At 36.7% G+C, this 72,089-nt stretch overlaps 4 protein-coding genes and 2 long non-coding RNA genes across 7 annotated transcripts in view; 1 reads left to right on the top strand and 5 right to left on the bottom strand.

Annotated features, from left to right (window-relative positions):
• LOC131542180 (interferon-induced GTP-binding protein MxB) overlaps positions 1-652 on the bottom strand; it is a 7,333-nt gene extending 6,681 nt beyond the window's left edge. The window contains exon 1 of the mRNA XM_058778585.1: positions 1-652. This exon is cut by the window's left edge and continues 60 nt beyond it. Within this exon, the coding sequence (XP_058634568.1) occupies positions 1-139 (139 nt within the window). The 5' untranslated portion in view covers positions 140-652.
• Positions 653-8,767: 8,115 nt separating this feature from the next.
• Positions 8,768-10,875, top strand: LOC131542185 (uncharacterized). The gene is made up of 5 exons (XR_009271677.1): positions 8,768-8,861; positions 9,565-9,660; positions 9,817-9,951; positions 10,068-10,132; positions 10,217-10,875. It is a non-coding gene; the product is annotated as an uncharacterized LOC131542185 (long non-coding RNA).
• A 2,531-nt stretch (positions 10,876-13,406) lies between these two features.
• Positions 13,407-16,257, bottom strand: LOC131548228 (uncharacterized). 2 transcript variants are annotated; one of them, XR_009273108.1, is made up of 4 exons: positions 16,156-16,257; positions 14,667-14,789; positions 14,403-14,566; positions 13,407-13,990 (listed from the first exon to the last, which is right to left on the bottom strand). It is a non-coding gene; the product is annotated as an uncharacterized LOC131548228 (long non-coding RNA). The 2 variants fall into 2 exon arrangements; XR_009273110.1 differs by lacking the exon at positions 16,156-16,257 and adding an exon at positions 14,887-15,013.
• Positions 16,258-25,617: 9,360 nt separating this feature from the next.
• Positions 25,618-31,428, bottom strand: LOC131546893 (interferon-induced GTP-binding protein MxB-like). The gene is made up of 12 exons (XM_058786996.1): positions 30,873-31,428; positions 30,533-30,670; positions 30,302-30,456; positions 30,064-30,202; positions 29,479-29,677; positions 29,108-29,186; positions 28,879-29,001; positions 28,639-28,780; positions 28,275-28,433; positions 27,770-27,846; positions 26,283-26,555; positions 25,618-26,193 (listed from the first exon to the last, which is right to left on the bottom strand). Exons 1-12 carry the CDS (start codon positions 31,069-31,071, stop codon positions 25,969-25,971), a joined length of 1,908 nt encoding a protein of 635 aa, XP_058642979.1. The 5' UTR covers positions 31,072-31,428; the 3' UTR covers positions 25,618-25,968.
• An 18,557-nt stretch (positions 31,429-49,985) lies between these two features.
• efnb2b (ephrin-B2b) lies at positions 49,986-61,987 on the bottom strand. Its single transcript, XM_058792298.1, has 5 exons — positions 61,342-61,987; positions 57,997-58,286; positions 53,942-54,034; positions 53,456-53,569; positions 49,986-52,421 (listed from the first exon to the last, which is right to left on the bottom strand). Exons 1-5 carry the CDS (start codon positions 61,452-61,454, stop codon positions 52,024-52,026), a joined length of 1,008 nt encoding a protein of 335 aa, XP_058648281.1. The 5' UTR covers positions 61,455-61,987; the 3' UTR covers positions 49,986-52,023.
• Positions 61,988-63,549: 1,562 nt separating this feature from the next.
• Positions 63,550-70,734, bottom strand: arglu1b (arginine and glutamate rich 1b). Its single transcript, XM_058786933.1, has 4 exons — positions 70,123-70,734; positions 68,435-68,660; positions 67,419-67,502; positions 63,550-64,494 (listed from the first exon to the last, which is right to left on the bottom strand). Exons 1-4 carry the CDS (start codon positions 70,455-70,457, stop codon positions 64,330-64,332), a joined length of 810 nt encoding a protein of 269 aa, XP_058642916.1. The 5' UTR covers positions 70,458-70,734; the 3' UTR covers positions 63,550-64,329.
• Between the last annotated feature and the right edge of the window lie 1,355 nt (positions 70,735-72,089).

Genomic DNA, 72,089 nt, shown 5'->3' with positions numbered 1-72,089 from the left:
TTTGGTCTCCAATGACAGCGATGGCAGGCAGCGCCAGGTCCTTCTCGACTCCCAGAGACCGTAAATTGTCGATAGTGTCGATGCACGGACGGATTTTTTCCTCATATTGCTGACTGAACGTGTAACTTACCTTCTCCATCCTTAAAAAATGTCGAAATGTCAAAATAACAGAGAAATCCTTCTTTGCACAACACGTCCAGGCATCAGACGCTGTGCTCTCCTCGATGCGATTCTGAATTAACCGGTAAAGTGAAAACTAGAACGGTTATGTACGTTGGTAGGTTTCATTTCCTGAATATCACATTAGTTTCGTTTCACCCCGTGGAGTAAGGTTTCGTACCGTGAGTCACAAGGAAACAATCATAAGGTTTAAGTCACTCAAGCGTATTGACCAAGTGGCGAAATAACTCATTTACTCCCCAGAGACCCCTAGGCTACAGCCAGTGGTGTAGTGGCACTTCTTTATCAGTCTAAATCCCCTCTCTGATGCGCATCATTCAGTAGTGTCCTGCTCTAGCCAAATCATGACAGTCCAGCATATGAGTAACTAATCCAATCGCATGTGAGCATGCAAATATTCCCTAAAAACCAACAAGTCCTCCAACTCATACGACCGTAAAGGTCGTTTGTCACTATCCTCAAATACGACCCATACGAGCGTTCCCTAGATTAGCGCCCCTACCGGCAACAGGAGATGCTACAGATACTTTCGCCTTAAATGCATTGTGGGTTTCTTTAAAATGCTTGCTATTTGCGTTTTAAACTCTCCCGGCTATTCGAAGTGTTTTATTGCTAAAAAGATATGGATTTTAGATAACTTCAAGACACGTACAGGTAGAGTTTCCACCCGACTCGTAAAGTAACGTTAGTCGATCGTCCCGTAATTTATGAATGAAATTATGTCGTGTTTCAAATCGATACTGTACACTATTTGTCCCATTATTTCAACACGTTTGAAGTTCAGATCATTCAAGTGGACCCTGCCAGCATAAAGTTAGTTTTCATTGTGACATTTGTTTGAAATTAGCCTGTGCACTGTAAAAAATATCTACTTGGTTCTACTTAAAATCATAAGTTAAGCAGCTGCCTCAAAATTTCAAGTAAAAACAAAATGGATTAATGAATTGTTTTAACTCATTATTTTGAGTCTTGTTAAGCTGTGAATTGCCTTCTGCGAATCAACATGACTATACAATTATTGTTGTTTCAACTTTGCTATGCAAGTTCAAAATAAAGTGAACTCATTAATGAGCATTCTGTTCACTTATCCCCATTAGTGGGTTCAACTTAGTAATTTAAATTAAGTAATGTCTTTGAATTAGGGTATCAAGTTAAGATGATCTAAAAGAATGTCTTGTTTTAACTTAACAATTAATTATAAAAACACAAATTTGAGTACAAAACTTTTTTTTTTATTAAAACCAATGTTAAGCCAATACAAGCTATACATAAACACTTCAATCATGAAATCATCTCAAACTTGTAATCCATACCAAACTTCAGTTGGGTGTGGGTCACATAATGAGGCTAAGATAAATAGAAGGGTTGTGTGTGAGCTTACACTATGAGGGGGTATCCCAAGCAGACTCCACAAGTATTTCTCAGTGTGTGTATAGAAGGTGGATGATGGGAAGTGTTTCCTGCAGTTGTCTACAGTGCCTGTTGTCAACCAAGAAGTTGGTCATGCTGAATGTAGGCTAGATAGACCAATAGACACATACAGCAGTATAGATATCTATATTCACCACCTCCAAAAAAAAAAAAAAAAAAATTCACAGCCTGTCATCTAAGTTGTTTATCATTGTTATTGGTGTGTGACCTAATGAGGTTAAGTTGACTGATGATTACTGCAGGAAACATCTCACCTTCTATATGCACGTGCACACCCCTCTGCTTGTCATATGCCCATTAGGTTACCCAAAGCTGTACTGAACACTATTCATATTCACCCAATAGAAAATACATTCCTTTTAAAAGCATTAGCTTTTTTCCTTACAACACTGAAATATTGAACAGGTTTTAAATGTAAACATTTAAAAACCTTTTAACATTAATCTCACAGATCCAGCTAACTTATACCAAAAGCTGTGCTGAACCCCAAACACAAACAAATCTAAAACTTCAGACTGCAGCTGGTTGTTTTCAAATATTTGAAACTTGAATACAGTATACTTTGACCCCATTATTTGAACAATATTCAGCATAAAATGTTTTCAGTCAAACAAAAGTAAATGTACCAAGTCCAACAAAAAAATCAGGGCTCCTCTCCTGTTTGCTTAAGTGCTTTTGCCTTCAACTTTGGTATGCATGTCAACAGAAACAAATGAAAAAAATGAATTCCAATCCTATTCTCGGGTGGGGCATGGTTTACAAATTATATCTCAGGAGCTTGTTTCGGATGCCGTGGACTCTGGCAGAGGCTTGATCTTCATCACTACCCTCTGAAGGAACTCAAAGGAATACTTCATGGCTCGTGGATACTCAAGGTTAACGCAGTAGATGATCCCCAAAAGCATGGCAAATCTGGATGGCACATCCTTGAAGTTGTGAAGCACAACAGTCTCCTCAACCACAACTGCCACATTGAAGACCTCACGTGGAAAGGCATCCTGGTTGTCACCTTCATAGCCTATCAACAGGCCAAGTTGCATCCCCTCCATGGCTGCAGCCAGAGTCTCACCATGGGCCTTGAAAAGCAGAAAAAAAAAAATAGTGTGAATGTTTGGGTCAAGAAGTACATGCTCTGCAAAGCTATTTAAGTCTCAGTGATCAACCTTGTTTTCAGGCTAATAAAATAGTCTTCTTGGGCTTTCAGTTGTGAGTGTGCATGTTTGTAGGTGCAATATTGGAAGGTTACTGCAAGGGTGAAAACTTCAGTGTCCTCTCAGATCTGGGAAAGTGTATGTTGCACTGGGATGTTTCCAAGATTTGGAAAACACTTCAAGGGGGTTAATTCTTTTGGATCAGGGTAGAAAAACACAAACTTACAACAGCCTTAATTCAGCAAGAATGTTCTAGGAGTGGTTAACAGGCGACCCTGGACAAGATATGACACAAGTGGTATGTAGTCATTGAGATCATTTAATACATTTTAAAATATATTAAAATAGAAAACAGGAATAATATTTCACAATATTACTGTTTTTGTTTGTATTTTTAATCAAATAAATGCAGCCTTGGTGAGCAGGAGATACTTCTTTTAAAAACATAAAAAATCTGACTGACCCCAAACTTTTAAACGTTAGTGTATTTGGCCTTGACATTCGGTCTATCAGAAATGGTGTTTTCTACAACAGTTTACAATGAAAACTGGTATCGTCTCAGATAAAGCTTTATCAACCGTCTTTGACTGAACTAAAAGACTGAACTGCTAGTGTTCTAGCTAACGTTAACGGTCGCTGAAACGCGCCTCGTTTAAATGACATCACAGTTGTTGCACATATCAAGGCAACGATACGTTAATCACGTTATTGGTTTCATCAACGCACATTCTTAATATCTACAAAACAGGAACACTTACCAATAGCGAACTTGTTCATGCCAACAAGACTCGTCTTATCTGACGGAAAAATGAGGCACCCGGCCGATTGAAGTTTGTTTGCTTGTTGGCGCGTAAACTTGTTCTTCGTCGGTACGTTAGTCCCCCGCACATGCGCAAAGAGCTGTCCTCCACTCAATCTGATCATTTTAACTCATTCTTGATGAATAAAAGTATTGATTTATTTTATTTCTTTCCCCAAAAATAAAATAAAAATCCTTACTGACCCAAACTTTTGAACGGTATAGTGTTTAATGTTACAAAAGCTTTAGATTTCAGATAAGATTTCAGATAAATGCTGGTAGATTTCAGATAACGCTTTATCAACTATTATGTCTCTGACTGAACTAAAAGACTGAACTGCTAGTTTTCTAGCTAACGTTAACGGTCGCTGAAACGTGCCTCGCTTAAATGACATCACAGTTGTTGCACATCACATTATTGGTTTCATCAACGCACATTCTTAATATCTACAAAACACAAACACTTACCAATAGCGAACTTGTTCATGCCAACACGACTCGTCTTATCTGACGGAAAAATGAGGCATCCGGCCGATTAAAGTTCGTTTGCTTGCTGGCGCGTAAACTTGTTCTTCGTCGGTACGTTAGTCCCCGCACATGCGCAAAGAGCTGTCCTCCACTCAATCTGATCATTTTAACTCATTCTTGATGAATAAAAGTATTGATTTATTTTATTTCTTTCCCCAAAATAAAATAAAAATCCTTACTGACCCCAAACTTTTGAACGGTATAGTGTTTAATGTTACAAAAGCTTTAGATTTCAGATAAGATTTCAGATAAATGCTGGTAGATTTCAGATAACGCTTTATCAACTATTATGTCTCTGACTGAACTAAAAGACTGAACTGCTAGTTTTCTAGCTAACGTTAACGGTCGCTGAAACGCGCCTCGCTTAAATGACATCACAGTTGTTGCACATCACATTATTGGTTTCATCAACGCACATTCTTAATATCTACAAAACACAAACACTTACCAATAGCGAACTTGTTCATGCCAACACGACTCGTCTTATCTGACGGAAAAATGAGGCATCCGGCCGATTAAAGTTCGTTTGCTTGCTGGCGCGTAAACTTGTTCGTCTGTAGTCCCCCGCACATGAGCAAAGAGCTGTCCTCCACTCAATCTCAACACGCCAAAGACTTGTACCCCACTCAATTTAAAATGGCAAGTTCATTCAAGCACCTGGAATTTGTGATTCATTGAAGTAACTTATGAACCTAAATTGGAAGATTGAAAACTCAAACAATTGAGTTGAAATGTCATAACACATTATTTTATGTCTGAGTTAATGACATATATAAGTTATCATAACTTTTTGATCAGATCATTTTTTACAGTGTGGTTGGAAAGTGATCATGTAAAAGTCCACACATTTACCATGTTTACGTAGTTTTAATGTAGTATTTGTAGTTAAAACACGGTATCCACAACACTTACCTTGTTTCACCACAGTAACTGTGTTTTTACTGTACTATTTGTAGTTAAAGCACAAAAACACAACATTTACCATGTTTTTACCACAGTAACGTAGTTTTAATGTGGTATTTGTAGTTAATCACATAACTTGCCATGCCTTTAATACTTTTATGTAAAAAAAATTTAATTCAATATTTTTTTGTCTTGCAGTTTCTTCAGATCACATACATCTCCATTTTCTACAACAGAGGTTCTCAACCTTTTGCAAGCTGGGCTCCCCCAAAGCTGGTTCATTGCAGTTAGCCCCAGTGCCCCCACACACACACACACACACACACACCACCCACACCACCTTGCATAGATAGATAGATAGATAGCCCCAGGCTATTATTTTTAGGCCCACATTATTATTATTATTATTATCATCAGTAGCGGTAGGTAGGCCTATTATCATTACTAGGCTATTGTTATAATTGGCAGTAGCACCAGACTTCTAATGTGAGCTTGCAGACATTATTATTATTATTATTATGAGTAGTAGTAGGCCTATCATCATTACTAGGCTATTGCTATATAATTATATGAGGTTACATGCTTTATTGTTGTTGTTGTTGTTGTTATTATTATTATCATCAGTATATTATCATTACTAGGCTATTGCTATAATTGGGAATTGGCACCAGACTTCTGATATTAATTTATGCTTTATTATTGTTATTATTACTAGGCCTAATAGTAGGCATCATCTGCTTTTTTTACAGAAGCTTGCAGGTAGGTGATGTTAATGTGAGACCTGAGCCTGCTTTGCCTTGCAAAGATCTTCAATTCTTGGCTGAATGTTTGATAAACATAGCCTCAAATCATCCTCGATTTGTGCACGATTGCGGTATTTCGTTTTGAGTGCAGTCATTTTTGAGAATCCTGCCTCACACAAATATGTCGACGCGAAAGGAAGGAGAATCTTCAAGATGTCACAGAGTTCAGGATATTCCTGCATCAATGCTGCCCAGAATGACGAAAGAGGGCAGGAGCTAAAGCAGAGGTGGGCAAACTACACATCCGGCCCGCCGGGAGATTTCATCCGGCCCGTGAGGCAGTTGGTCCAAAATAGTTAATTTGATGCGATGTCAGGGGGAAACGTGATTTCTACCGAGGGGAACGCTAGAGCCCTGCATTCCCTGGGCTTCGATCGGGCCAATTTTCACGGCATAGTTCAGATGCGGGCCGGGCCTGTTTTAGGCTTCTCTTTATTTTTATATTTTAGACATCCATCAATTAGTGATGAAAAAAATTGCCGCGCTGGTGGAAACAACACGAGACCGTGCCGTGACTGTGAAGAGCGGCTCGACGGTGTTTAGAGTCCCGCAGCAGCAGCGCGCGCGCCGTCAGCGCAGATGAAGAGTTCTGCTTCAAATACATGCAATACGCTGAAGCTTGCGGCAAAGCCCCAGCAAAAGTAATTACCATGAATGTGTCAGGGGGAAATAGTAAGGAGATATTTGAATTATTTACTAATAAACTAGTGTTTTCTGTGTCAGTGTCGCAAAGATGAAGATGATGATCCTGACTCTCTCCTCATTAGACGCGCCTTTAGAGAGAAGTGCATCTTCAATGATTACAATGAAAGAGTTTTTGTTATCGATTTGATTTATTTCGTTAAGTGGTAATTTAAAGATTTCTATAGATATATTTATCATGCATGTGAGGCATGTATTCGCTGACTTTCGGTTCATTTTTGTGAAGCCCTGTTCAAGACGAGACGGCGCATCATTGTTTTATTTATTTTATAAAGTTTTTTTAATATTGTGAGTGCACACAAATAAAAGTAGACCCTTTACAATTCCGAATGATGTATTACTCTTACCTTTATGAGCAAAAATTACGGCGTAAGTTGTTTTCATTTAAAAAAATGCAATTGATTGCACTGGCGCCTCCACGTCCTGCGCTTTAACTTCCACTCTCCGCACAAACTACTGGATGCAGCGCACATTTATCTAGGTTTAATGTTTAAACATTGTTATATGCTTGAACTGTTTTAGTATATCTATAGATTGTATTTTAGGCAAGTCATGATGAATGGAGAAGGCTAAACTGATCAAACATGGCTATGATCAGCTTGCCGGTCTGCCGCTGCTGCTTGGTCGTTACTTTAAGAAAGAATAAACTTATCTAACGAACAAAAAAATGCTCCAAACGTTTTTCTAAATCAACTTAATAAAAAAACGAAACGAAATTTCGAAAATTTCGCCATTACATACAAAACTGAACTATTTTAATAGCTGAAACAGTATAACGCGATTGCGATTTCGACCGAGGGGGATTCTACCGGAACGTGATCTGTACGGAGGGGGACAACAACCCACTTTCCAGGAGAAGAAATGCCAGTGTTGCCTCCTGCTCAGGGCACTGTAACTACCACGCTGCTAGTTTCAGTTTTGCTTGAAATATTTAGTCTGGGCGTTTAGTGAATGCCACTGTAATTTTTGTTTGTTTTTTACTTATTTTCATTCCGTTTTCTGTTATTAACTGCTAAATTTACAAGATTTATCGCATCCGTAGCAAATATTTTGAGGGGTGTTTTTGACAATTGAGAGCCACCAAATGCCGAATATGAAAAAACGAATATGACAGTTTCGGACCTTAAACTTTTGAGGCTTGCGCAGTTTCTCGAGGAGAAATCAAACAAATGAGCGCCGTTTTCTAAAGTCTGTGAGCGCAGCACACACAAATAAACTAAATTGACATACTGCAGTTAAATTTCAAAATGTGGTGTTTTTATATTTATAACATTTGAATACAGTTCAGCAACATACATCACACGACCTGACGACCAAGAGAGCTGACAATTGATCACTTAATTCACCATCACCTCACGATTGAAAATGTGACACTGATTTCATATGACAGTTCAACAAACAAGTTAATAATATTAAGTCACTTACATTTTAGACGAAATAATGACTGTTTTTGGTCTATTTTAGCAGCGAAAATAGATCCGATGAATCTAAAAGATCACGGCATAGCGCATCTCACAGCAACACTCAATCGTGTTTTGAATGATTCAGTGTTTTGAACGAATCGGTTGAGTCAAAGATTCAATGACCCATGCACAAACATCTGTCTCATTCTTGATGAATCGGCCGTTTGAACGAATCGTTTGAATGAACGACTCAATGACTCGCTTAATAAAACCGCTTATCGCCTGCATTTACGCTCACTATCGACAAACCAATCAAATTTGTTCAAAACTCTTTTTTTAAATCAGTCCAAACACATTTTAATTTTTATTCAGGAGTTATGTATATACAAAACTATAACTTTTTATGACAGTAGTTTAGTGATAAAAAAAATTAGCAAATTTTTTTTTTTTTCTTTTTTTTTTCCTTCCCATCCCGTAGCCTACTCGCGCCCCACCGGTTGAGAACCACTGTTCTACAACAACCTTTAGTGTCCAGCAACTGTTTAACAGCTTTCTCTCTCTCTCTCTCTCTCTCTCTCTCTCTCAGCTTTTCCTTGCCTATTTTTCTGAACTGTTATTCATAATTAATTTACACATTTTTGCTCTCTTTCTTCCTTTCTCATTTTCATCATGACATATTTTCAAAGCTCAGAATAGAATTTTGATCGATTATGTCAAAAAGCTGCTAATATTAACAGGTAACTTGTACTCGAAGCTCAGTGCTGAACTTGAAGAAGCTGCCAGGGAGGCTAAAGTCCTTCAAAGGTTCAACATTTTCTGTTTTCTTTGTTTCAGCTAAAAAGGAAGACCAAAGGAAGGCCTGTCGAACTCTTGTCTTGTTTGTGGAGAGGGATGAATTTGGCCATCTTGTGTGTTTATGGAGAAGACCAAAAGCTGCAAAGGCAAACATTTCCAATGGTACGTCTGTGTTGGTCTTAACCCTTTGACTGAACTTTACGGCAGTTACATTTTGCACAGCATTTGATGTTTCTTAAACTTTGGTTTACATATCCCACAGCCCCATCAGGAAGAGCCCTCAACAAAGTCTTACGCTGTCCGTGTTGATTTTTATTGAACACATCTATCTAAGCAAGAGTCTGGAAATGCTAGTTTAAATTGTCACGTGACAAATCAGATCTTCAATTAATTTGGCCAAATCAGATCACTATATATACTATAATGAGGACTACTGTATTTTAGCATCCACACCAACAAATGATAAAGTTCAGTTTATTATACACGCTGCAGTTAAGTTGTTGTCTGCCACTTTAAATGCTCAAGCTATTTAAAGTCAGGTGAATTCTGATTGGCTGTTTTTATTGTTCATCAGCTGGATAATTAATTCCAATTATATTGTTCCTCTGTCTTTTTAAATGTTAAAAAAATGAAAATAGATTCTGATGATATTGTTACTCTGTCATTAAATGTTAAATAGCTGCGGTATAGACTCATGTTTAAAATAATTCATATTAATATAGCTTTATACAGCTTTTTCTAAAAAAAACCTTTTCCTCATTTCGTTAAACTTAAATGCACAATTCTGCCTTTCTTTGCCTATTTCTCTTCATCTTAGTCCTTTACTCCCTCACTCACTCACACATTCTTTTTGCTCTGTTGTAAGGTAGAAACAGAGAGTTCGCATGATGGCCTTTTTCAGTTTTGTCAACTGAACGGCTGCTAGTGAGGGTCAGCGAGTTCTTGTCATGATGAGCCCTCGCCAGGTAAGGTTTGTAGAAAATTGTAATCAATATTTATTCATCAAATCCTCTGACCTGAATCTTTTGGTGAATGAACTTAAATATATCTGTCTTAATTTATATGTTTAACCAACAGCATTAATTAAACATGGGGTCAATAGATATTTTCTTGTTTTACAGCCAAAATGGAAGACCAAAAACACAAAGAAAATCAATCACAGCAAGCCAGTCAAACCAGTCCTGTTGGGAATGAACATAGTCTTCTTGTGCCCAAACAGAGAAGACAGAGAACTGAAAATTTGCACATTTCCATTGGTATGTATGTATTCAAGAAATACAGTTAAATGTAGTACAGCATTTGATGTCGATCTCTCAAAGGACTCTTCCAGTCAGCAGTTATCATTTTTCACATACACGTCTTTTTTTCATAGCTCCTAGAATGAGCAAATCAGCTGTGCATCATCTCTGGAATTTGGGAAGGAAATGAACGAATATGGTGAGTACTGACACCTGCACCTATTCACCAACACTATTTCTCTGGAGTTATCATTGACTTATTGTTTTGTCTGTTTGTTTGAAGGAGGATGAAGCCAGTTGATGAAGATATCAATTCAGTGGCCACCAAGTGCTGCACTGCTGCCTGAACCCATCAGATATCTGCTGTGAAGACTGCATTCACGAACAGCTCTACTGCGACAGCTCAGATGTTACGGCCCATAAAAGAAACTTACCAACTGAACAACTGCAAGATAGTGGTAGCCCATAGTGATAGCCCATACCTCCAACAACATTCAACAGGAATCAATGGAAAGTCCAGTGCAACAATTATAAATAATATTATATATTGTTTATTGATTTACAGCACCCTAAATGATTTTGTTCCTCCAGGACATCTGCACCAGGTGGTTTGTGAAGAAAGCACGGAGGACCATCAGACTCCAGCCACCCCAACCATGGACTGCTTTCACCGTTACCATCAACAGCACCCGCACCAGCAGACTGCGAGACAAGTTCTTTCCACAAGCAATCAGACTGAACTGAACTCGTACCATTAACAGCACACACACCCCACCAACCTCTTATGCACTGCACTCCATCACTTACACTGACTGGACTCTGACTCACTATTATTCCGCACCCTGACAATCTGTTTGCACTAATTCATACTGTACTGCACTGCAAAGGTATATGTGTACTGTGATTATTGTGTTTTATTATTGTTTTAATTTCGTGCTCTCTGTATAGTATAATATTTACCATATGTTCTCTACATGTATTGTGTGTGTGTGTGTGTGTGTATATATATATATATATATATATATATATATACATATATAGCTTTAACTACATATGTTGAATATATATTCAATATGTGTCATCCATAATGTCATGCTGCAGTTTGCACAGAAGACTTTCAAAACCTGTACGTGTTCATGGTATTGTGACAATAAAGTGATTTGATTTGAATTGGTCACATTTCTTTTGTTCGTCAGTACTGTAATGTGATGGATAACAACTGCAGATTGTTCATGAAATTGAAGAAGAAGTTTATGATAGGGACATGGACAAGCAAGCAAGAGGAAGAAAACCAGGAGAGATCTGATGAGAAGGAAACTGAATGTGATTCTATGATGCTCAAGACATTTCACCATGCATGCATTTGGGTGGCTTCATCTGATTATCTGATTTATATAATATGGTTTTAAATAACTATTTTTTATTTCTCTTGAATATGATTTGTCTTTATATGCTACTTTAGCTGTTTTTATGCTGTATCCTCCAGTAAAGTATTGCACATGGTGTTGGATAATAAAGTATGGTGAATATTCTGTATTAAAGATGTTGTTTGGTACATACACCATTTAATTTTGTAAACAATACATATAATTACCATGATTGTTTTAATTAAGCCATTATCATTAGGTCATATTAATGACTCTGTTACATTAGGGGAAGGCTGAAAGATGCATTAGAAGAGACTGCATGGACTAAATTGCTACAAGCACTTCATGCATACCTGAGGATGATTTACCAGGGAAAGATCAACATGAATATTATAATGAAGATGAGCATGTACATTACTGATGTCCAACACTTGAGTAGGACAAAGATGCAATTTTTTTGACAAGAGTTTTTCAAATTCAGGGTCTTTTATGCTATGATTCTTGGCAATGCGCGAATTGTATGACTTTGCACATAAACTACACACTGTCTGTACCTTGTCTTACTGAATGACACATTGGCGTAATACTGTAATAGTACAATGAAGTGTCACAATATGTATTGGTTGTTTAATTTGGTGTCTTTGTTTACTGTCAGCACTGTATTCTTGTTCTTGATCTAATTAAGTAAATGGAGCCCGTTCCAAATGGCGATTTTTGGGGTCCATTCTTATTCTAACTTGCCACAACTTACATAATGGCAAGTTGTTGAAAAGACAATCTAAAATAAATTTTCAGACATAAATGCAACTCAGCACAGTTTGTTGTCCATGATGAGAATAGATCTGTGTATGTTTTGCAGCCCTTCAATCCCCAGGGGCCCAGCAGACCCCTGGAAGAGCAGAAAAATGTAACATTTCAAATGGCTATAAATCAAAGTCTGATTATAGTATCAAACAGAAAATTGGCAAGACAACTACTTGTGCTATGTTTACTAAATAATGTTGGACACAGTTTTCAAACATATACGGAAAGGTGGTATAAAGGTGTTTAAAAAAGTGTTCTTAGTAAAATACCAAATTTCAGCCTGTCTCTTAAATATGTCATAGATGTTTGCACAATGAACATGTTTAGATATACATTTGTTCAAAAAAGATTGAAAATTTCCCCAATTCATTATTAAACATTTTAAACTACATTACCCATAAGCCTCTGCCATTCTATCCATTGAACACAAAAAAACCTATTTGTAGTTCAATGAAGTTATGCTTAGGGTTAGGGTTACGATCTCGGTAAAGAGGTGATTTCTCACGAAATAGCAACACTTAATTGTTAACTGAAGGTATTACTGACGCATTAATAACAGCAAAACGTACTTTGCAACATTAAGCGTTTTTTAATTTGGGTTAAAAGATAGTCCAATCACAGTGAGTTCTGCGAGCGCCAAGAGAAGTTCAAAGCCAATGGCAACCCAGTTGAGCAGAGGCGTCACACTTACTTGTCCATATATGGTCATCTTCCGGGTTCTTGTGGTGAATGGACCAATAACAAGATAAAGATTTATTTGTCTCTACTCAATATAAAACTGCAACAACAGATTGCATCGTGTGGTTAACCTAATTCAGCAATAGATTTGTTGATTACATTGATTTTTTATTAATTATTATTATTTTTTAAACAAGGGTGTAATGGTTTCCATTGTATACATTGTTTACACTAACATTAATTAATATACAATATTTAAACTCAAAGGTTTGCATATACATTCATTTGCTTACAAAAAAACTACAACTCTCATAATTATTCAAACAACATCAATTTTGCTTCTGTAACATTTACAATGTATTTATAGTGTATTAAAGGTATACAATTAATCACTTCTGTATTTCCTGGAAATGGACCCTGCAATCTTGTCAATCTTAGATGTGCCAGTTGAACAATAGGAATAATAATAATAATAATAAAAATATGAATCACACACTTTGTAGTCATTTCTCAGTGTTTATTGATATGTCAAACGTTTCCAAGACAAACATAGAACAGCATTCTCTCTCTAGTTTGTGTCACTATGAAAAAAAACAGAAAAAAAAAAAAAAAAGGTCGTGGCTTATGAAAATGTATCTGCAAAAACGTAATCAATTATAGTGAAATATAACAACTTAAATCAATGACTGATTGATAAAGTAATTAATGGGTACAACAAACATGTAACTAAAAAGTATGCAATAGAAGACCCCTTTAAAAAACAACTGTCTAACATTCAAAAAGAAAAAGAGAGTTTGTTTACAGAAAAACGTTATAAGATGCCAAATAATATTTTACAAACTGGAAGTTTTGAGCCTCCAATTGAAAAGACATAATTTTTTTCCCCTTTAATGAACAAATAGGCTAAAAATGTATCTCCTGTAATCATTGTTTCTTCTATTGTGACTATATGCAAGACAAATTAAAATGGTTGATAACAATTATAATTTTATAATTATAAAAGTCATAGTGATAGCGACAGAAGTGCTCACAGTAGAGATGGGAGTGTTGACTGTAGAGGAGAAATTAATACACGTAGACATGCTAAGACTGGACGTTGGCAGTAAAGGACTGAGAGCAGATGTGAGAGCAGAGAGAGAGACAGAGATGTGGAAGCTTTTGAAAAGGCTGATATTGTGGAGAGCTGATGGTGTAGTATGTGAGAAATCCTGCAACACAGAAAGAAAGAGAATTTATCACATGAACAATTAAAATATTGACAACAACAAATGGCAGACAACAACACAACTATAGAGCGTGCTTATAATAAATAGAATATTATTGTCTGTTAGTGTGGATGCTAAATGGTTTTCATTATAGTTATTGTTCTTGGTGTGAACAGCTTTAAGTGATCTGATTTGGCCAAATTAATTGAAGATCTGATTTTTCACGCGACAAGTTAAACTAGCATTTCCAGACTCTTGCTTGGACAGATGTGTTCAATAAAAAGGCAGACTGTGAGATGTGGACAGATATCATGTACTGCTGGAACGGGAAGAGACTGCGCCAATTTGTAAAGATTAATAAAGAATACAATTGACTTAATACAATCTTTATGATACAAACACTCTGACTACTTACAATTGGCACAATCTGCATGAGAGTTGAGGCAAAGGCCAATGACAGCAGGAGTAAAAGTCCTAGAACTTTGTAGGAACACACAGTGTATCATATGAATTTGCTGAAATTCTATGGATTATTACTACTTCAGCGTAAGACTTTGTTGAGGGCTCTTCCTGATGGGGCTGTGGGATATGTAAACCAAAGTTTAAGAAACATCAAATGCTGTGCAAAATGTAACTGCCGTAAAGTTCAGTCAAAGGGTTAAGACCAACACAGACGTACCATTGGAAATGTTTGCCTTTGCAGCTTTTGGTCTTCTCCATAAACACACAAGATGGCCAAATTCATCCCTCTCCACAAACAAGACAAGAGTTCGACAGGCCTTCCTTTGGTCTTCCTTTTTAGCTGAAACAAAGAAAACAGAAAATGTTGAACCTTTGAAGGACTTTAGCCTCCCTGGCAGCTTCTTCAAGTTCAGCACTGAGCTTCGAGTACAAGTTACCTGTTAATATTAGCAGCTTTTTGACATAACCGATCAAAATTCTATTCTGAGCTTTGAAAATATGTCATGATGAAAAAGAGAAAGGAAGAAAGAGAGCAAAAATGTGTAAATTAATTATGAATAACAGTTCAGAAAAATAGGCAAGGAAAAGCTGAAAGAGAGAGAGAGAGAGAGCTGTTAAACAGCTGCTGGACACTAAAGGTTGTTGTAGAAGATGGAGATGTATGTGATCTGAAAAAACTGCAAGACAAAAAAATATTGAATTACATTTTTCTTTACAGGCATGGCAAGTTGGAAGTCGTGGCCTAATGGTTAGAGAATTGGACTCGTAATGCAAAGGTTGCGAGTTCGAGTCTCAGGCTGGCAGGGATTGTAGGTGGGGGAGTGAATGTCCAGCGCTCTCTCCACCTCAATACCACGACTGAGGTGCCCTTGAGCAAGGCACCGAACCCCCAACTGCTCCCCATAAATGGCTGCCCACTGCTCCGGGTGTGTGTTCACGGTGTGTGTTCACTGCTGTGTGTGTGCACGTTGGATGGGTTAAATGCAGAGCACAAATTCCGAGTATGGGTCACCATACTTGGCCCGTATGTCACTAAAAAGTTATGTGATTAACTACAAATACCACATTAAAACTACGTTACGGTAAAAACATGGTAAATGTTGTGTGTTTGTGCTTTAACTACAAATAGTACAGTAAAAACACAGTTACTGTGGTGAAACAAGGTAAGTGTTGTGGATACCGTGTTTTAACTACAAATACCACATTAAAACTACATTACTGTGGTAAAAACATGGTAAATGTTGTGTTACTGTGCTTTAACTACAAATAGTAACATTACACAGTAAAAACACAGTTTTCAAAGTATGTTAGGTGTTGTGTACTGTGCTTTAACTACAAAGAGTACACAATAAACACAGTAATTATAGTAAAATCATGGTTAGTGTTGTGCTTTTCAAATAGTGTGCAGTAAAAACATTGTTAAATTTACATAGCAGACTATTTTATCCAAAGCTACTGTGGAAAAAACCATGGTAAGTATTGTGTTTACTGTGTTTTAACTACAAATACCACAGTAAAACGACAGTTACTATGGTAAAAAGTATTGTGGCCACTGGGCATTTAACAGCACTGTGATTACATTAGTTCAGAGGCATTCACAACTGATTTGTAAAGAAAACGTCAAACTGCACTTGCTTACACATTAATTGCAGACAATCAGAACGGTACCTTAAAAAACAAACCATAAAATAAAATAATAAACATACCTGGACAACGACGTACGGCGAATTGTTGGGTCACTCCTCCTTTTTTAATTAGTAACGATGGTAACGACAGTCAAAGGTCATTTGATGACCAGACAAACGAGACTGTCGTAATTTCTAAGGCTGCTAGAGGGCGCTAGATTTAAAAACGTAATAATAGGTCGTAATACGCTGCTTGCACAAACGACCTATGGGGTCGTTTTTCGGAGGAGGACAGTCTCCTAAAAACATGCAGTAAAGGCAGTGATGCGGTCAGGAACGAGGCGTAAACACTCTGATGCAGTGTTTGTTTCAGATAGAGATCACAATTCTGAACAGATAACTAAACAAAATAGCATGTAATTTACTTGAGGTTCTGACCAAATGTAAGTTGATGCAGTCTATTTATATATTTATTTATTTATTTTAATGATCTATTGCAAAATCTGCACCTCTTCTGTGGATAATATTATTTTCATAATGATCCTTACTCAAGCAGCAGAAGTTGGTGACAGTGTCCAAATATTACTGGCCTAAATATGCATGACTAGTTTTACATGTCACTGTTTATGACACAGGTCGTTCATCCTTTGCCGGGCCGTTAAAAAGAAGGGGGCATAACAGGCACCACTCCACTGGCTATGGTAGGCCCACCCCAGATTAAAAAAAAAAAAAAAGTATCTAAAAAAAATACAGTATATACAGTGAGGAAAATAAGTATTTGAACACCCTGCTATTTTGCAAGTTCTCCCACTTAGAAATCATGGAGGGGTCTGAAATTGTCATCGTAGGTGCATGTCCACTGTGAGAGACATAATCTAAAAAAAAATCCAGAAATCACAATGTATGATTTTTAACTATTTATTTGTATGATACAGCTGCAAAAAAGTATTTGAACACCTGTCTATCAGCTAGAATTCTGACCCTCAAAGACCTGTTAGTCTGCCTTTAAAATGTCCACCTCCACTCCATTTATTATCCTAAATTAGATGCACCTGTTTGAGGTCGTTAGCTGCATAAAGACACCTGTCCACCCCATACAATCAGTAAGAATCCAACTACTAACATGGCCAAGACCAAAGAGCTGTCCAAAGACACTAGAGACAAAATTGTACACCTCCACAAGGCTGGAAAGGGCTACGGGAAATTGCCAAGCAGCTTGGTGAAAAAGGTCCACTGTTGGAGCAATCATTAGAAAATGGAAGAAGCTAAACATGACTGTCAATCTCCCTCGGACTGGGGCTCCATGCAAGATCTCACCTCGTGGGGTCTCAATGATCCTAAGAAAGGTGAGAAATCAGCCCAGAACTACACGGGAGGAGCTGGTCAATGACCTGAAAAGAGCTGGGACCACCGCTTCCAAGGTTACTGTTGGTAATACACTAAGACGTCATGGTTTGAAATCATGCATGGCACGGAAGGTTCCCCTGCTTAAACCAGCACATGTCCAGGCCCGACTTAAGTTTGCCAATGACCATTTGGATGATCCAGAGGAGTCATGGGAGAAAGTCATGTGGTCAGATGAGACCAAAATAGAACTTTTGGTCATAATTCCACTAAACGTGTTTGGAGGAAGAAGAATGATGAGTACCATCCCAAGAACACCATCCCTACTGTGAAGCATGGGGTGGTAGCATCATGCTTTGGGGTGTTTTTCTGCACATGGGACAGGGCGACTGCACTGTATTAAGGAGAGGATGACCGGGGCCATGTATTGCGAGATTTTGGGGCACAACCTCCTTCCCTCAGTTAGAGCATTGAAGATGGGTCGAGGCTGGGTCTTCCAACATGACAATGACCAAGCACACAGCCAGGATAACCAAGGAGTGGCTCTGTAAGAAGCATATCAAGGTTCTGGCGTGGCCTAGCCAGTCTCCAGACCTAAACCCAATAGAGAATCTTTGGAGGGAGCTCAAACTCCGTGTTTCTCAGCGACAGGCCAGAAACCTGACTGATCTAGAGAAGATCTGTGTGGAGGAGTGGGCCAAAATCCCTCCTGCAGTGTGTGCAAACCTGGTGAAAAACTACAGGAAACGTTTGACCTCTGTAATTGCAAACAAAGGCTACTGTACCAAATATTAACATTGATTTTCTCAGGTGTTCAAATACTTATTTGCAGCTGTATCATACAAATAAATAGTTAAAAAATCATACATCGTGATTTCTGGATTTTTTCTTTTAGATTATGTCTCTCACAGTGGACATGCACCTACGATGACAATTTCAGACCCCTCCATGATTTCTAAGTGGGAGAACTTGCAAAATAGCAGGGTGTTCAAATACTTATTTTCCTCACTGTATATATACATACACACACACACACACACACAACAACAAACATACTACATGTTAGACTCATGTGGTCCCATACCTGATCTAGATTGATCTAATGTCCAATGACAAATTCAAACTACAAAGATGGCACAGAAGCACTTCTGAAAGTGACATATGTGTCCTTACTGTTTCATGCTGCTCAGAAGGGCATACATGCACTTACAGAGCAATTACAAGTGCATAGCTCTACTCAGAGTCGAAAACAGGTCAGAGCTGGAAACATTTAGTCTGCCTTTTATGCTGCATTGCATCTATACACAGAATTTTGAGCAGGCACAACAAAGCAGCCTTTCCTCAGCTATGTATAGACACCTTCACAGTACTCTTGTTCGTGTGATATTGCTCAAAGGGAAAGTTCATCCAAAAATGAAACTTTTGCCATCATTTATTCACCCTCAAGTTGTTCCAAACCTGTATGAGTTTCTGTTTTCTGTTGAACACAACAGAAGGTATTGAAGAATGTATTTTTATTCATACTATGAAAGTAAAATATCTTGTTTGTGTTCAGCAGAAAAAAAGAAAAAAAAAACTCATACAGGTGTGAAATAACATGAGAATGAATAAATGATAACAAAAGTTTTATTTTTATGTGAACTAACCCTTTAAGTGTGTACGTGTGCATGCAGTACATAATGTTAAATATATATATATATATATATATATTACAATTTGGCATGAAAATACAGAGCATGAATTTTCTCACCAAAAGAAAGATATAGAAGATCCAAGGCTCCCTTCTCTATCTTGCAATATGTGACCCTGGACCACAAAACCAGTCATAAGTAGCATGGGTATATTTGTAGCAATAGCTGACAATTGTATGGGTCAAAATTATAAATTTCTCTTTTATGCCAAAAATCATTAGGATATTAATTAAAATTATGTTCCATGAAGATATTTTGCAAATGTCCTACCTTAAATATATAAAAACTTAATTTTTGATTAGTAATATGCATTGATAAGGACTTAATTTGGACAACTTTAAAGGCACTTTTCTCAGTATTTTGATTTATTTTGCACCCTCAGATTCCAGATTTTTTAAATAGTTGTATCATGGGCCAAATATTGTCTTATGCTAACAAACTATACATCAATGGAAAGCTTTTTTACTCAGCTTATTTATTTCATCTCAATTTCAAAATCTATTCTTGATATGTGGGTATAATATACCTTAGTCCAGAGCAACATAAAATTAACGCAGAAAAGGAACAGTTAAAATCAGACATTAACTTAAGACGACAACATTTCCTCTCCAGTGTTCAAAATATCATTAAAATCTCACTTTCTATTACCTATCAATTTAAAAACAAGGACATGCGTTTTTATGTTTTTGTGGGTTCCGTATATTATTTTAATTAACTAATACAGTTAACCAAAAATCACACTATGAAAAATATGAAACACAAACCAAACAGATCAAAACATTATACATTATAACTACATTATAACAAGAATATGACTTTACATAGTCTAAACACATTACAAAAATAAACATGAGAACATATGATAAATAAAACAAATACAGTATTAACTACTTAACACACTTTTCAAACAAGCTCTAGTGTATTTAAAATTTTTATTTTCAAAAACTGTTACATGATATAAACTTCTTGAACTTTTCAAATGTAGTTTGTGCTTTTGGAAATAGATCTTTAATTAATTAGCCTTATTATTCTGCATTTAAGCCTCTTTTTGAGCACAAATATTTTTGAAAACCTAATTGCACATTTATTTAGTTGCATTATCCATATCACCCATGTGGCCAGTATAGTTGTATGGGGTTTTGACAGTTGAACTTTTAGGAATGTTTAAAATTGTGTAAAATCTATCTGTCTAGATCTTATTAGTACATACAAACAGTTTTACTTTAATTTAACATGAACAGTTATTATTTGGCGCTCCCTGCGTTCCATTCGGAAGGGTTCATCTCTATGCCCTAATTCCTTTGAAAGGATTGGGACATAGGGATGAACCCTTCCAAATGGTACACAGGGTGTGACGCCAAACAACTTCCCTGTGCAAAGGATCATGGGGGCCCGAAGTCTCCATTAGTTGTACCCTTCAAAATCCTTCATTCCGAAGGATTTTGAGCACTTCAGTTTGGAATGACCCTTCAGTATGGTGGACATTATTGTTTTCACTCCGAAGTTCCCTTTGGAGGGCGATATATCCCATTTGGAACTTTTTTTTTTTTTGAGTGTAAAAGTAAGTAGCTATCGAATTTAATAGTTTGGGTGAAATGTGCAAGTAATAGGTCTCCCTAGTTTATAACATTAGCAGAAAATGTTATCCTTATGAAATTTGTAATTATAATTTTATTTAGTAAACCCCTGTCTAATAAAAAAGCAATTTTATAGCCTTCCCTGTCTTCTGTACCAAAAACGTATTAAAAGACCGTGACGTCAAAACCGAGGTACATACTGAACCTTTCATTTTTGTGTACCGTTAAACCCCTAATGTTTTCATTAATATTATGAACACTGAGTATCTAAAATAGCCCATTTGTCACACTTCATGGGAGCGAGGGAACCAGGAATGAGGAGACAAAGAATTTCAGGTGGGAACAAAGGCGGAGGCTCAGGAGGAGGATGGACACCTGGGAGGGGGCCGGCTGACAGAGACCAGGGAGGTGACGAAGGAGCCTGGCAGGACCCAGGCCACAGCCATGATGGCCCACGGTGGAGCCGATGGAGGGAGGAGCCATGGAGGAGGCATGGCCGCCGACTCCAGGGGACCTAACAATGGCGGCAGAGCAGGTGGTGGAGGAGCCCAAGGCGGAGACGGAGAGCCGACGAGCCAGGGGGATGCCGAGGATCCGGGGAGCCAAGGTGGAGCCGAGTGCTCTGGCGTCCGAGGCGAAGGCAGAGCTCCGGAGATCCGCAGCGACGAGGTGCAGCCGGAGGAGCAGAGTCCTGAGGCGATGGCGGGTCGACGCCCGACCAAGGCGGAGCCGGAGGGACGAGGGAGCCCGGTGGAGCTGGAGGATCAACGGGTGACGGTGGAGGCGAGGGAACAACGAAACAGAGGTGGAGTCGCTGGGTCAACAGGCTGAGGTGGAGTCCGGGCCGAGGAGGCTGGAGGCAGAGGTGAGGTATACTCCAGCCCCGGCGACACTGGAGGATGGCAGTCCCGTGGGGCTTGTACCGCATTGATGGTGGGCTGAAGGCGAGCAGAGGGGCTACCAGACGACAGCGGTAGAGGAGGCAGGAGCGGGTGGGAGGGTGGGCATTTTCAAGGAGCGGGCACTGGAGGATCTGAAGCCCCCTGGGCTGAACAAGGGAACCAAGGGTGAGGGGTGATCCGTTTCTCGCCAGAGTCCACTCCACGAAGACGGCGAAATCCTCTCGAGGACCATCCTCGGACGACAGTGCTCTCCACGCAGTGTTCAAGCTTGCGTTGTAGAAGGAGCAGAGCGCATCTTCCGGGTAGCTGGTGGCATTTGCTAGCAACAGGAACAGTCTAGTATGTAAAAAAAATTTAAAAAACTGTAACTTGAATGCAATGTAAGTCGCTTTGGATAAAAGCGTCTGCTAAATGCATAAATGTAAATGTAAATGTAGTATGGTCCTCAAGAGATCGTTCACCCTGCTCCAGCAGGAGGAGGAGGAATTCAGGCCGGACGAGGGGATCCATGGGGACTAAAAAAAAAAAAAAACAGATAAAAACGAGGAAACAAAACAGAGGGAAAACACGGAGGTTACTGTTATAGGTCGGTCTTTCTGTCACACTTAACGGGGAGTGAGGGAACCAGGAACGAGGAGACGAACAATTTCACAATACTAGAGTTTACTATACAAATGGGAACACAGATCACAGGCAGGGTAGACACTCAAAGACCGACCAACATGAACTGAATGGACTGGGGCTTATAAGGACAGGAAAATCAGGGGAAAACAAGACACAGCTGGAGCAAATTAACAATCAGACTGGAGAGAAACTGGGTCACAGGGAACACATGGGGAGCAAAAACACAACAAAACAGTCCAGGGGCGTGACACCATTAGAGTACACTGTAAAAAAAAAAAAATGTTGCGCGAACTTAACATTTTTGTTTTACCAGCTTCAGCAGATTTTTGAGTTTGCTTAACTTATTTTTGTGGGAGATTTTCAAATTTTCTCAAAAGTTGAGAAAACTCAAAAATCTGCTGAAGCTGCGGTTGCCTTAAAATTTTAAGTTGGCTCAACTTTTTTTTTTTACAGTGTAGCTAATGTTTTCTTCATTTGAAAATGGCTACACAGGGTATCCAGGTACCCCCCATGATAAGTAAAAATTTGACTTAGGGGTGTCCCCTGATTTTTTTTTTTTTTTTTTTAGCAAAAATGATGATGACAAATCTGATTAAATTAATGCAGTTAGGATATAGTATGTTTCGTTAATTAATTATTTACATGTGACATTCATGTAACTGAAGTCTGTTTTTAGTCTATCCACCTTAGTTTTGTCGTAAGAGTGGACACGGCCATTTGTAAATTTGATGGGTCTGGCTTCTGTTCTCTTCTGTGTCCAGCTATTTTTGGCTATACAAAAAAGCTTGTTTTGATGCTTAATATTGCAAATTGGTGCATCTTAGAATATTATTTTAATGTATCTTAATTATGAACACTTGCATATTGTTATTATTCTCCTTATTTCCCTACTGCGGCTAATGAACCGAAAGTCTCGCCCATAGGCTTGCTTCCATGTTGAAGAATAAGGTGGATAGCGGTCATGTGTTTTTAAACTGTAAACACAACTACATCTAAAGACAGTTAAACACATGATTGTTTATCGCTTGTTTTGCACCGCTCTGATGAACTTAAGCAAAAAATAGAGACTAAACCTCCAGTTAGTTGGCACAATTACCTTGTAGTGGGACTCGAGGTGTGTAAAACTCGGTCGTATTTGAAAGATTCTGTTCTATGCTTTAAATATTTCACATACTTTTGAAAATCCAGCGTTTAGTTGATCCTGATAAGCGCTTGTCGTCAGTTGTAAACACGACGGCTTTCTTCTTTCGTGAGGGGGTTTGGTGTCACGGCATCTTTGTTTCCAGGCGGAACATTAAAGAACGCGACACACATGTCCCCGGAAATCCTATATAATTCAACCAATCCGATGACAACTTTGAAACTCCTTAAGTGTTTCCACTTTTGTGTGCCATATGCATCTGACATTTAGCCAACGGTCCGTGGGCGTGACGTCTGAGGCTGAGACTAGCTTGAAACTACAGGGAAAATGTGCACTTCTCCAATCGGGTGACCATTTAGTATCCCACAATGTTTTGACAAACTTTTCAATCTAAGGATATTCTAACTTTTATGATTAAACATGACACACATTATCTGTCAATATGATATTAAAGCCCCTTCTGTCTGTTACATCAAAATCAACAGGAAATTAAACTGTTGCCCACATCTTGAATGGATGTTGTTGTTACAAAGGACTGTATGTGGCCAGACACGATCATCTGGTTGATTTGATTGTAAAGGACCTAAAAACAATACATAAAGACAGCAAGATTTACCAGCATACTACTGTTGAATTGAACTGGTTCTATCATAGCACATTTGACAGTGACTATTTCAGAAACATTCCGAACACTCCCAACATTGTGATTGAGGCTTTGAACTATGTATTTATCATTGAGGTTGGCTGTTGTTTTGATCTGTATTTGGATACCTGCTATCTTTCCAAACTGCTGAAATATCAGCCATTGGTTGAAGCTATCATTGTAAGTTAATTACTTTAGTATTTGGAAGTTTAGGTCATGTGCACAAGAATGTGATTAAAGGATTGCAGTTGGGTGGATTGCAAAAAAGACTCGCAAAATTCTGTTCAGTTTCAGCCATTATAGGGAGTATGCAAATATGGAAACAAAGATGTTTTGTTTGTCCTTGAGTTTTAAGTGTATAAATAACTTGTGAATCTATGTTAGCCATGTGTACCTGTCATCTTGCAAACTGACTTCCCGAGGTATATTGTTACATCCCTAGGATGTATGTGTTGTATATTAAATGCATTGTTGGTGTGTTTTCCCGCCCTTTGGGCATGGTTATGTTTCGCCTGTGTGTGTGCTCTCTCTCTCCCTCTCTCTCTCTCACTCTCTGCTTGCTTGGCAGTTGCAAATTGCCCATAGGTGGTGCTCATCAGAGAGTGTGCTGCAGACGGTGTTGCTACAAAAGAGCAGAATGAACACTGCTTGGAGAGGCTCACTTCTCCCCTGCTCCAGACTTGTGTTGGGGGGTTTCTTCTTTAAGAGATCTGTTGATTGTGGGTGAATTTGAATAATTAACTGTTGAGTGAAAACTTCTGAGAGTGGGTTGTATTCCTGTTGAACAGCAGTGCGTGCTGTAACTACAAGTAGTGCATGTAAATTCTTTAACTTACTTCCTTTTTAAGGTATCCAAAGGTATCGTAGCTTCTTTTGTTTATTTGATTTAAGCTGTAGGGGGAGGGTGCCATTTAATTTTGTGCTCCTGTTTATGGTCAGTGAGGGAATTGAGGAAAGCTTTTGTTGATTTCTTTTCTTTTACATGAATAGGTTTAGTACTCCTCCTGTTAGTTAGCTGCTGTTTTAGCCAGGCCCTCTCCTGAAGACGTTTATTGCTTCCATGATTCTTGCTTTCCTGAACTGTTTAAATTTGCCAAACTAAGTGGTTGTTGCATTTCTGGGGCAGAGGTTTGAATTTTGAATTTTTTGAATTTTTTATTGGTCTCTCATCAACCATCATCCACCTGGATGATGCGACGGCAGCCACAGGACAACGGCGCCAGTGCGCTCACCACACACCAGTTACAGGTGGAGAGGAGAGAGAAGTAGAGACAATTCAGTAAATTGGGATTATTAGGAGGCTGTGATTGACAAGGGCAAGTGGACAGGGTTACACCCCTACTCTTTACAAGAAGTGCCGTGGGATTTTTAATGACCACAGAGAGTCAGGACCTCGCTTTAACGTCTCATCTTAAAGACAGTGCTTTTTGACTGTATAGTGTCCCGTCACTATACTTGGGCATTAGGACCCACACAGACCACAGGGTGAGCGAGGTGATAGCCGGTAAAACATCTATGTGTTGAATCTCAGAAAATTGTTCATATTTAGAGAAATACTAGTTTAACAAAAAAATCTGTGGCAGTATTGCAATTATATTCAACTTCACATATGACATTATTATGGAACTTTGATGTGTCATGTGTTTATTTATTTTTTTTAAAGATACTACAATGTCCTGCACTATAGACCCAAAAGAAGTACACTTTATTGACGTTGAACAAGGGCATTATTATTACATAAGGAGGGTCTTAAGGTTAAAAAAGTAATTTCAGGAATAGATACAGTATATTATTAAAGGACTTGAAAAAAATACAGCCTATTCATAAGTACTCAATTGCTATCTCAAATAAAACCATTCACCAGCATGAATGTTTACATTCTTTGCTGCCAATGTTGTTCACTACCAGCGTATGATTTTATTGCATAACTTGCATTGATCATAATATTTGGATTCGATTAAACAAAGTGATTCTAAAAGGTAAGCAAGAGGCTGCGTGCTTTCATGAGACGTTTCTGGCGACTCAGTAAGCTCTCCCGCTTTAGGCCAATGTCAAAGTCTTCTTTAAGCAGGTTGTCTGCATCATCTTTATTTTGCAGCAACTGCAACATGTTCCTTTGGAGCTCCAAAGCTGCTTCCTGGAGCAGCAGATAGCGGATCACCATTGGGATCTGGTCAGCTAGACGCTTGCTTGCAATCTGGTGAGGTAGATAAGACAATGTCTCAGATATACATTTAAATTTGAGCTACCTCTGACAGCACTGAAAGCTTTAGTTGGCACATTTACCATGTAGTAGGACTCAAGGTGCAACCTCAGCTCACGCAAGGTGGCATGGCCACCTGTGCAAATGTCTACACCCACAAATTGAAACCTTTGGGACCATTCATCTTCCTCATATTCATCATCATCATCTTCCTTCTTCAGCTTATCCTTTGCATGTTGCAGACTCTGGCTGTATGTGCCATCTTGACTGTAAACAATGAGCTCCATCTTGAATTGGGTCTTCAGCATGGATTCTGCCAAGGATTCTTTATCCTGCTTGATGGCTTCAATCTTAGTCTAAAAAAGGATATAAAAGATTTGTTATTGTATTTTGCAGAATACGAATTTCTTAAAATTGTGTTATAATTCAATGGCATTATTGAACATTGAAAAGTAATGCAAATTTTGGAGTGAAATTTGATAGCATTATCATCAATCATTAAAAAAGGCAATAAAAATGACTCTTTAATCATTTTGAACTTGTGTATAGTGACTAAGTATTAATGTAGGTGGGCAGATTCTACGCCGTAGCACTAGTTTATGATTACCGCTTGTGTCATAACAGCAAAAAATGAATAAATTTTAAGAAATTAATAAACTGTATGGAATGCAATACAACATGTCACTACGGTCTCTAAATAAAATGTCTTGTATTAGCAATGCTTCAAATTTTGACAATACAACAGATCTCCATTTCTGCTCACAACCACGAGAATATGGAAATAACTTTTACAGTACCTTTTGATTGCACTGCAAAAAAGTGATGTTCTTCCTCAGTATTTGTTTTTTGTTTTCCAGTGCAAATATCTAAAGATTCTTAAATTAAGATAGATTTAGATGCAAAATGACTAAAGATGAGCAGTCTTATTTATGATTAAAACTTGAACAAGATTTAAAAAAGAGAGAGATTAAAAAATTCTGAGGAAGCTAATTTTGTGCAGTGCATTCAACATTTAATTTCATGACTTTATGAATTTAAGACTTTCTGCTCTGATTTCTGACCTTTTAAAGCCTCAATTTGCAAAAATTAAAATCTTTTTAATAACTCTAGAAACCCTGGAAAAGAAAGCCATGTTGAAAAATCATTTCCACCCTTATGGCTCTCAATTATAGCACGCTGCATTACCATTTTGCATCACAGAGTTACATCAAGAAAATGTGGTGCACTGTTGAGTTTTAGAATGATTAATCCGGACATCACTCTGGACCATTTGCCTAAGGTTGAAAATTACTGGTAATAATGTTGTAAAAATGTTCATTTTTTTGCACAGACCAATCGTTTCTCTTCATAAGACCTCAAACTTTCATCAGAAGCCACAGGTATTAATTTTGTGTTCCTTGATATGCTTTTTTATTCTCAAAAAAGGGTAGCTGCTGACTTGCTATTTATGAATCACCAAGCTTCTTTACTGTACTACTGAAGAAAAACGTCACCTACATCTCAGATGGCCTGAGGGGTGAGCAAATTTTCATTCTGGGGTGAACTATCCCTTTAATACACAGAAAACTACCTTTGCTATTTTCAGAAGATTAGGGAATCCAGTGAAGCTGCACTGGGCCATCTGGATGAACTTCCTTCTTACTACATCTGTGTAAACACAATGTTAAAACAGTAACTTTCACTTTCAAACGTATCCAGTGAATTCAGTTTTGTCACGATAAACAGCACTAATGAGTTAATAGCTATCTTCAACTGAAGCAATTCACAATGCCTTTAATAGAAGAAAAATCCACCTGGAGCAACCTTGAGTTACATGCCTTGCTCAAAAACAGAATATTGAATTCATGAGTCATCTTACAATGTCATCTTTGATATTTATCAGCTAGGGCAAAAAAAATGCACCTATGCATTGTGAGTTTAATGGTTTGAGATTTCCTGGTTTCAGCATTCTTTGGTCATGTACTGTTACGTGAGTATCCTCAAGTAGAACAGTACTGTCATAATAGCTTTACATGTACTGTAGAAAATACCTGAAAATGACTGAAAACTGATTCAAAATATAAAACAACACAAACCAGAGATGGTCTTCAGTGTCTTTAATGCAGGTTCCTCCAAAAGCTTGATTTGTGCCCTGACAAGCCCTTCAAAGGTCTTATAATTGATGAATCCTGGAAGCTCTCTTCCCCGATACTTAGCTTCATAGCTTTCAACTTCTTCCGCAATCTTCCTGTTAACTGCAGAGTTTTTGAACATTGTCAGAAAAATAAATTCAACTGCACAGCTCAATTATGAGTGCAGCTTCTAAAAGTGCTTTGCAATTAAATTAAGCAAGTGCTAAAATGCAATGCATCAGATGTGAACATTTAAAGCAAAATCTTAACATAACACAGGCCAAAGCAACAGTACAACCAGCAGGTACCAAGTATAAGCTTCACTCACAGGAAACTCCTGAATAAACCAAGAAGCTATTCCATTTTGCAAATTCTCGACGAAATTCTGGAAAAATCAGTAGATCTGAAGCACATTTAACCTCTTCCCCAGTGGTCAGGCTGAACAAATCTTGAGTGAAAGCTGTAACTTTCTAAATTTAGCATTGAGGCATGACAAATTTCAGGGACTTAGTGATATCGGTATGGTATATTAATACTCTGATACAGTAGATTTCATGGTTGTGCTCACATCAATAAGAAATCTCAGTCTTTCTCCAGGGTCTGTTGGGGGTCCATCGCCGTATGCCTCCAGTTCCTTCTGTGTTTCAGCAAGCTTCGCCTCGATTTGCTCTTCTAAACGAGGCAGAGATTTCTACATAACAGATTAGCATTTAAAAAACATCGCATTACAAAAATGAGCTGTTTATTATTCATCTAAATATGTAGTTGTCTTTTGTGTGAAATTACAATAATATTACCTGAATGTGATGAACCAGCTCAATTGTTAGTTTCTCAGCTAAGATGGGAATAGTGGCAAAACCTTCTTCATAGAGTTTGCTGAGCAAAAATGCCATAAACATCACATGAACTATTTTTAAAATTAAGATTTACTTGAATCCCAAATAAGAGGTATTAATCTGTGTATGCACTACGCGGGCATACTGCAGGTGATTTACAAAGCAAAGTTTTGCAAATAAACACACATGGAAAAAGGTTGGACACACCCTCCGAAGGGAGAACAAATTTCAGTCATGTGGCTCACATAAAGGGTCTCACTAAATACTATGTTATTTTAGTTATTTGATGGAATCAACTCTTGATAGATAATGCAGTGTGACTGTATACTCACCTGAAATGAGAATGGTCTTTGAAGAAGGCCTTCTCTGTTTCTGTGGCCTCATTAAGAGTGACATGATCTAAAATCTCTTTTTGTCCCCTGCACCTCACAATCATGTAGCCTTTAGTAAGGTGAATGACCTCATTGTGCACAATGTCTACGACTGTCCCTTCAGTGCCCTTGTCCACCAGATCCGGCTTTGTTAAGATGCCTATAGTAGACAAATGATCAAAATAAAATCAGAATATGCATGGCAACCTGTGGTTTTAACTTTTACTGACTCTGATTGCTAACTTGACTGTGCTAGATTTAGAGTGGCATTTGTTTTAAGATACCTTATTTTGCTTGATATTGAAAACTGTTATCATGTTTGTTATAATATTATTTTATCATATTGTATTTATTATATAATTTTAATTAATTATCATAATCATAGGAAAAAAATGATTTGTAGTGGGGGAAAAAATTACCATTTACTGGACTTTGTTATTCTTCTAGTTATTTACCTATAGATGGTGATTAATTCGAAGTCTTGGACATTCAAAGAAAATTCCAAAATAAGGTGGATAGCATTGAAATGCAATGAGCAATGCACACCTAATGTTCTTTCTCCCTCAGGGTCCTCCCCCTGAGCCATCTGTAACGCTTCTGTGGTTGCGATGTCAACATTGCATGGCACCACAACCAGGTTGATTGTTTCTTGCTTCGTAACAAACTTCCTGATCAGTCTCTTAATCTAGAAGAAATGCATTTGATTGGTGTTCCTGTGTCTCACTCACAAAGGTCTTTTCTTTAAAAAAAAAAAAATTAAATTTAAATAAATATAAAAGTTCACCTGATCTCCAATATTCTCAGGTTGCCCCTTGACTGCCACTCGTGCGATACCAGGGAGGTCAATGAGAGTGAGGTCAGGAACATTGGCAGAGGTGATCTGCAGACTGATGAGTTCATCACTAATACCAACACCTACTCCAGCCATCTCATCCTGGGCTACAAATTAGATACAAAACTTAAGTTATATATACTCTTTAGGAAGATCTTAAGATGCATTTTAAGCATTCTCTACCTTCACGAATCTTTTTCTCCACTTCTGCTGGGTCATCTATTTCTTCCTCTTTGTCCTGGTAGCTGATTCTCCCATGCCATTTCTCTTCATCTTTAGTTCTTATCATTTTGAGCTCAAGAGGGCATCTTGTAACAATTCCTATACAAAACATGAAATGATGTTTGCCAGACATCGTTGCACCACGGTGTTCTTGAAAGTGCAGGCTACCATGTGAAATCCATTGTACTCATTATATTACGGTATAGAGAGAACCATCACTGCGCCATAGTTAATTACGTAAATGCAGTATATATTATTTATATATGTTTTATATCTTTATTTTCTGATGTATTGTCCTTACCACTACCCCTTGGTAACGCTACTCCGGACAGCGCCTCCAGAACTGAACTCTTTCCTGAGCTTTGGTCTCCAATGACAGCGATGGCAGGCAGCGCCAGGTCCTTCTCGACTCCCAGAGACCGTAAATTGTCGATAGTGTCGATGCACGGACGGATTTTTTCCTCATATTGCTGACTGAACGTGTAACTCATTTTCTCCATCTTTAAATAACGTCAAAATAACAGAGAAATCCTTCTTTTCACAACACGGCAAAATGTCAGACGCTGTGCACTCGTTATGAACTAGTCCCAGCGTGATGCTGTTTCTTGTAAGGTGAGTCCTACACCTGTTGTTTACTCTGGTGGTAGGTTTCATTTCCTGGATGGTACAATATAGTTTCGTTTCTCTCATTCATGGTTTCATCATTCAATAAATGGAAAGACTTAAGAAAATCATATCGTAAGGGCACTGTATTGACAAAGTGGGGGGTAAATAAAGGCTTAAACTTGTTTACATTTGTTTCTACATAGACGACAGATGAACACATATATGACCCTGCACCACAAAACCAGTCTTAAGTGTCAGTTTTTCGAAATTGAGATTTAAATAAGTTTTAAATAAATTTAAATAAATAAGCTTTCCATTGATGTATGGTTTGTTATGATAGGACAATATTTGGTCAACCATTTGAAAATCTGGAATCTGATGGTGCAAAAAAAATCAAAATATTGAGAAAATTGCCTTTAAAGTTGTCCAAATGAAGTTCTTAGCAATGCATATTACTAATCAAAAATTAAGTTTTGATATATTTACGGTAAGCAATTTACAAAATATCTTCATGGAACATGATCTTTACTTAATGTCCTAATGATTGTTGGCATAAAAGAAAAATGGATAATTTTGACCCATACAATGTATTGTTGGCAATTGCTACAAATATACCCCAGCGACTTAATACAGGTTTTGTGGCCCAGGGTCACATATTTTCTTTTAGCAAATTTGTTTACGGGCAGAAATTCTAAAACGTTGCAAACGGATGAATTTGCATAAACAAATGAAGAAACAAATGCTACAAGTTTTTGAAACTCTGGGCCTAAATCATTTTAATTAGCTAATTTATTTAGCATCTCAATCCCCTAAATGAAGTTATAGCCACATTTACAATTAATGGAAATAATTTAACAAGCCTAGATGAGATACTAATAAACAACAACAACAATGTGTTATGTATATACAATGTCAATTCAAAGAATATATTCATTTATTGTGAATTGCTATATATGTTAATGTTAAATTATTATTATTAGGCTGTGGTAATATAGTTCCTGTTCAGATCGTTTGCTTTAATATATGAAATATCCTCTAGAGGGGGGTGTTTATCCGTTATCAGATACTCTGACCACGACCATTCAAGCACCAGGAATAAGTGATTTGAGTTTAAATTTGAACCCATATATGATGTATTATGTATGTATCATGACCTAAGTAAAAGCATTTAAAAGTTATACCAATTTGTCCTAGAACGGCTGAAATTAATTTCCTTTTAGCTGACTCTTGGCAAATGCAAATTCTTTCATTCTACAAGTCATCACATCATTTTTAGCTCTGTAAACTGGTGTGAAAGGACAGGAATTCTTCTGTCGATACATTGTGCTCTGCATAGTTTCAAACTATGAAGTTTTCATAAATTGTTACAGAAAAAATTACAGCTGTTGTTTATGCTGTTTGTTTACCAAAACTGCTTCAAAGAATTGTTTTAATTCATTTTGTGCTTTCATTTGGACCATTTTACTTCCCAAAACCAACAAGGCACAAGTTCAAAGTAATGCACCGAGCTCAGCTCAATGCCTTTGAGAACTGTTCGTATCACCGGCTGTTTGACCAGTGTTTATCGACCAGAACACATTTTCAGGGACATTGAAAGATGTTGTAAATATTGTTATAAATGAGCTTTTAAAATATTTATTCTGTCAGATATTTCCCATTACATCTAGACTGTTGAAGAAGATTTATCATGACCTTATTTGATCGTGTGACTTTTTACATTAGCTGGTTCTCAAAGCATCCAAGCCTCAGTATTAGGCCTTGCATGCTGTGCTGTGATTGTATGCGTCTTGAAAGTCAGGAGCTGAAACAAGCCATCCTGAAGTTTTTTGTTCGAGTGGCATGAAAACTCATGTTGATCATATTTTGCATCCACAGCAAAGCTTTTAATATTTACACAAATATAAAGCATTTATATTTACACAATTGGCAGATGCTTTTATCCATAGTGATTTGCATTGCACTTAAGATCCTTTTTTTTTTCTTTCCAATTCATGCATTCCTTGGGAATCGAACTGATGACCTTGGCATTAGTAGCACCATTTTCCATTTTCGCACTTTTGCATTATATTTCAGTTTTTAAATCAACAAATGTTAAAAACTATGGTGCATAACCACAGAATAAAATTATAAACTGCATTGTGTATTGCCCTTGTTGGATGTGCTATCTGTTGTTTGCAGGATACTCTTGCAATTTTAGCAGCTACTTATAGTCTGTCACTCTTATTCAGTATTTTTAGACTCCAATCAGGAAAAGTGCTTTTTTAGAGTCAGAATGAGAGCTAATATAAACATCACAATAATCCGTAAGTAATCCACATGACTCCAGTCTGTCAATTAACATCTTGTAAAAGAAAAAAGCTGTGTTTCTAAGAAACAAATCCAACAAGACATTTACTTTTAAATAACTGCTTCTTTCCAAAAAACGTCTGTAATCTATAATAACACTTAATAAATGTCCATCTCCTGTTGTCCTCTCACATCAAAATCCACCAACATATTTGTTTAAAATTGTTTTGAACTGTTTTTGCCTGAAAATTCATCTGTGCATATTTCTCTCCTAATTCAAAGAAATAAAAAACATTTTGATGGATTTGTTTATGTCATGTGAATTACTTGTGGATAATTGTGATGTTTTTATCAACTGTTTGGACTCTCATTCTGACAGCACCCATTCACTACAGAGGACCCTTTTTTTTTTCAGAACCTGGCTTTTTTTTTTTTTTTTTAAAGTCTTAAGTGTAAAGTTTGCAATGCCACACTTTGTGTTCACAGATGATATTTTTGATGCACTCTGAACCATATGTGTTTGAGTAAACTACAATGTCCAGTCTGTTATGACTTGAATCTTTCCCATGCAAATGAAACACACACACACATACACACACACACATCTTCCCCTCATTGAGACATGCTTCCTTCCTTTTCCCAGATGCTTTTGTATGGAGAGCCACCCAGTTATTTAAAAAGTCCATTAGGCACTTGTTTAGAAAGCCTGAGATTAAAAATAACAAAAAATCAGGCCTAGACTTGAACATGCTAGCATCGCATGTTGTGTGCTGTATGTTGGGCATTTGCATCTAGTTCAAAGTTATTATATAAAAAGGTCAAATCAACTTTGACAATGGAAAGAGGACTAGTCTAAGCATATGGCCCTCCTCAAGGGACATTTTTATCGTCAAGCATGTCAGAGCTTAATCAGAGCTGAATTTGACAAACACCAGGAGTGTTGTTTTTTCTTCGTTGTTTTCCTTTCATTTACCACAACCCAAAAGAAATATATAATGACATTCTTTTTATAACCTTTGTCGCTACCAACAACATATTTAAGAAATAGCATCAATTTTGTCTTTCTGTATCCTTGATGCACGAGCTCAGCTTTTAAAAACAACAGGCTACTTAATCCTGCCTGTGCATGTTTCCATTTCCGTTGTTGCTTTAGCTTTGTTCTATATTTGATTTTAGAGCTAACTTACTAAAGTTAATGCGTGATAATGATAATGCATCCTTTCCAACAAGAATAAACACTGAAACAGTTCATTGTAGCATATCGTACTTCTTTACACTGTTGTCGCCCACCACACACTGAGTGAAGGTCCCTCAGTTGCCTGGGATCATAGATGCTGGCAGGCTGAAAATGGGAGGCATGACATAGTCCAAGAAGCATGAAACTGTCTCACCCACGCGCTCCTGCCTGATGTAGCCCACGGAGACTGTGTTCTCCTTCATATTGGGACTTGTAGCTACCTCTAAGCTGAAATGCCTTCCTCTATTTGTGCCTTCGTTTGGTCACTTTGTCAAAATCTCGTGAATGAGATCATCACTTTTGGCGTAGGGATGTCTGTGCGTCTGGACAGGCTGTATTTTTATGCATTTGTTAACCACAAGCTGTTATTTCTTTTTATTAGAACATGAAACACCTCATTCGTTGGCTTCGTTGTGTGCGCAGGACTATTTTTTCATGATTTATGCGATGAATATGTAAAGCCACGCATTAAAAGAATTCTCTCCTGATTAATCACTGTTATACTGTCATAAGTCATTTGCAATAACAACTGCCAGTTTGCTTATGTTGCTGTCTGTGCTGTAATATAGAATGGTCTCATATTGCATGGCAAAGAACAGATGTGTTCCCCTTTGCTGAAAACGTTATATAACAACGTCTTTTAAATGATGTCTGAAAGAGTCACTGCAAATGTTGACCGTCTTTTAAGAAATGATTTGTTATAAACTTCCAAATCTCTCTGGAAAAATGACCTTTTTGTATTTTGTAAGCGATTCATAATGAAACTGGAGTATGGCACTTGATTATATTTTTTTTGAACGTTTTTCAAATAACCGTGCTTTAACCTTAATGAAAATTTAATGCAAATGTAACTTTTAGGGTTTATGAATTGTATATTGTGCTCTAATTAGTTGGTCTTACTGGGGGAAAAAACACAATACAGACCAAATGCCTTTATTAACATACTTGGTTAAAATAAAGTAGACTTAAAGTCTTTCTTTGTAAATCACTTCTTTAATCAAATTTACCTAATCTGCTTTTCGAAGGAAAACTTCACTTTTTTTTTTAATTAGCTCTTTTGTTCTCTCTTTTGTTTTGCAAGGATGCATTAAATTGATCAAAAGTGACAGATAAGTAATTCAAATAAATGTTATTCTGAATTTCCTATTCATCAAAGTTAAAAAATATAATGTATCATGTTTTGTTTTGTTTTTTTGTTTTTTTTACAAAAACATGAAGCAGCACAACTGTTTTCAACATTGATAATAATAAGAAATGTTATTTAGCAGCAAATCAGCATATTAAAATGATTTCTGAAGGATCATGTGACACTGAAGACTGGAGTAATGATGCTAAAAAATCAGCTTTGAATCACAGGAATAAATTACATTTTAAAATATTTAAAATAGAAAGCAGTTATTCGAAATTATAATAATATTTCACAATATTACTGATCTTATTGGATTTTTGCACTAAAAACTGTAAGGATTTTTGAAACCAAAGAAGTTTAGGAATGTTGAAATTGCAGTTTGATTCCCAAACTTTTTAAACATTTTAAGTAATGTTTACTTTGGATAACCTTGTTTTTAATTAGTAATTAGAATTTAAACTTGTAAGAACAGAAAAAAAAAAAATGTATCTTAATTTTTTTAATTAAATTTGAGATTAAGTATTTACAGTGTACAGTAAATCCATAACTAATTATAACTGAGAACGCTAATGTCATGTTGTCGTTGTTTTATCTTTTTTGTTTTTTTAATTACACAAAAAATGCAGTACATGCAGAAAAATGTTTAGATATATGGTTAATTCATTATGTACTAACAAGACCAACCAACAGAATAAAAAAAAATAAAATAATGTTTGAACTTTTCCCAAATAAACAGAAATTGTTTTAGTTCGCTTTCAGTGAAGTAACTTTACTTTAAGCAGTAAGCAATCCAAACAGTGTGCTTATGGCATGCGAACCCATTAGGCTAAATAATGAAGACAAGGCTTTTCCGTATTTAATGTGTACAATAGTCTGCATGTTTACACCGCATTCATTTCCCCACCAAAGTTTGTAAATGGTACTAAATCATAAATGTCTGCCATGCCATGGGTATGGGTGCATATGGCAATCACCTGTTTACAGAGTGCTATTCAACCCCATTAAAGCAGTATTTTGTGCTTTTGAGACCTCTGTACAACACGATGAAGAAAAATTGCTTGTTTTCTCTCACATGAGAACCCTCCAAATGTTTGGCACGATGCCGGCAGTTTGATTTGTGTACCGTGTTACAGCCCACAGCTAGATTGACAAATTCCCTCTCCCTGTCCTGGCTCTGTATTAAACACAATGCATTATGAGGCAGGACTTCCCCTATTGTCTGAGCCCGGGTGTGGACCAGAGCACTCTGTCGCCACATTGTGCCTCCTTTCCTCTCCTCCCTCTCTGCCTTGAGAAGCAGCAGAAAAAGAGTTCTGGTCCCTTCTTATCTTGTACAATATTTGTTGTGGAGTTAATTAAAGAAATCAAACTGAAAAGCAGATGAAACCAGGATGAAACCGGCGGATGTATCAAGTCATATTTGCTTAGCAACAATCTCTTCTGTGTTTGTTCCTTAAACACGGAAAAAGTGATGTCATTTATTTTAAATATCTATGTTTTAGAATATGTCACAATATCACTAACCCAATGTTACAGTACAGATACAATGGTTTATTTATTTATTTATTATTTATTAATTTATTTTTTAGTGCTGCCTAACGATTAATCGCGATTAATTGCATCCAAAATAAAAGTTTTTGTTTACATAATTTATGTGTGTGTACTGTGTATATTTATTATGAATATATAAATACACACACATGCATGTATATATTTTAAAAAAATATGTTACTTTTGTATATTAAATACATTTATATATGATAAAAATTTATATGAATATAAATATATACATGTAAATATTTTCTAAATATATGCTGTATGTGTATGTATTTATATATACATTATATATATACAATACACATATTTTATGTAAACAAAAACTTTTATTTTGGATGCGATTAATCGCGATTAATCGTTTGACAGCACTAGTTTTTTTGTGAAGAGGGGAATATTTTAGTGAATAATGATTTAATTTTCTGTGTTCTTCACGTAAAGTTATTGCATGGTTTCAGAAGGAGTGGTTGCATGATTAATATGGACTACTATTTTTGTTTTGTTCTATTTTCTCTTTCATGCTTCATGGAAAAATATCAACATACGAGTTTGGAATGACATGAGGGTGAGTAAATATGTCTTTAATTTTGACTGGAAGCTAATTTTATCTCTCTTGTCATCTTTAGATATTCACACACAAACAATAAAATCACTAATACTGTGAAATATTATTACAATTACAAATAACTGTTTTCTATTTGAATATATTTTAACATATCAGCATCATTATTTCAGTCTTCAGTGTTCCTTCAGAAATTATTCTAATATGTTGATTTGCTGCACAAGAAATATTTACTATCAATGCTGCTTCATAATTTTGTGGTTGTTTGAGCATAATGCAATGCATTACATCATACGTACGTGACAGAGAGTGCAAATCTGTGCCTCTGTATTTGTTTGCATGTGAACACTATTTATGTACAGTCACTGCACATCAACATTGCAATTCGTATTCAGATTTAGGGTCAAAGGGACACTTGTGCTTCAGGGCAACAGCTCTTTCAAACTGCTGAGTTATAGTCCTGCTCCATTAGCAGAATCTGGTTAATGCAAGCTTGAAATAATACAGCGAGCCTCCTCTGGGGCAAAATCATTTTTCCTGCTCCCTCTTTCACACACACGCACACCCCAATGCCTTACAGACTTCTGCGCCTTTCGGTGGGCAAACACAAACTGTAGCGAGTGTGACTGTGCCACATACTCTGTCAGATGCTGAAGTGCTCACCTGACAAAATTTACAATATCTGCTCCATGGCTTCATATATGTTCTGACACAGAATCACACACAATCCAACAGGCTAAAAAGCCAAAACGGAGAGGATCTCACAGCCACATTGTCAAATCTGTCATGAAGGAACAGGGTTGAAATAAACCATCAGGACCCGAGGCAAACACACCGCACTGTAATTTATGGCCGCTGAGGCGAATGCTGACTGCCTAGTCAAAGTATAGCGGGAAGGCAAAACACAAGCTGTGAAAAGCATTTATTAACTTTCACTCCCTAGACGCTCGGAGCCTGCGCTTGTGACAGTGAAATGTTTTGTTAACCCCTTTTAGCAAACGAAACAGTCTGAAACGATTTTTGTGACTTATAATTATATATTTTTACAGATATACACCAGCCATTTTTCTCTGACATGTTGAGAATGTCCCCCATACAAAATATACATTCTGTGTGATTAAATTGGAACCTTCTGGACTATGAAATGGTCCCCTCACGGCAGGCCTGGAAATCCATTCACATACACAGCTCGCTATGTACAATTACCACACAAGTGGAAAAAAGGTATTTAAGTGCAAGTGCAATGCGCAGAGAGACTTTGAGGGAAGAGAGAGAGAGAGAAAGAAAGAAAAATAAGACAAAAACGACAAACTAAATGTCTGTACGGAATGCAAAACTAGCTCGCTACCTGTTAGAGGTACTGTAGCCTGTACTATTTATTTTTAAAAGCCTTGTGAATGTAACCTTCAAAGTTTCAAGAAGTGGCGTGCTGGATTATTGCCACGTGACCTCTTTAATTCAGTGAGCGGCGTTTAGTGCAGTCCAAAAATTATTTAGCATGTTTAATCCAGTTTAATGTAAAACGTCTTGTCTGATTAAATAATGAGTGAAAGAAAAAGCTGATAACACTTGCAGGTCATTCATCACTAGTCAAGCCCATTGCATCATGGGATGCAGTATTCCACACAGTATGTTTTCTTAAATGCTGTATTTACATTTACATTATTTCGCAATTTACGTATTTCATAGTGCAAAAATAGTACTAATGTGCTATGCTTTTTCGTACTAAGGCCTATACAAACTTTTACTTATGAGCTAATGATGCCTGTGCCTTACAAGGAAATTCAAACATTTTAACAGAAATGTTTGTTTTTATTTAAACATCTATATGATTAATATACTGTGTGCATTAGTGTTGGGACTAAGTAGTTCAGCTTCTTTAAAAATAGTGTAGATTTTACAGTAACAACCTACTTTTGCTGACTTATTATCATAATACTTGTGCATGTCACATTTTCATTTATAAAGCTCTAAAAATGTTACTGAATGATGTTTTAGTGCATTTCCTGCAAATATGGGGAAAAATAAAAAATAAAGGGTCTCAATTAAATATTTACAGTGTTACATGGTCAGTGCAAATTGTCACATGACCAGAGCAATTTACTTCCTGCTGGCACCTTGAGAAGATGATGGCTGCATCAAAGCTCCAAAACAAAAGGCTAGTAAAGTATGTTAACATAAAGATATGACAAAGATTTTGGGTAAAATTTTATCTTGAAGGTGTCTAGCATTAATATATGAATTCAAAAATGATTACTTTTGATGAGTGTGGTCATAGAATGAGAAAACATGAGTAAACATGTTGATGGCAACAAGTGGGGGTGTTCATGCATAATAGTAACCCTCGAAGATGATGAAACTAGCTTTAATATATATATATATATATATATATATATAGATATATATAGATAGATAGATAGATAGATAGATAGATAGATATAGATATAGTTAGATATAGATATATTAGTGCTGTCAAACGATTAATTGATTAATCGCATCCAAAATAAAAGTTTATTTGTTTACATAATATATGAGTGTGTACAGTGTATATTTATTATGTATATATAAATGCAAACACATGCATGTATATATTTAAGAAAAATATGTTATGTTTATGTATTAAATATATTTATATGTAATATGAAATATCATTTTCTATGGGTGACCGGGCTTTTTCTTCTGTGGCACCAAAACTCTGGAATTCTCTCCCTACTGAAATTAGACAAGCTGAATCCTTTAGTGTTTTTAAATCTTCTCTTAAAACGTATTTTTTTTCGGCTAGCATATATGTGATTTTTTTACATGTATTTTTTTATGTTTTTCCTTTTAATGTATTTTTTCTGTATGTCTTGGTAACGTTTAAAGGCGCTATATAAAATAAAGTTTATTATTATTTATTATTATTATAATAATATAAATATATAAATGTATATACGTGTAAATATTTTCAAAATATATGCTGTATGTGTGTGTATTTATATATATATACATAATAAATAAACTAAGTACACGTACATTATGTAAACAAAAACTTTTATTTTGGATGCGATTAATCGTTAGTCTTATATCATTGCTTTTATATTATTGTTATAGTAGCACTGCCATGGCATGATGTCAGCCTTGCTACAACTGCTCCCTTCCCTTCCCCCGCACTGGAAAAGCCAGTCAGAGGAAATTATGTTTTTTTTACACAGAATATTTTCCAGGCTTTCTCTTTCTGTCTTCTTCTCTCTCTGTGTTATTTTTACCTTTATCCTTTTTTCTCTCACTTCTCTAATTTCACTCTCTCATGCATTACTTCACAAATGACTTGTCTTTTGCTGCAACTTGCATATTTGCATGCATTTGCAGGGTGCGTGTCTTGTACCTTATGAAGCAACCACTAGACTGCTGCTCATTTAACACATATCTTTCTGCTGCTAGCTTGTTCATCTCTGTTGATATAAAGCCTCTCTAGTACCAGAACCAATGCTGGGTCTTCACATATTAACTGTGTGTTTTGCAGCAGGGGATTTTGGAGCAGCAGTGGGCCCCAGAAATGCGTCCATGCAAGTCCACGGTTGCATGGACACACCCTGCCAGCAATTGACCTTTGCCCCACTGCCTTCTGGGTAATTCTAAGAAGACAAAAGCTATGGGAGCACACACACATACTGAAAAAAACAACACATTTTGGTGATCCAGTAGCACTTGTGGAAGGCCTCAAGTTGGGGAAGCACAGGATCCTGTGCGGATTCTCATGCATTAAAGGAACGGTCCAGCCAAAAATTTAAATTGTAATCATTTACTCACCCTGAAATTGTTCCAGTGAGTTTCTTTCTTTCGTTGAGCACAAAAGAAGATATTTCGAAGAATGCTGATAATCAAATCCATATATTGAAAACAATATATATAATACCGCCAACTGTTCGGTTATCAACATTCTTCAAAATATCTTCTTTTGTGTTCAACACAAGAACAGGTGGTGGATGAGTGACTGATGAACATTTTCATTTTTAAGCACGATAAGTTATAAAAAAAAAAAAAAATCCCAAAAGAAGCATGCAACATAATTAGGCTAGTGAGAATTGAAGGAGGAGGGAAAAACATTTCTTATTTGATTCACGGATTTGCTCTAGTTGACTTAACCAAAACACAGCCGTGATAATTATTAATTAGATACATGAGAATCTGAATCTCAAGAAGCGAAGCAGGATGTGCATGTACAGTGGCGTGGCTGTGGTTTTCTGTGATTCATGGGTTCCATAGACACAACAGTAGTGGTCTCTTTTTCAAAACAAACACAGAAGCTGCAGAGTTTAAACAAAGTAAAGATGGTGGTTGTGGCTAAGCTGGAAAAATACTGTGGCTTTAAATGTTTTCCCAAGCTTGGTCAACAAGGTGATGGATCGAAAGTGAAGAGGAGTATTGACATGGCCAATAGCAATTTATTGCTTATTTTAACGTGATTAAATAATGACTTTGATTAATAATGATTGTGAGAGACAAAAACTAAAACAGCTTTTAAAAGCCCTAACTCGGTTAGATTTACTGTCTGATGTAGCGGCCAACATTTTTGATTTACTTTTCTGCATGAAATCAAAATTGACTCTATTTACTTTTTTAGTACACATTACTGGTCTTATTGCGAATGATTCATCAGTGCATGTTATTCCAAAGAAACAATTGTTTGTCTTTGTAATCCTTCATCCTCCAACCACCTGTCATATAGAGTCAACTTTTGCAATTTAATCAATTCCCTGTGGAAAAAAATGCAAATCATATTCTGCCTTTTTTTCTTGTTGAATTTCCTCTTTTACTCAGAAAAATGTCATGATACAATAAAAATTGTCTGCTAATGACATTTTATTACTAATAATTACTTTGAAAGTTTAATGTGGTGTAATGTAGCATTGTGATTCACAGCAGTTTCTTCGTGTTTACTTATGACAGATTTTAATAGCTTGCAAGTCTATATTAATGTGCACTGATCTGAATGGATTAAATTGGACTGTTCATTTCAGGTTTTTAGCTGGTCTTATATACTTATATATATATAGGTATACTGGTTCAAGTAGGTGAAATTAATTAAATTAACCAAATTAAAAGCTTCAATTAATGAAACCGTTTGTTTGTTTGTTTATTTATTTATTTTTTAGTTTATGGAAGATAAGAAAAAATTAACAAAAAATAAAAGGTGGAAACTCTTTAGGGTATGGAGTAGTTTGGTATGATGTTTAATAAATAAATAAATAAAAACAGTGTGGCATAACACCTTTTACCATGACAAGATTTTCTATTTTTATTTTTTTATTCATTTAATTTTGACAAGAAAACTATATGTGTGTCAAGGTATGTAGATTACCTGTTTATATATATTAGATTTTTTGTTACTTTTTAATGATAGGTCAGGTTAAAATTTCATGGTATTCAATAGTTCAAGAATTCTTAAAAAAATTAAGTTTGAAACCTTTTGAAATCTAATTGTTAAAATTATGTACACACATACACAACTTCTTAAATATGGTTACATCACTTGACAACAACTTTTTTTTTTTTTTAAATGTGTGAAATCAAAATGAATTATCTAGATTTTTAAGATTCCTTCTTTTCATCATCTCAGAAATTCTTACTTGCCATTGATCCTCATACCAGACGTAACAGCCTACAATAGAATTAGTCTTCTTTTGAATGCCAAAGCTGATTTTATTGATTTATTTTTATCATAACTATAAAGCTAAATATTAAAACTGTAATCCAGACTAGCTAAATCCTGCAGTGGTCCAAATCCATCATATTCCGCTGAAACCTTGTAATCCCTCCATGCACCAACTCAGGATGGATTTTGTCTTTTGTTTAAATTATTCATCGTCGTGTCTTGCCGTGTTGAATCTCTGGAGATGGTAGGAGCTGGAATGATCACTCTGGTGTCAAGCAAATGTGGAACGGATGCTCTGATGTTTCCTGGAAGCCGCGTGTGTACCGTAGCGTTAACACGCTCTCCTCTCTTCTCTAGCCCGCTTCCCAGGGTGCACACAGAGACTTCGTCAGACTGTAGCGTGTGGCAGATTGGGTGGACTAATTCAGGATTAATTGCATGCTTGTTACAACAGGGCGCCCATATGGCCTCAAGCTCACTGGAGTGGCACTTTTGTGTCAAATCGCACATTTGCTTGAGGAAAGGGAGGATGGGGAGGTTGCTGGTGAACCGAGTTGCGTTTCTTGATTCTGTCGAATCTGCAGAAACATCCAAAATCGTGCTGGCACGTTACACGGATCTTCCTGAATTGCCAGCGGCAGTTCCGCAAGATTGAAAAGGACGTGATTGAACATTATTCTCAGGCAAAGAATCGCTCACAATGGAGAGTGATAGGTTGCATTGTGTATTCAATCAGAAATCGAAGACGTTCGAGATGAGGGAATTCATAAGCATGTGAAAGGCACGGTGGAAGCCATTTAAGCCCGTTTAGAGTCAATGTCACACAGATGTTCAGGATGGGATCTGTTTCTCAGCAGTAGAAAGTTATTAGAATCAAAAGCTCCCCGAATGCTTGTTAACTCTGTAGTCATAAATCCTTGATCCGATTCAAATTTTCAGGAAGAATGCTGTCATGATCTATATTTCACTCGAGAGGCCACTTTTGTATCAAAGTGTTTCGATGATGATCGGTTTTGGCTTTTCACAAGAGAACAACATTAGAAAATTCACCCTTATTATTGCTTCTCCATTGCAGTTCCACTTTCCTTTAAGCAGGTTGCATTCAACATTTTAAAATTGCCTGCAAATTACCCAAGTTTCATTTTACTCATTCTTTTGGCAATTCTGTACTTATATGGTGACATTTTTGGACACTGAATATTGGATGTGACATTTAACCTTGTGGGCTAAATGCACATGCAACTGTGACATTGCTTTGCACTGAACGAAAAAGTGAGCATCACCAGCAAACCTGTACATTCTATCCCCTTTTACTTGTCACAACAAAGAAACATCAACTCCAAATGGAAACTGGTAAAATACTCACTTGGAAAAATGGTGATCATTTGCAACAGATGTTTTCATAGCAGATTCCACATGCTAGCTTTTATCATCAAGACGTATGGGACAACCTTAGCAGGCTCTCTAATTCAATTACAAAGTGGCAAACAAATGGTTTGCAGAGTTGTAAGAGCAAATGTTCAAAGGTGTTATCTTCTTTTGTGGTCCACACACTACCAATTAGAGCTGCTTCTATCTGGGTGTGAAATCTACTAGCAAGAGCGATTTACCGAGCAAGTGACAGCAGACAAACCAGTTGGCTGCGAGGGTAGAAATGAAGGTGGCAGGCGGACTGTTTGTGCTGTGCCGTAAGGCTCTCAGTGTGTTTGGCTCTCACCTGTTTCCCTGCAAACATTTCACACTTCTCTACAAAGCTAGTCTCTCTACTGAGGTTTGATCTAGGGGCTTTGTTCCTTCTGTCTTAGCTGTTTATATTAAATAAAGGTGTTTTTTTTTTAAATGTTCTGAAGAGCTTAAGAAGTGCTTTCTTGTGCAAAACCCATCTACCATGCTGTTGAAGTTGGCCTGACATCTTTCCCAGTGTTTTCTATTCTCTTGCCAAGGTGTTCTACATGGCTTCCAGAACATTCTGGTGGTTGCTATGTTGTTGCTAAGTTCTTCTAAAGACATCTCCCTAGCTTACAGCCCAAAGTCAAAAGAGCTACTTGAACCCCTCTTTTAGTGCACTTCTAGGAGATTTTTCAACTCAGGCTCGTTGAGAAAAATAATATTGCAAAATGATGCTATGCCATTTTGCAACACTTTCAAAGTGAAATGTTGAGTTAATTGTGCTAAAAGCATGTTCAGTTTTATTTTAAAACAGATGAATGTGAATCGGGCAAAGTTTTATTACATTAGTTATTGTATGTATGTATGTCTGGTGTTTGTAAATAAAATGTTTGGTGAGTGGTGCTAAAATTTTAATGCACTATTGCACTTGAAAGTAATGTATAGCAGACACTAAACCCTACCTTAAATAGACAGTGTTAACAAAAACAGAGAGTAAAAATGCATTTGCTGAATCAACCATGCAGTTTTTACTTATTTCAACAAATCTTTGTGCTCTTTTATCATGACTATCCAGGCGCTCCGCATTACAACTGCAATGCTGTACCGGGTGAGCTACTGAGCAAGTTTACTACATCAGAAAAGGCATTCATATGGAGCTGGTAATGTGATACAGTCATCAAAATGTATTTGTTTACACATTATGCTATGTTAAAGGTTTTCTGAGTCACTACATTACATAGTGTTGTGTAAGTAACCACACAGAAATAAGCATTTTATTAATCAATAATCTGTTCCTGTAACCAGAATTTGTCTGGAAAAAGAATAAAGATTATTGGTGTTTTACTGCCACTAGTGTAAATTTCAGTCAAAAACTGCAGACAACTATACTCATAGGTAGGTAGGTAGGTAGGTAGGTAGAGGCACATTTTTCCAGAGGCTAGCTTGAGATTTTTTCCCCTTATTTTACCATAAGTCTCACATCCTCCAATAAGTTATAAAACTTGAGATGTCATTCATGTCTGTTGCACAAACGATGTATCACAATTTACACAGCAATTATGTGCAGAAAATTTGGCCTTTGCAAGCCCCACTAAATGTAAAACAAACAAACCAGATAGATAGATAGATAGATAGATAGATAGATAGATAGATAGATAGATAGATACTCTTAAAAAATGCTGGGTTAAATATGGACAAACCCAGCGATTGGATTGTTTTCAACCAACAGTTGGGTTAAATGTTTAATCCAACCGCTGGGTCAAAACAACCAAATCGCTGGATTTGTCCATATTTTACCCAGCGCTAGGTTGTATTTAACCCAGCATTTTTTAGAGTGTAGATAGATAGATAGATAGATAGATAGAGGAACATATGTTAGATTGTTTCTTTGGCAATCTAATTAGATATTCATCCCCTCCGCCTCTCATTCTCCATAATGATCTGTAACAAAATGCAATCAAATGGCTTTATAATCCCTGTTTTGTGAAAGGCCCGCGCGGGTTACGAGGTCAAGGTTCAGCTACGAGGGGTTGAACTCCACTAATTGTTTCCCTAGAATGATGTCTACGTCTCTTTCAAACTGCTTTCATTGAGTCACGTTTTGAATTCGGTGCTTTGAATAACGTTACAAAGACTAAATTACAGACACCGTGAATGAAGCAGCAGATACTTAAAATGTAAAAAAAGGCCTCCAGACAGGGATGTCACATCACAGCTTTAACAGAAGGGGAACTCCACACCCTTGGGCCAAAGTCTTTCTAGAGCCAAATAAACGACAGACAGCACATCTGGCTGTCAATGTGCGTTCCTTTCAGCTGAATGTGGGTTTGCTTTTACTGGGTGGTGGAACAAATGTAGAAGCATTTGCAATTTGAACACTGGTTGCGGTGCTGTTGCATGCTGCTGTATAACCTGCATGCATGCATGACTCCTTGAAGGAAGACCGATTTTTTGGACCTTGAGTCCATTGGTATGACGTGCTGGAAAGGCGGCCAGATTTAATCGAGCTTTTAACCCCGTGCCCTGTGCATTAAGTGTAGTGGAGCTAGAGAATGGCCGTGTTTTTTAAATGTTTTCACACCCTTTATTAAACCTTGAAGTTGCGGGATGCACCAAGCTGTGCCAGCAGTGACGCTAGGCGCTAGAAAGTGAGAAATGAGATAAAGGCACAGTCAAAAAGGTGACACTGGGGTTCGGTGGGACTGTTATTCATCTGCTTGGGTGAGGATGGTGGGGGACGATAGACAGAGGAGGCGTTCTGCCTTTTCCTTCTCCATTACTTTAATTGTTTCCAAACCATTTGGCCTTGAACGTGCGCTAGTCTATACTCAGCACACATGCTTCAACCACACTTAACATTCCTTGGTGCGCAAGCCCTTAATCTTTCCTCCACTTTCCCTGTCACTTGAACGTAAGGAGGGTGATATATGGAATTGAGAGACACTGAAATTTCGGGTAACTTTGAAGGCTTCATCCGCAGGCAGTTTGTCTGCAGTTCTGAGTGATTGCGTTTTGTCTTTTGTGTTCACCCTTTAGCTCGCAACTTATTGCTTCCAATTTAATATCGGAATATTGCATTTGGAATGACACTTCATAAAAGTCTGGATATGTTTCTGCAGGGAGCCCAGCACAAGACAGGCAGAAAAAAGAATAGATATCGTGCCAATAAATTAAGAATTCATTCCCACGACTTATTAATTCATGGCAACATTTTATTAATTCGTTCCCTCTTTAAATGTACTTAAATTGTGGCCACATTTTACTAATTTATTCCATCGTTGTAGGTCAGCTGTGACCACTTTGTACTAATTTGTTCCATGACCCTATGATTTAGCTAAATAAAAACTAAGAATTTGTGCAACGAGGGAATGAAGTTCTACAATGTGGCCATGATTTACCTACAAGTTTTGGGAATTCATTTATAATTTTATTATTTCCTCCCACCATATTATTTATTTATTTATTTTCCAAATTGGCCCAGGAAAATGGTTAGCTTGAGCACTTTGAGCAGCAATATTTGAACTCAAGTTCACGAAAACAAAATTTTATTCTGTCATCATTTCCTAACATTAAAAAGTGAAAGTTGGTTTAACCAAATTTATAATAAACTGGACGTGCAATTGTGGGAAAATTGTGGAAGCAAATGTGGTAATATGATGTAACATCTCGTGTAAAAATATTTTGAAAGTGTGTATCTCCTGTACTCATGTTTTTACAAACCTGTATGACATTTTTCAAAATGTCAGTCTTCGTTTGTGTCCCACAGAAGAAAGAAAGTCATACAGGTTTGGAACTTTCAAGAGAGTAATGATACATTTATAGATTAGCGATATCGTCTTATAATGAAAATGTTTTCGTAGCCCATTGTTAGGTCAGGTCTACCAGACATCTTGTGGAGCACCTCGATTTAGTCTAATGCAGGTCAAGCGGCCTCATGTCGTTTAAGGAATTCAAACTTGTGTACAGTGGTGTATTCAAACAGAGCTTTTGCTTTTTGTCCAAAATGATCTATGGCTCTCCTTTGGAGTAAAAACATACTTGAGGCCTTTTCCTCCCTTTTCTTTTCTCACCCTGCATGACAGATGTGTCTCCCTTCCCCCACTACCTCCCCTCCAGCACCCCTATTTTCCTCACTGGCCCTTTATTTCATCCTACACGCACTGGTGGGGAGGAAATGTGCCTGCCACATGATGATATCTTGATTTTTCCCAAAAAGTTTCCCATTTCCTGTGAGTTCTGACTCACAGACATTAACAAAAAGGCGCACAATCAACCACGTCTCCAAAAGTTATTCAATATGGCATAAGGCATTGTGGTCTCTGAGTAATTGTTCCTGATTTTGAACCAGCTGTAAATGTTTGGGGCAACTAGAAAAGGTCTTTTGTCATTTCTAGTCCAGATGTGTGCTTTCTTCCGGATATACGAGTTCAGCTGTGCTCTCTTTGATTTAATGATGCATTGTGTGTTGCGGAAGATGTATTTCACTCATTGTAAGTTTTTAGGTAAAGAGTGTGGAAAAAAAACTCTCAAGTTGTCCATACTTGGGTGCGGAAGCAGATGGCAGAATATTGGGCTGCTAGTTTTAATTTCCTCACAGGTTCTTCAGAATAAAGTCAAGAAACGTTGCAACAAATTTTAGCTTGATTGATATGGGTTATTAAAGGCACCCAAAAATGAAAATTCACTCTCATGTTGTCTTTTATTCATCTTCTAAACGCATATTTGATTTGTGCATTATTTATGTGCGTTGATCAGTGTTTAATATGTGAATAAAATCTGTTCATCGTTTAAAGCGATCTTCAGTGCCTCTTCAGAAGACTTGACCACTTGATTCATATTTTTTCTTTTACATGCTCTTTGAAGCACCAACGTTTTGGATGAGGGTCCGAAATCTGTCCGGTTTTGTTAAAAACCTTGAAAATGAATGAAACTCTTACAGGTTTTGAATGACATGAAGGTGAGTAACTGATGACTGAATTTTTATTTTTTGGTGAACTTACCCTTTAAATGCCAAATAAAACTATTCAGAGAGATTTAAAATCAGAAAACATCTCAAATAACGCAAAGAAGAACCTAACACACCAAGCTTAATCAGCGGTTTCTGTCAAATTGGACTAATATGAGCTGCTTAATCGTCTTGGTTGACATTTTGGCTGGTCGGTAATAGAAATCAGACAAACAAACTAAGTTCTGACCAACTTCAAGACATTGTTAGCATATTCATAATTCTGAGTGCAAGAAACCGCCGTTCATGTTTCAATGATTGAGAAGATGAGAAAAATACATTATGCATTTGCAAAAATCATCAAAATCGAGTACATTCCAGGATGCGGGATTTTGTAAAATGACAGAAGTGTTTCTTTTGGCCGAATGTGACAGGTAGCTGGCATGACTTGTAGATTTACCACCCCATTGTTCTGTCCCTCCAAAACAAAACACACTGTTTCCTGTTCTGCTCTATCCATGCTTAGTATTCAGGGTGGAATATTGTTTGTAGCGTTAGAGGGGAGAGGAAGGGCCACATATAATGTGCTGTGGAAGGTTAGAGGTCCTTATCTGAGTCTGTAAGAAAAAGCGCAAACACGGTGTGAGAACATGTGTGTGTAGCCGGGATTGTGTGAGACGGTTAAGTGTGTCTGAGGTCATGAGGTGCGAGTGCTTCTTTTGAAATGCATCACACTACACCGTGGGAGAGGGATGAGTGTCCTGTGACCCAATGCGTCATTTGGAAATTAAACCAAATGTATGTGCTTCCTATGTAGTCGCCAGGGACATGAAGAACCTAACGAGTGGACAGTCTTGTTTCTGATTTGTTTTTGATTATTGGTCCAAAGCTAGTTGAAAGTTGCTATAGGTATTGATGTGTATGAAGCTATCTATCTATCTATCTTCCTCTGATTTTTTAACAGTAGTGCTTTTAGATATTGAGTCAAGATTTGTGTTTTGACTTTGAGGCCACTTATTTTATTTGAACAATAGAAAACAATTTTGTGAACTTTTCATTCATTCATTCATTCAAACAAAACAAAAAAAAAGAATTAAAAAAAAAAATAAGAGAGCAGCACAAGCGACTATGGTGAATCATTTCATTCAACCTTGTCAGCCATCTGGAATGTGAAATTCCCTCAACACACTATCGGCTAGAATCAACAAACAAGTTTAACAAATGCAAGATTTCAAAAAAAATGTCCATTATATCCAACAAGTCGCTTCACGTCTGCTGAAGTAAACTCCTGAAGTATCTGAACAAAATCAACCGAACATTCAATGATGAAACGTAATGCATGAGCAATGTCCAGATTCACACAAAAAGCATAATTTAAATGCTTGGCTATTGTATTTACATTACCAAGTCAACAAAGGATCTTTCTGTATGTTGATCTTTAGTTTTGTTTGTTTGCTGTTTGAATAAATGTTTGAAAAGTTATAAGCAAATGGGGATAAAAGAACCACATGCGTTTTGGACCACACCGGCTTGCACGTCAACAGCATAAGGGCTACAAATGTCTGAACTGACATGTAATATGCATCCATCAGGCCAGCTTTGGGATGCAAACAGTTAATATCAGCTTAAATTGCATCGGATGGACTCAAACACATTGACGAATTGCAAAGTACAGGAATAAAGGCCTCTTCTCGTGCACAAATTAAGATCTGGGATTTTAGAAACATCAAAATAAGCAAAAAACAATAAATTAAAAAAAGTATTTTTGTAACAAAATCAGTTCTCATGTTTATTCAGCATGACGTTGCAGCATTCACTGCATGTTCATCTGTAAGATGAGGCTTTGAAAGTCATCCAGTTTTCCATGTTAAGGTATAAACAGAAGAGCAAATTCCCATGTGCACCCACATCTAATCCAGAATCAAGTCTCAAAACCAAGTTCTTCTGAATTAAACAAGACTTCTGCCCTTCTGGCATCCAGCTAATAGAGCTAAACCATCTGCAACAAACATCTGAGCGCCAGAGAGGCATCAAAACGCTGATGTCCAACATCTGAAACAGAGCCGGTCGGCTTTTCCGTGTCCGTGGCTTGTTGTCCATTCTCTGTCAAACTTTGTAGTAAATGTTAGCAGGATTTTGCGGTGGCATTTCTTGGACGATATAGACAGGGTGGCCGTAGTCACCGCTGACCTTCTCGTAGTGCGGGCAGTACATGCTTCCTGAGGTCCGCAGCGGGAAGATGATGTCACTCGGCTCAGAGCCGTTATTGTTGCTGCCGCCACTGGCAGCACTTCCGCGTTTGGGCAGCGTGTTTAATGGCAGCTGGGCGGAGCACTGGGCGGAGTGTTTCTGATGACGCCGATGCAGCAGTGCTACCAGAGCGATGATGATGATGATGAAGATGACGGCACCAGATGCAATGCCAGCAAACAGGGCTACTTCAGATCCAGCGGATCCTACGGACTCTCCGCTCTTGCCTCCAGACTCACCATTCTGCATGGGGTCTGGGGAACGAGAAAGAATGGGGAGTTTATGATCAGATTTAGTTTATTATTTGTTGGATTAAAACACAATGTAAATCATTTAATATCATGATATGCATGCCCATGTTAAACTGACAACATTTAATAGTTTTTGTTTATGTATTTATTTAGTACATAAATCTGCACCTGTGATACATAACCAAAAAAATGTCTAATTATTTTACAATTATTTTAAATTATTTTATTCTTTACACACACACACACACACACACACACACACACACACACTTAAAAAAAAACACAAAAAGGTTTCCAAGGTTTTCAAACCATATTTAACAAAACTACAGTTGTCAACATTTGAAGTGGATCAAAAACATTGTCCTAAGACAAGAACACATTTTGATTTTAGGTTTTAGGACTTTGATAAAAGCTTTTGATCCACTTCAAATGTTGACTAGTATATAATAAATTCACATCCGTGGTGAAAAAATTAGTAAAATTTTGACATCTGAGATATATCAAGCATACACTGTAAAAAGTGATAAGTTGATTTAACTTAAAAAAATTGAGGAAACCCGTTGCCTTAAAATTTTTAAGTAAATGATAATTAAAAAAATAAGTTAATTGAATTGTCAAGTTCACTTAACTTTTTTTTTTTTTTTTTATTATTATTATGTACTTAATAATTTTAAGGCAACGGGTTTCCTTAATTTTTATGTCAACTTATCACTTTTACAGTGTATTTAATTGAATAATTAATTATTATACTATTTAATATTATAATCTAACATATAATATATTGTATTTTATATCGTATTTAACTTTTTATTATTCCTTTCTTTTATTTATTTAGATTTTAGTTTTGGTGTGAAATCGGATATTTATGATGCATGACTTTATTCATATTTTATTAATTATTATTGCATTTTATGCTCTACTATATTGTATATTATAATCTAAAATATATTGTTTACTATATTAAATATGTTTAATAATAATTATTTTATAATTTATGACATTTAGTGAGATTTACCCTTGTATACATCAATACTTACCAACTCTGTTGACAGCATCGTTTTCTTTGCTGAAGGTGTTCTGGTCCTTACTGTCGGGGTATTTTGGAGGATATCTAGTTGGATAGTTTTTTGCTGAGAATGAATCTGTAGGACCTATAAAAAATAGAGAATTAAATATTAACAGGCAGCAACGAAAATTATTAGTGGAGCAAAGCAGTACAACATGTTCAGCGAACTGAAAAACTGATCATAATATCGGACCACCCTTACATCTTTTTGGCTTCTAGGCATTATGCCCCAGGTTTTGAGAGAGAATTTAATGAATTGGCGTAAAGCTGCAAGTATCTCCCCACAAGCCCAAAGAAGGGACAGCTGGCATCGCCACAGGAAACAAGCTCACATGACATTTCAATTACACGCTGAGGCACACTAGCATGGACACCCACTACAAGACCACTGATATGAAAGACTGTTATGGAAGCAGTGATCTTCATCGATGCAGGTGTAGGTATGGGTGGTACTCACTCTGTCCAACTCGCAGGACCAGCTTCATAGATTTGGTCTTACAAACACCGCCATCGTGGTTGTCCAAACCTTCATAAGTGCTGTTTGATGTGGCTGAAAGAGGGAAGAAAAAATGTATTAACCGTTTTCATAATTGTGTTAAACAAAAAAAAGAATACAATAACATCACACAAAACGTGTAAAGAACATATCTGGATCACATTTTTCCTAATGAAAGCAATGTGACATTATTATGTATGGAAGCCCATTTCTGCCACTGAATAAAAAATAAAAAAAGGTAATTGCGAGTTCTAATCTCAGAATTGAACTTTTTTTCTCAGAATTGCATGATATAAACTCACAATTATTAAATATAATTCCGAGTTATAAAGTCATAGTTGGATATAAACTCGCAATTGCAAGAAATAAAGTCAGAATTGCGAGATAAAAACTCTGAATTCTGACATTTTTCTCACAAATGCGAGTTTGTATCTCACAATTTGGACTTTTTTATGCAGTTCTGACTTTTTTTCTCAGAATTGGTTAGATAAAAAGTCCCAATTTACTTTTTTCATTTTTTTTATTCAGTGGTGGAAAGGGGCTTCAATACGTTATTTATATGATAATTAAGCAAAACAATTCTATCTATCAATTCAATCCATTTTCTATCAATTCTCACTATAATAATCATGCAAAATTTCATTTTCATTTCTAGAATGCAACAAAAAGTATATTCAGTATTTAACTGTAGTAATTACATATTATAAATCATTCAAATTTGGTAATTATAAAGGTCTTAACACATCATTTGCTGCATTGCTGTTGTTATACAGTAAACATTGCAGTAATAAAATGTTTTTAATCATTTTTATTTTGCATCAGCATTAGGCTGATTATTATAAAATATGTGAATCTAATAAGAATCAACTTTGAGAATAATGAGAACTACATCTTAATAGTGAAACATCCACAAAGCAATTTCAAAGCAATATTAAAAAAATAATAATCTAAAAAAAAAAGAGTAAAATGTGAACATTTCAGTTCAGTTTTCTAAAGCAATATAAGATTTTTTTTTTTTTTTTTTTTGTGAGATTCATCCATCCAACATTTAGTACTCCACATTTCTGATGTTGAATATTTAAATCCCATCATCCATCTTAAAAACTTCAACATGCCACTGACTTATTCTTTCCTCTCGAGGCCCATTTCTCTTCCAGTCCTGTGTATGTATTTGGCCATATAAGGTTTAGCAGCACTAAGTGAGCTAGTTTATGACCGGGTCAGCTTTCCGCATGCTTCCTCACAGGTGCTTTAAAACCTTTCAAGTGGTCCTTGCGGACATTTGAGTCATGTGTTCATCAATCACTATGCATGCGTACGCAGTAGGCGAAGGTTGAGCTTGCTCGTACAAAGAGAAAATCTTAGTTTCGCCAAAGCTTCTTAAAAGCTTCTGTTTGTTTGCCAGTAAATCCTTTACGAGGGGCGCAAACGCACTCACGTGCACGCTAATTTAGAAACCCCTCATACTGTGAGTAATAACCGCAGCGTAATCACACGGGTTTGAACTTTACAGAAACTAAGCATATTACCAAAGCCTTTTCACATCATTATCACAGAATATCAAGGATTTGCTTTGGCCGTCAATCCACGGCTAGTGGAGTGGCTTGGTCGAACGATTTAAATGCCATTGTGCCTGCGCACCCATGCTGTGTCCTCTGATAGCAGAGCTAAAGAATTCCATTGGGCCGTAATCTCTCTTTCACTGCGAGGATTAAGACCAATCCCACATGAACAAATGGACTTCCCCTTCAAACTGCTTAGGGCACAGAAAGAACCGAGTGACCAGAGAGTGAAAGGGCAAGAGAATGGGGGGTGGGCAGAGAAAGCCAACCAAAGAGCTAAGGAGAGAAAAACAGAGGGGGAGAAGAGAGCACTTTTACCCAACATGTCCCAGTTCCCTACAACCGTTCCCACATTCATCTTCAGCGGCCGCTCTAGATGTGACCCGACTCTTCGGCTTGAATGAAGCCCGCTCATTTCCTAACCACAACAAGCACATTCAGCGCCTCGGGCCAGCGCAGCTCAGCCAGTCACGAAGCCAGCGACCGAGCAACAAAGTGGAGGTGGAAAATTGAAGTTGCGCGCATACAATAAAGCAAGTGTGTCCAAGCAGATGGCATGGTTTCTGCAGATTATTTTTAGATTTTTGCAGACATTAAGAGATGTAACTATCCTAGCGATCATATTTTAACCACATAGAAATATATCCTGTCTGTGTGTCTAGAAGAAATGCTAATTATTTGTTGGAAGTTGCAGCTGCAGCAGGACATGATGATGTCTTGTACTGATTGCGTAGGTATTTAATGGTTACTCCTAATTTTGTAATTTTTATTGGCTGATATACACAAACACTCAATGTGTTTATCTGCCACACACACACGGAGAGAGACCACACACACTCACCGTGTTTATCTGACACAAAAATATAAATACTATTAAACCTCCTATTTTTATATATACTTGCACTTTCTCTTTCTACTTTTCTCTAGTTAAACCTATATAGTAAAATATGTTAGAAATAAACATTATTACTTTTAATTATTAGAACTTTTGTTACTAGTTTTCTTAACTTACTGTATCAAAAATCAATTAATTAAAAGAAATATTCATTGATATAAAACCTCAATGTCTCTATATAAACTGAAAATATAGTACCTTAAAAAAAAACATACCATTCGAAAGTTTAGGGTTGGCATGATTTTTAAAAGACGTCTTTTATGCAAAAATACAGTAATAACAGTAATATTTTAATACAATTGTTACAATTAAAAATACATTTTTATTTTAGTACATTTTAAAATGTACTTTATTCCTGTGATGCAAATCTGAATTTTTAGCATTATTATTCTAGTCGTCAGTGTCACGTGATCCTTCAGAAATCATTCTAATATGCTGATTTGTTGCTCAAGACACATTTATTATTATTATCAGTGTTGAAAACTGCTTAAAGCTGTATAAACCGTGATACTTTCTTTTAGGATTCTAAAAAAACAGAAGTTAGAATAGAATAAAAAGTTCATAGGAACAGCATTTATTTTAAATAGAAATATTGTGTATCATTATAAATGTCTTCTAATGAACATCTAATGTCTTCAATCAGTTAAATGCACCCTTGCTGAATAAAAGTTTTTTTTTTTTTTTAATTCATACTTAACCCAAACTTTTGAACGGTATTGAACATCAAGTCTTTCTAACATGCCGAAAAAAAATTATCTTCCTCTTATTTTGTCAACTCTCGCACACATCACAGTTACATGCACACGTTCTGACATTTGCATGCACACAAGCCACACACACACACACAGACACAGAGGTAAGTCTTTTTAGAATCATTTAGGTCAGATATCCATGTCCCTCGGGCTACAGGCCAAGCTGCCTTGAAAAATCACATCAAACCGATCCGTCTCATACTGGCAAAGGATTGAGGGATTTGGAGCGTGTAAATCTTAAAATCACATAAACGGCCATTAAGGAATGTGCCAACTGAATAGGGGCTGAGATCAACACACGCTAAACTGAACGATAACCCCTTTTTCAAAGTAGTTGAATGATACTAATGACATCCATGTAAAGGGCCATCAACAAGTCTTCCTTCCCAGAGAACACTGAACACTTGTGACATTTCCCGGAGGGGAAGAGGACAAAAATAGGCTTGGGAAAAACTACATTTTTGAAAACATAAAAAAATGATGCAAGCTAAACAATATAATGATTAATGATATCTTTATGTCTATAATGAAGACATCATGTGTGGTAATGGATTTAACACATTTCCATTAACTTTAAACTTGACTCATTCACTATTTTTGGAGGGCTACACTAGTCAGTTGCCTTCCCAGACGAAAACACGGAAAAGATATCTTGGGAGACAATGCCGGAGGCTGAGATTCCCACGGGTGGGATCAGTTCTGAATTTGGCTCGTTCTACACAGTGTTACAGCTGCCAACGGAGGTGAAAAACTATCATGAATCAGCACCTGAGGTAAATTCATGAATAAGCATGGCAGTAAACTTACAGATGATGTGATAGTCCTTTCCTTTGTAGAACTCCAGGCCCCACAGGTTGGGGCTGAACTCCTGAAACTTGAAGGTGAACTTCACGTCCTGGTCCGGCTTGTCACAGTTGAGCAGTAACATGTCGCCCTTAGTGACTCGACAGGTCTCAAGTTGTTCTTTGGGAACAAGATAGACCCGGAAGTATTCAATGTTCGTGTGCTCAGTGGAGCCTGGCTTGATTCTTGGACACACAATGTCCATTTTGTCTCCGATCTGAGGGTATAGTACTACACCCCTTCCTGGGACAAACCTGTAGGGAACACGGTGATGTTAAAGATCTTATAGAGTTACAGAAATGGGAACAACATACTGATTAGCATGCATAATAATGAATCAATTTTCTATCGTTTAATATTTATTAGGCGTGAGAACCTTAAAAGTTGATGTAAAATGTATTATGTTTGTATATCTAGTAAATATATCTTCACAGCAAAACCATTAAATATTTGAAGCTCGTAATTGAATTAAGCAACTGTTCATTGGCTTCATTAATGTCTTTTAAGAGTCAATTCTAGATCCAATCCTGTATCCTGAGTAAAACAAAAGATGACATTTTGAATGTTGAAACAGTTTTTGGACTCCCATTGACTTTCATTATTTAAAAAAAATAAATAAAATTAGACATTTTTTCAAAATACATCTGACCCATGGTTGCCACCCTCCATTTATTCTAAAACAAGCAACTCAATGCAATGGATTGAGACAAGCAATTTCCTTTGGCTAATTTTCAGAGTTCTGTCTTGAAGCAGAATGCAAATGCATCTAAAGCATTTGGGACCTTGGCTTACTTACACATTTTTTGACTAATGTATGCAACTTTGCAGTCTTATGTTTTTCCCCATTACATACTTCTCTACTCTGTAATGCATTTGCACAATTAACAATCGCTCACTCATGACCGCTTGCTGGCAGTCCTTTCCTGCCCTTTATTATTACAACCTCACTATATCACCTATTACAATGTTCACTTGTTGTAAAAGCGTTCTGATATTGACCTTCCAATTATTTGTAGATTCTCAGATTAATCTGATTTCTCATTAAACACACAAATTCCATTGTAAACAGGCCACTGTGTGCACTGGATTTGTCCTTTCTTTTCTAAATCTGCCATGACAAAGTTAGACATGGTCTTATTCTCTCCCATGCTTCCCTAAACACCATAAGGCAGAATAAAAGAGTCACTTTCTAAGACTAGCTTCCATCCTCATAAAGTCATTAAGAGCTGGAAAGAAAGGGACCCTCGAGCTTCTGCTGGGGGTCCTGAGAAGACAGGAAGCTTTAGTGCCCCTCCTCCGCCCCCTGCAGTACCGACTTCTGTGTGGCTCAAACCGGGATGGGGGTTGAACTGTGCCTTCATCCCAGCGCACCTTTTGTCTCCAAAGCTCTGGGACAAAGATGACCCACTGAGCTACTGGAACTCATGAAAACCGATTACAACCTGCGGCAAAGCTCCGCTGCACTACAGCTTAGCATCTTAAAGGAACGTTATCCTGCATCTAAACAAAACTGATCTATTTGAATACAGGTTCACCGCTGTGAAGAAACAGCCACCAAATCGACCGCTTTCACTTGAGTGGCCAGATTGTGGAATAAATAAAACTAAATGGGAAATTTAAGTGCATTTTTGGTGAAATTGCGCCATCAATATTAATGTTAATAACATTTGTCAGGTGCGTTGACCAAATAGCAAGACCACACTATGGCAGGAAGTGAGTGTGTACTACTTTGGCAGCTGAGAAAACACTAGGCTGGGTGTTTTGATCTCGAAAAGTAGCACTTACCCTAGTTTAGCAACTATTTGTCCCGACGCAGAAAGGTGTGGTTAGGAACAGATGTATAGACCTCGTAGACACACTTCACAGTGGAAAAAAGGAGCTCAGGCAACAGATCTCTCTATGGCAATCAGCGAGAGGCTGTAATCCACTCTTCAATTGAACATTTCTCAGCTTATAATCAGTCCTAAATTTAGGCTGTGGCTCAGCACTCTTACACGATATTAACCATGATGTAAGATCTCCACAAGTTTGATTTCTCTAAGTGCAGATTCATTCTGCAGCTTTTCCTCAGCAAATACCAGGGTACATGGATTTTGCAAGACATGTCAGCCTCACCATATAATTTCTACAAAACATTGCATTTACCTGCAATTTTTGACAGGGCACACACAGGGTAATTGCTTAAATTATGTAAATTAACATTTACAAATAGTGGAAATGGCTATGAGGTGGAAGTTCTTTTCGGAAAAAGTTTATACAGTGGTCGCCGTCCAGCTTCAATCTGCAAATGAAAGTACTTGCATCTCAATGTTGCTGCCAATAAAGCATCATTGTAACTAATACCCTGCAGTCTGGAAAGGTGGGTGGTCCTCCAACAAAGTGCCATGGATTACGAATATGTTTAGTGAGCAGTCTTGTGTTTAAATGACTATGACAGGCTAATAAAATCAATAGAGAAATCAGAAAATTAAAACTGTAAAAAAAAGTGAAATTACAGATACACTTCAAAAATGAATGGTTCTTCGGTGGCTGTTTGCTACACCTTCAGATCACTCAAGTGCCATTTTTGGTTCTTGAGGTGTCTGTGTAGTAGCCTACTTTGAAGATTAGAAAAATCATGTTACATTGTAGAGTCATTCCTACCAATCAGCATAACGGTTTCCTTAAAGTCTTAGTACATATTTTTTGCCTTTGAATTATATTTGGATCTGTGGTTCAGATATCAACTTATGACTGGTAACTACATGTTAAGTACAATAACTTATTTCTCAACTGTATTACAGTTATACTAACACTTGTTTATTAAACAATAGTGAGTAGGCTATTCCAACTTGTACAAGTAACATTTTAATTTTACTAGTATAAACGGTAATTAAGCCATTTCAACTAGTCATTACATATGGCAAGAAAAAACACTACTGGAAACTAGTGGACTAACTGGAATAGACACTAGTGTCAGAAAAGGGTATTAGTAAAGTACAACTGGTACAATAACTAATACAGTTACACTGAACCACAGATCCGTGAAATTCAATGGCAAAACATTTGCAATTTGTTACCAGTTACAATGGGGACAGTAATGGCTATTAATGCACGCTATTGAATGAAGAATTACAAGTGACTGATTTATATATCAGCCACTTTTGGAATAAATATTCACTGTATAGAGATAGAAACTAGTCACAGTTAGGCTACTTACTAGTAATTACAAATAACCACTACTAAAAAAAAATAGATAGAATAATTAAATGTTAAAGCTGCTTGCCATACAACGCTTTTTGGTTAAGGCTTAATTTTAAGTGTACTTACTTGGTGTTCGAAGTATTCCAATATATTGATTCTAAAACTGTTGATCGAGCCAGTTTTACTCGACAAGCAACCATGAAAAGACCTAATATATAACTCCACATAGTTGTATCCATTGCGATGCAAAACAATTCACCAGTCCAAATTTGATTATAACAGTGAGATCCACAGGCACTAATACGAGAAGAATCCGATATTGCCGGTTGTTGTCATCTGCTGAAAACGCGTTTGATTTCGAAACGAAAAAAAAAAAAACAGCTCAATCGCAAATGGCACTCTAAAGGACAAATTTAACAAAACGATGTGTGATAATCCATCAGGCTCTTTAGACATTAAAATGTTTTAACATGCATCCTTTGGGAAACAGTGCCTATGAACATTCTTACAAACGCAGAGAAAACAGTTAAATGGTGCAGGTTCCGTGGAATGGCAGAATAGCTGTGAAATTCGGATGTTGCCGAGGTCTAATCTAAAGGCAGTATCAGTGCTTCTCCTGTTCTTCGTCTTTGCATTCAACTCTGCCAGTCTTGGAGTGCCCTCAAGACGTGCTCAGAGACTTCTTAGGACAACCCAGTGTTGCCGTTAGACCCCGCCCACATTACTCTCGATTGGATGACGCTGAATGAGTGACACCTAGACGAACTGAAGGAGACTAAACAGGAGTCTGGAAACGGTACTGCTTTATTAAACATTAGGCAACCACCCGAGTTTACCTGAGGCGCAAAGCGGCGCCTAAATCATTTCAATACAGTGGTTTTAAACCGGGAGGCCGCAACCCAATATAGGGGCCTCAGCGAACTCCATTTAAAACTAGTTATATTAAAATAAATGAGCAATTCGCCCCGTCAACAGATATAAAAGGTTAGTATGAGTAAATGAAGACTTATAATCAATCCTTAGATATATATATATATATATATATATATATATATGACTCTGCCTGGACCACAAAACCAGTCTTAAGTCGCTGGGGTATATTTGTAGCAAATAGCCAAAAATGCATTGTATGGGTCAAAATTATCCATTTTTCTTTTATGCCAAAAATCATTAGGATATTAAGTAAAGATCATGTTCCATGAAGATATTTTGTAAATTTCTTACCGTAAATATATCAAAACTTAATTTTTGATTAGTAATATGCATTGCTAAGAACTTCATTTGGACAACTTTAAAGGCGATTTTCTCAATATTTCGATTTTTTTGCACCCTCAGATTCCAGATTTACAAATAGTTGTAGGCCTATCTCGGCCAAATATTGTCCGATTCTAACAAACCATACATCAATAGAAAGCTTATTTATTCAGCTTTCAGATGATGTATAAATCTCAATTTTGAAAAATTGACACTTAAGACTGGTTTTGTGGTCCAGGGTCAAAAGTAAATTTAGCGGAGTTTTAAGTTTAAAAAAAGATTGACACAAAGACTGAAAATTACTGGTATAGCCTACTTACGATATTTTTTTATTTCTGGATACATTTTGTACTTAAATATATGTATGCATATATAGGCTAAACATGGCGTCGTGTTTGAAATCAAATAACTATTAATCTTTTATTTTAATATAAACCCGTATGGATGCTTGTGAAGGCATTTCCCACGATTTTAATCCGCTTAGTCAAGTAAAGCTCAAAAAGTCTTAAAAATATGTATTACTCACATGGGTGTGGGTTATTTCAACACCCATTTCATGTTTAGAAAAAAAAAAAAAATCTCAAAATTATAGCTTTCGTTACATAATAGGCCTATAAATAAATAACTGAAACATTTGTTCGATGGACAGGGCAACATTTGTTTATTATCCTTCGCGTGTTTGGACAATAATCAAAAGAAAAATAACATGTAAGAGATAATTGAATGTCGATCGGTGTTAAGGTGTGATGTGTTTGCACTTCCATCGTCTGGTCTGCCTTTGGTCGTGAATCATTTGTGTATTTGCAGTTTGGGTTTGTGCCGACCTTACAGAGGTGTCAAACAAACTATTAATTAAACTGCGGATTTAAAGCATTAGCTGATGACACCCTGACCTCAAAACTTAACCCACTTTGTATTGTTTGTCCCATGCTTTCCAGATTCTTAAACCTAGCTTTTGTGACAGACAAAACATCTCGAATGCATATTACTCCCATTTGATTTTAAATACTTGATTTTTTATGCATAATTGTGCTTAATCTAATCCTAAAAGTTAACACAAATATGCAAGCAAACGTCAGAAACAAGACACATTCATGGATTTATTGGAGATTCTTGACATGTTCTTGATAGGTGGGTCAAATATTAAACCACAAACACAAATTCTGGCCAATCAGCAACCTTTCACTCGATCACCTCTAAAAGTATCTCATCACTAACATATACGCAGCTCACTGACATGCAACGACCAGGTATCCTTTATTACAGCATCACTTTACCTCTCGGATATTCAATTGTTAACGTGTAAGTAAAAATGATAAAAGGAGGTTATTATCATTTTATGATGCTTCTTGGTTGGACTGGTTACCATTTAACCCATAATGGTCTGTGCTATTCAAAATAGAGGGATGGAATTCCAGTTCAAGCAATTTCCCTGTCAATCTTTCCTTCTAATTATTTTACACTATGAATAAACTATTAAAAAAATAAAAATAATTCAATCAAATCCGCCAGGAAAATCTGTTGAGGCCTTGAATTAGTGAAACCGGAAACCGTTTGGATGAACGAGCAGGTCAGGCCAGTCCTTTTTTACCCTGCTCGTACAATGCACCAAATGCGTTTGCAGAGATTACATGGAGGACAAGTGGAGGTGATCTATACAAGAGTCAGTAATACAAAACAGACAGGTAAAACAGGAAAAAACTGAAGGGTTTCTGACAAATCTGATTGTTCCCGTTGTTCTGAGAATTTGAAACACACCACATGAGACCTATGAAGAAGACCTTTTGCTGCAGCACAAACGTCTCACACGGAGAGGTGGTCTGGAGAAAGTCTGAACAAATCCTGGCTACATTGTTTTCATCACTCAGAAGCCTTTAAAGAGAAAGAAAGTTTAGGCCTCGACTTCCCTTTCCCCAAAATGATCTTCTGTTCTTCTTTCTGCTGTTTCTGTCGCTCTTGCTCCAACTTCATACGCTCCTCATGAATTTTCCTCTGCTCTTCAACTATTCGTAGTTGTTCCTCTGCCTGTAGGACAGAAAAAGTGGAGTTAATTAGGAGCTAGATATTAACATGTGAACAGAACTTTGGCTGATCCCTATACGTCAACAGCATCGTCATCTTTTGGGTTACGATACATGCAATAAATTGTTTGCAGTCAAACAAATAAAGTACAATTTATGATTACTCATTAGTAGTCGACTGATATATTTGGGATTTTTTTTATTTTATTTAATTAATTAATTAATTATCGACATTGGCTAATAGGTTTTTCTGTTTGGCTGATGTTTCACTTTTATTTTGACAGCATGTGAGACTTTTATTTTGACAACATTTAGAATGCCAGTTCCTGAGCGCAAGATTACAGAGTATACTGTTGTTTACAGTGTTTACTTTTTTATTTATATATATTTTTTAACAATTTCTTTGTGAAAAATAATAAAATAGGATTAGAGAACCAAGTTACCATCTAAATAAAACAAGTTTATTTTACAGATGTATTTTTTTACATATAAATAAATGGAAAGCATTCCACTGGGCCAAATTCAAAGACTCACACTTTAATAACCTTGCTAGGGATATGACAGATGATTTTAAACCAAGGGAATATCAAAAAAAGAGTGGTTGATCAGGCTTTGAATAAAATTACAATTACAACAGGATGACCTACTCCAAAAAGAAGAACAGCTCAGCATGACCATATTTTGTGATGGACAATAGTACTGTGTCAGATGAAATTCAACGTATAATCAATAGGAACTGGGGGATTATTCAAAGTGATCCGAGTTTACGTGAGATTTTTCAAGAACCATCAATTGTGAGCTACTGAAAGGCTCCCACGATCAAGGATAAAGCTGTGAGAAGTTATTTGCCTGACAATATGGTTGGACAGAGGAATGCAAGGGATGTTCAAATGTGGACACTGCAATCATTGTGACAAAGAATTTCAAACTAAATCATTTGTAGATAAAATATATTCAATTTGATCCTTTATGAACTGTAAAAGCACATATATAATCTATAAGCTTCAATGTCCTTGAAATTGTTTCTGTGGGGTTGAAACTATGCGTAGACTGCAAGATTGATTATGGGATCATAAAAATGCAATTCATACAAAAAACACATATTACCATATGGCAGTGCACTATGCGTTGGTTCATGACTCTAATCCATCAACTTTAAAAAAATCATTGGTTTGGAAACAGTAACTGGATCTAGAAAGCATGATAGACTACAAAGACTTTTACAAAGGGAAGCTTTTTGGACATTTCAGTTAAAAGCTATCATTTTTCCTGGGTCGAATAAAGAATTAAACTTACTTCATTTTTGTAAAACCATTACTAGTACGATTGTTTTTGTTTTGTTTACTATTTTACTATTATTATTATTATTTTTTTTAATGTTATCATACTTTGTAATGGATAACAAGATTAGAGATCCCTCCCTGTAATGTTTTTTTTGATTTCTCCCAATGTCACAGATTTTTAGTAAATTTCAATGTTTCTTTTGTGATGGCCATAATGTGAATAAAGGCTTTTAAAACTTTTTTGGACTAGAAGAATTGCCTTGGATTCCTTTCTTATAATAGTTGCTTTAAACACAACCATAGAGCACCTTCTGGGATTACCATACTTCATGAGATCATCCCAGCAAGTAGCGCATTAAGATTGTCTTCTACAATCTTATTTTTTTCCATAATTATTCATTTTCTAATTATTATATGGATATATACTAGGGCTGCACGATATATTGTCTAGTCAGTAAAGCCGGTTCCGTGATTAGCTCTAAATCTCCATCACCTGTTTTCAAATGGAGTGGCATTTAATACACAGAGCCGTAGTTCACTGACAAACTATGCAATTCGCGCTCAGAATCGCAGATGAATCGCCTGCGATATTGAACGTGATATTGCGTAGCTTGTCAATGAACTACGGCTCTGTGTATTAAATGCTGCTCCATTTGAAAACAGGTGATGGAGATTTAGAGCTAATCACGGAACCGGCTTTACTGACTAGTTGCGCATGACAATCGCATGCAATATATCGTGCAGCCCTAATATATACACATGGAAAACAAACAGACATTTCAGCACTCATTATGCATATGCTTTTACTATCTTTATGTTAAATAGTGTGATATTGTATAAGCAAATACATACTATTTATGCATGAATTGCCACAGGATAGTCACAGTTTATTGAGAAATGTGTTTATAATCATTAGTCCCACACTTTAATCACAGCCTTCAAGCCATCGGCCTGTGCTCTGATGACATTGCACAAGAGTATTTTACCAACAGTCGGTTTAATTTCGAATCTTATAGCATCTGCAACATGTGGGACAGTCTGATGTTTATGACAAACCGAATTTAGTGAAAAATGTTTGGAAGGGACAGACTTGCATCTGTCAGATCACTTTCATGTGCTGACAGATGAATCTTGAGAGGATCCCTTATATAAGCGGTTTTGTAACGGGATTCATCCGGACCAGAACTAAACTGCAGTCTCTTTTTCTTCTAAAAGACTGCTCTATTGAGAAAGAAAACTCCATAATACAAAACATTTCAAGTAGTGCTTATGCAACATTAATGTTCCACATGGCTACAGACAGTGCAAGGGGACATTCATTCTATACGAGAAGACAGCAAGGCCAATCGAGTGCTTGTTAGAAGGGCAAAACATAAATGTTTGTTTTTAAGTGATTTTAATGGCTCCTCTGCCCATAATTTCAATCACATACACTACTGTTCAAAAGTTTTAATCTGAAGGATGTTTGAATGTTTTTGAAAGAAGTCTCATGTTCACCAATGGGAATGAAATTCAAAAATCAGCTAGCTTTTTCTCAATTATAAAGTACTACCACACTTAATTAACAACATTATCATATATATATATATATATATATATATATATAAAAAATGAAAAATAAAATCCCTCTTTAAGCGACACATACCAGTTTAGCTTGAGCGTCGGCTATCTTGCGATTGTTCTCCACCAGAATCTTCTCCAGTTCTTCCCGCTTTGATTTCTCCTCCTCCTGCAAAGGCAAAGTGCTTCAGTGGAATTGTAGTGACAAAAATCATAATTATTCCCAAAAATAAGTGGCACAACTTGAACAAACAACACGCATGAGTAGATAATGAAGATCCATTCAGCTCACCAGACATGGATAAACCTACAGTAAACTTGTCCTTCACTCACAAATAAACAGATCCTAAAGGAGTCAGGGTCAAATTGGGAATATGTTCTTTTTTTTTTTTTTTTTAATTGTACAATGTACCACCAACCAGCAAGGGAGGTTCTTTCAAACCACTGACCTGTGTTCTCGGTACTTCTCTACTTACATCTCACTCTCAGAAAAAAGCCACACAGTGAAGTGCCGTCTGAAGAGCAGTCAGCTCAAATGGTGTATAGGAGGAACAGAAGCGTGAACAACTTTCATCACTTCTAATCGTAAGCAACTGAGAGATAGTGAAGTTCAGGCGAATCGCAACAAAGGCTCATGGAACTCATGGCATGAGCTGTTTTGTTAAGAAAACTGTCAAGGGTGAAATATGAAATTTAAAGATAACAGAACGGTAGCACTATGTCATACACAAAGATACTATGATGAGAGAACAACTAGAGTTAAAATTTTGAAAAAGAAAGTCCATTTCACTTTTAATTTTGAGAGGAAATAGGCTAAAGCCTGTTTAACATCACATACGTCTTCTAAGTCTTGCGTCATGCTTTCACATCGGTAACCTTCCAGCACATAAGCAGCAGCTCCACACTGAGAATTATTTCATTTCTGGGTTACTATATTGAATATTATATATTTGCTTCTATTATACTGGTAATATGGACTGCAAAATGTGTGTATGTGGTGTGAAACAGGCCCACTTCCAACAAAACTAGAGGAAATCCTACCCACTGAATCAGCATTAAGAAGAGCTTAAATTTAATTTTGCCTGTTCACATGCAAGTTACCTCCCGAGCTTTCTGAGCGGCCAGCTCCGCTTGTCTCTGTTTTTCCAGCTCTTCTAGCAACTGCTTCTCCATAATGCGTTTGGCCTCCTCCACCCGCCGCAACACTTCTCTTTCAATCTCATCCTTTCGTTTTTCCAGTTCCTCCTCCACACGTTTGGCAACAAGTTCTTCTACGCGCCGTGCAGTCTCCTCCTCAATCAGACGCTCCTCTATCTCCTGCTGTCGACTAAAGAAGACAAGTTTAAAGTCAGCGGTTTCATTCATTACGATAAAATTAAAACGTACTAAATGCCAATTATGACACAATTGAGCAACTTTAAATACAATGCACATGCTATCTGTCATTGTGCACAGAAGATCAAGTGACTACAAAGTCAGTAGTGGTTCACTTGTATAGGTTTTTTAAAGGCCAGCATTGATACTGACATCAATGTTGAATATTAATTGAAAATCACTTTCTTTCTTTCTTTTTTTTACTATAGACATTATAATTTTCTCTTTTAGTTCTCTCTTATTTACTGTAGCAAGTGTTTACTGTTTTTATGATGGTGATAATTAAAAGTTATTATATGTTATTGCTTACTTCATTTCATAATGTTCATCAAACAGTCGTACTGTTTTTAGAAACTTTTAACCTTAATATTTGGTATGTCCAACTTTTGCAGCAATTACAGCAGCACATCTCTTTGGCATAGTGTCAATATATTTCCTGAGAACTTCAACACTAATGTTATCCTATGCCTTCTGCAACTCAAGCCAAAGGCTTTCCTTTGAATGTACAATAGATCTGTCCAGTTTATTTTCCAACTTGCCCCAAATTTGGTTGATGGGGTTGAGGTCCGGACTTTGAGGAGGCCAGTCCATCATTTTCAATGTTCCAGCAGATTCCTTCCGACGCAGGTAGTTCCAGCAATAGTTCGTTTTATGGGCATTGTAATGGCCAATTCAACAAAAACAACTGAAACCTCTTAAATATGCCAAGTGTTCAAGCAAGTTTGGCCACCACTGTATTATAATATATTATCATGATATTTCAGATATGGTGCAATGGTAATATAATTTTCCTTGACTGGAGTACAATGTCAATGATATTTGTACTAAAAAAGCACCATATGTGATCCTGGACCACAAAAAAGTCAGGTGTATTTGTAGCAAAAGTCAAAGTAATTGATTTTTCTTTTAAGCCAAAAATCATTAGGATATCAAGTAAAGATTGTGTTCCATGAAGACTTTTTGTAAATTTCCTACCGTAAATATATCAAACCTTGAATTTTGATCAGTAATATGCATTGCCAAGCACTTAATTTGGACAACTTTAAAGGCGATTTTCTCAATATAGAGATTTTTTCTGCAACCTCAGATTCCAGATTTTCAAACAGTTGTCTCTCGCCCCAAATATTGTCCTATCCTAGCTTATTTATTCAGCTTTCAGATGATGCATAAATCTCAATTTCAAAACATTCACCCTTATGACTGGTTTTGTGGTGCAGGGTCACACATATAAATAAGTACTATTGCATTGAAATGCATGCATTTACATGGCATTTCGACATACTTCCCAGAATACGATGGTAGTATCTTGGTACTCCCACAGTAACTTTTGTAAGGGTCCTCAAGTGGCTCACACTGTTCTGGAGATGTTTACATCTGTGACACGTTTGGTTGTGGAAAGTGCAGCAGGTACTCACATTCTCCTCTGTCTTTCCATTTCGACTTTCTTCTCTTCTTCCTCCTTCTTCTGCTTTTCATCTACAGCACTCCTCTTACTTAACGCCCTGCCGAAAATATCGATTCTCTCTGGGGGAGAGACGGCTCTTTCCCGTTCCCGGCGAGACGTGGCCGTGTTAGATCTGGACCGAGAGCGAGAACCTCTCTTCCGATTCCGTTTGGACTCTCGGGACTTCGAGCGCTTCTTCCTCTCTTTGTCCCGGGACCGTGACCGAGAGCGGCTTCGCTTTTTACTGTGCTTGCTGCTTTTGGTGTGTTTGGAGCGGGAAGAGCTGCGGCTCCGCGAACGACCCATTTCAAACGCCGGTGGAGTTCAGTAGCAATAACCAGGAGACTGAACACCTCTAAAGCATCGGATAGACGAGTGCAAGCACCTGAACGTCTTTAAAACAAGCTCCAAAACGCACACTTAAGGAATCAACCCAGACTGCATGACAATAGGGTGAAGGCGAAACTCTTGCTTCCAAATAAATTGTTTAATAACAACGTGATCATTTAACTGCACGGTGCCACTTATCTTGTATGGCTAAAAAAGCAAGATGGAGGATGGCTGTTCTCAGATCCCAGAATGCAATTTCTTTCTTTTTTTTCTTATGTTGTGACGATAGTTACTTGGTTACAGTGATTACTGCCATCAACTGGCGTGGAGCAGAAACGAGACGCCCTTTCATTTCGGTGAATCGTTTGGACAGTTCGTTCACTGAACCGATTCACAACCGAGTCATCACTCATTTTTGTAATAAAGTTGTTGCTCTTCATTGTGTTTTAACTCTTATGTTAAACAGCTAGATTTGGTATATATATATAATAAACAAACAAATAATTATACACAACATGATTATTGTACTACACCATGTTAAAAAAACACATACCTAAAAAAAGTAATATTAATATTTGTTTTATTATTATTAAAAATAGATATTTATTATAGCAACCTAGACATAAAGCAACCATTTAAAAATATGGTCAATAAGATGATGCTAAATTATACTTTTATTGATACTTTATGATACAAAAATGACAGTAAAGATATTTATAATGTCACAACTGTTTTCAACGTTGATAATGATAAGACGAAATGTGTCTTGAGCCCTAAATCAACATGTTAGAATGATTTCTGAAGGATCATGTGGCACTGAAGACAGGCTATAATGATGCTGTGACATAACATTTTAAAATGGATTAAGATAGAACACACTTACTTGTTACTGTATTTACAAACAAACAAACAAACAAAACATTCTATTTCAATATTCTTTGAATCTTCTTTTAAAATGTTAAAAATCTGACCCCAGAATTTTGAACAGTTTGCAGCATTACAGTAATAGCTAAACAGCATGGATTATTTTCCTATACTTACTGTTCTTAGGTGCAGTAAATGTGGATAATAGGTTTAGTGATGCTATCAACCTCTTTAGGCCTATCTTATTATATTACGTGTTCTAAACAAACTTCACAAAATACACCCACTGTAATAACATTATGATAAGAACTGAAATATGCTTTGTTCTTAATGATAAGGAGCCTAGCTGACTGATGGAAGTGCACTGAAGATTTTGATGTAATCTGATACAAGCCTTGTCTGCATTAGACATGTCCATCAATTATGAATGAAAACAGCAGAATATTTAATGAATCTACTCAAGTGCCAAAATAAAAAGCCTGAAGCAACATCTTGCAGGAGAAAGGTGGAATATTCTTCATTAATACACTTTAAGAAAAATAATATTATAAATATTATTTTTATATTATTCATATTATTTTATCGTTATTTTTTATTAATTAGTAATACTATTAGGACGTATTATGATTATTATTTATTATGATTATTATTGTTGTTGTTATTATTATTATTATTATAGGTTTAGTTATGTTCACTTGAGTGTTTTGCTTGCTTTCCAACACAGCTACAACATTTTTAGTAATT

Source organism: Onychostoma macrolepis, chromosome 01 (genome assembly GCF_012432095.1).
Source record: "Onychostoma macrolepis isolate SWU-2019 chromosome 01, ASM1243209v1, whole genome shotgun sequence".
Taxonomy (NCBI): Eukaryota; Metazoa; Chordata; class Actinopteri; order Cypriniformes; family Cyprinidae; genus Onychostoma; species Onychostoma macrolepis.
This window is presented reverse-complemented; position numbering and strand designations above follow the sequence as displayed.

Bases quoted from the DNA above. Each gene is read 5' to 3' on its own strand.
- LOC131546893 (XM_058786996.1), bottom strand. From the start codon at position 31,071: ATGGAGAAAATGAGTTACACGTTCAGTCAGCAATATGAGGAAAAAATC. The intron at 30,203-30,301 runs GTGAACTTTTAT...CATTTCTTCTAG, and splicing joins CTGAGAATATTGGAGATCAG to ATTAAGAGACTGATCAGGAA. The intron at 28,434-28,638 runs GTGAGTGAAGCT...AAAACTCTGCAG, and splicing joins GGTTTATTCAGGAGTTTCCT to TTAACAGGAAGATTGCGGAA.
- efnb2b (XM_058792298.1), bottom strand. From the start codon at position 61,454: ATGGATACAACTATGTGGAGTTATATATTAGGTCTTTTCATGGTTGCT. The intron at 58,287-61,341 runs GTAAGTACACTT...TGTTCCCTACAG, and splicing joins TGGAATACTTCGAACACCAA to GTTTGTCCCAGGAAGGGGTG. The intron at 52,422-53,455 runs GTAAGTATTGAT...CTCGTTCCCCAG, and splicing joins CGATGCTGTCAACAGAGTTG to ACCCCATGCAGAATGGTGAG.
- arglu1b (XM_058786933.1), bottom strand. From the start codon at position 70,457: ATGGGTCGTTCGCGGAGCCGCAGCTCTTCCCGCTCCAAACACACCAAA. The intron at 67,503-68,434 runs GTAACTTGCATG...TTGCCTTTGCAG, and splicing joins CCGCTCAGAAAGCTCGGGAG to GAGGAGGAGAAATCAAAGCG. The intron at 64,495-67,418 runs GTATGTGTCGCT...TCTGTCCTACAG, and splicing joins CCGACGCTCAAGCTAAACTG to GCAGAGGAACAACTACGAAT.